This window comes from Sinohyriopsis cumingii, chromosome 15 (genome assembly GCF_028554795.1).
Source record: "Sinohyriopsis cumingii isolate HCF-2022 chromosome 15, ASM2855479v2, whole genome shotgun sequence".
NCBI classification, from domain to species: Eukaryota; Metazoa; Mollusca; class Bivalvia; order Unionida; family Unionidae; genus Sinohyriopsis; species Sinohyriopsis cumingii.
Window position 1 is genome coordinate 11,911,243 of NC_142975.1, and position 64,755 is coordinate 11,975,997.

Here is a 64,755-nt window from a genome sequence, read left to right on the forward strand (position 1 = left end):
TTTTTATCTTAGATTCTTTTCCTGTGATATTTTTTATTCGACGTTGTAATTCCTCATCGATTTCTTCGATTTGATAAGACCCCGTTTGTAACCCAATGACGTTTCAGTCGGGTGTACCATCGGGTCGGTTTTTATGTGCAAACACGAACGAATTATTTGCTGGTAATCCACCGAATGATTTATATCTGATATTGGGCCAATTGTAATATACTCGCAACTGTGCTAGTGCGATTTCATTCACGGGAATTGCAGTTGGAAAATTAATACTAAATTCTGGTTTAGTCGAGCTTACAGTTATCATCGAAGTTTTTTTTGGGCTTGTATTTTCGACTATGTCGAGCAGAGCTCGATGAAGTAATTCTGTTATTATTTATCTTTGTTGTTTTTAAATGGCAGGTGCAGTCATCGTATATCTTAACCATTAGCGAGAATTCGGAATCTGATATTGTTTCGTCGTTGAGGTTTGATGATATCAGCGACGATAATTTTGAGTACGCTGCTGTTGCTGTGTTTAGTTGTATGATATAATCGTGCAATTTTGTGCTCGTGCATGAGGATATTTTTTTTTTCGCGCTTATATTAAAAACACCTGCAATTGCCGCTGATGGAGAGACGCACAGTGTTACTGCGATTGCAGTTGTTACTGGAGTTAGCGCTGATAATACTACTCCGGTGGATGCAACTAACGCGGATACTGAGTATACTATAGCATCCAGGATGACTGCTTTGTCGTTTATATTTCTCTACTCGCGTTGTGTATTTGTCGATGAGGGTTTTTAACTCTGATTGCCATTCGCATACTTGATCGTATCTATATTGTTGCGCATCTATTGTTGTTGTTGATGCTGTCAGGGCCATTTATTATTTTACGCAGTAACCAATTGAGGTGTTTCAGCTACGAATTCCAAACACCACCAGTAAGATGTTTCGTTTAATGTCTTATCGGCTGCTTCCAGTATAAATTCCTCTTCGGTTCCTTTATTTAATATGATATTAACAACCCCGGAAAACCTGTCGGTGGAATGTTGCCAGGGATATGTTGTGAAAATCTCAAATTTTCAGCACTAAACACAGAAAACCTATACACTCCAGTGGCTGTTGCGGTGTATTTGATAGTATTATTTTGTTTAGACCATGTTGCATATCCAGATGATACCGTGTATACTACATTGGTAAAATGCCCGGGAGTAACTCCAGGTGGGATTTTAATCAAACTGGTTTTGTTAACGATCTCAGGAGTCCCACTTACGATATCTTGGTGTGTTTGTTTGGTCGTGTCAATGTTGGTTTTGATATCAGAAAGATTTATGTCAACGTTGTGCGGAGCGCCGAAGAATTCTTCTGCGGCTTCATTAATTTTTCTAAAGTTTCTACGAAGATTTGTAAACGCGTTTACGTGAACGTCATACTCAGCCCGCAGCGTAGATAATTTATTGTCTACGTTGTCGACGTATAATTTGTTTACAGCATCTTCGTCGGATGTCGGATCTCTTAACACTGTTATCTTGTTTCCGTTCATGCTGAGTTCACCTGTCATTGTGTCACCGTTATTTTTTAAGCGATCCGCTTACAACTTTATTCATCTCGTCTCTGAGACTTGCAACTGATACACTTGAGTCTCTGATTTTTCCGCTGTCAGTGAACACAGGAATGTTGTCCGGGACAGCTCCAAGAACACTGCGACCTATGTCATTCCATTTGATATTACTGGTTTTTAATTTTCCGTATCGGTGCTGAAAAATAACCACCTCATCTGGGTATATCCCGGATAGCGTTAAAAGATTGTCGATTTCATCTTTGGTCTCATATTTTGATAAATCTATATCGCGGTTTTTTTTGTCTTTGTTTCGATGAGAGATCTTCCGTAAATATCAACCATTATTCTTTAGGGATTATTTAAATCGACCCGCGGGATACTCATGCACGACCTTGTGAGGCGGTTTGGTTGATTTTGATATCACGTCAAGAACATTTAATACTTCACGGCCACATATTGGTGAATCGATTAGTGTTTGTGTTGATAGCGTTGAGTACCAGACTGGAATAGGAATGCGTCGTGCGTATTTGAGGAATTCAGCTGGCGGTGCTAACCCATACGAATCGAAATAGATAATTCCACGTGGATCGATTGCGTAAGCAACCCAGTGAGTTCCTGGACCATCGCTGTTATCGAGATTAATAATTCCAGTTTCTGGATTATTCGGTTGTTGTGGTAATTGATCTCGCATAAAAACACCTCTGAAATTTTTTATTTTAAGTTGTTTAGCATCATCGAGCAAATCAAAATTTGACATCGGTGCGTGCAATACTTCGTATTGTGTTAAAACCGTTTGGGGTACCATGAAGATGGAGTTCCTGGAAGTCTTAGGCCCCGTCCTTTTTTTGTATCCTTTTCCAGTTGCTTTCTTTAATGCCATTCCAGCAGCTTTTCCAACAGCTCCTAACGCGGCTGCTTTTGCGACAGCTGGGGCAGCAGCAGCAATTAATGCTGGTATTGCTGCGAGAAGTGGAACTATTTCTCCGGTTTTAACCATATCCTTGATGGCTTTTGGAGCAAAATCAAGTTGATTTCCGGTTTTTGCTTGTTTTGCTTTATTGAAATGTTTGAATTGGGTTTTAGTCAGCGATAACTTGTTTGGGCCACCATTAGCAATTTGATCGTTTTTTAGTGTTATCGTTGTCCCACATACATTCGCGATCTTTGATTGTAATTTCTTCATCTGACCAGAAGTCAAAGTGATATTAACGTGACTGTATGATATTTTATAATTAATGAGATTGATCTAATTGTCTACATGTTTTTGAAAACTACATGTTTTCTACTGGTGCATCAACAACTCTCATTCGACCATTAATACCTTCAAGTAACATTACCTTGTCACTGAGTATGACCGCGATTGCTCTGTAAGGACCATGAACAATTGGCGGACCAGCCGCGGTAATTGGTGGTTACCAACACGAGCTCGGAAGTGTATATCAACGACAGTTTGCTTGGATAAATCAAGATGCTCCAACGGAAAGTAATAAATCGGGTACAACTTTGTAAAATCCAATTGTGATATTTGTAAACCAGTATCAATATTTTGATCGCGTCCCATGAAGGTCATCAAGCGATGATATGCGCGCGCTACACGATTATCTGTAAAACTTAATAATATATCCTCAGACGGTTCTTGTTGCCCGTTTATTCTCAGCGAAACCTCAGTAATGTCAAGGTTGTCAAATATCACATGAGATCGTTTTTGGTTATTTACCCGACGAAGATCTTGCAGTGCAATAAAAATATGTCGTGGCGCAGAAACACCCTGCTGTGATGCTATATGCCAAGTAAACACATATTTGACGGAACTTTGAATGGCGTCTGTGGTTACCGTTAACCACGATAGCAATGATTTGCCACCTTGATTCATAAAAGAGAGTAATCGTGGTTCTTCTGTGAGCGATGGAGTTAATACCGGCATCCACAGTGAAAGTTTTGTTATGTTTACCCTGTCAGCAAGAAGAGCATCAGCACCAGCATCATCAGCAACAACACCAGCTCCTCGCCAAATTGCATCATTATCATCATTTTTTCTAAAAAGCACAAGTGTGTCTGGCTCCAAAGATGACCCTTCTAACATCTCTGCAAAATCCTAAGATGTGATTTAGTGGAATCGCGCACGAAAACCTGTTTTTTTCTCCTGACTTTAACATTGCTCGGCGTGTTGCAAATCCTAAGTTGTAAGTCTCACTACCACTCATAACTACCGGCCCCATATCTGCGTCATTAGCAGCGTTAGAGGTTTTTTTGGTGTTCCTATAACATATGGAATATGATCGGCGTTGTCGGTAATATCTTTAGCAAACATCATTGATGGACCAGCCGATCTTGTAAAGTCGTCAGAATATCTTGCTATACCAATTATTGTTGTAGCAACATCGACATTACTTTGAATCGATTCGATATTTTTTCCATGCGATTGAAAAGGACGAGGACGCTTCTGGGATGATAATGTAGACTCGGGATAGTTATTCCTATATAGTCTCTACCTTTGTTTCTCAATACCGAACCGTGTCCAAATAATGATGAATCATATGTTAACAGAGGTCTCGCTAGGATTTTAAAACTAGGAGTCCAGGACTCCCATTTTGGTAAAAATAGAAGTCCCACCATCAAAAGTTGCAGTCCCTTCTTTCCTATGAATCAACACAGACGTGAGTGCATCTGTTTTTAGATGGAGAGGTTTTCGTAATGTAATCACTCACTATTATATAGCTCCATTACAACAGTCCATTGACACGGTCTCAAAATTATGGTTTATTTATTTGTATACGTACTTGTAGTAATCTTGGGCAAATAAATAGTATCTGATTTGCTGTTTTTCCCGTATTTTCGCAAATACGTGTCAAGTCAGAAAACAGCTTAGACCTTAAAGCGCATCTCGCGAATTCCACAACAAAGAATTGTCCCATACATTTCTGATCTACATAATTTTCATTTTAAAGTTAAATCTTTAACAAAATAATACATAGGCTTTTGTTTCAATGATTTGTATATTTTTTCTGAATATATTTGCCGGATGATTTAAGAAAACAGAAAATCTAATAAACTGGTACATCCCAGACTTAGCGAAGTCTCCCATTATTTCCCGTTAGGACTACTGGTTAACTTACAGTTTCAAACTAATTTTATGATGAAATAGTGTATAGGAGACAGTTAATATATATCCATATCTTTGAATTTTGCCGCACACCTGTTACATGCGTACGGAGGACTCCCGCTTCAGTGATTTTCTGTGTCCCAGACCAGAAATTGGCGTCCAAATACGCGTAATTAAGCGTTTCCGAGATGTCTGGTGAATCTAAAATACCTTCAAAGAAGAACACAAGATGATGTTCTTGTAATAGGTTCTCTAGCACTGCATTGACCGGTCCATGTAAATAAAGCAATGTATCACAGGTTTGACTTCCGGGTCAACATCACGCCACAATGATCATGTTCTAAAGAATAAACACTTATCTAATTAATTACATCTAACTTTTGTATCACAAGCAAAATGAGAAAAGAAAAAATGACATGAGCCTAACCATCAACGTGTAAAATATTGAACTAAACTTAGGACCCCTAGAAAGTGCAAAACTGCCGGCCCTGTACAGTCCGCGAGTATGCTGTTAACCGGTCTGAAGAAACGATTGTTTGTTATTGTTGTTGTTGTAGGGTTTTAACGCCATTTTTCAGCACAAGATAGGCTATACATTGCTTGTTATGGATGCAATGTATGACATCACCAGTTACGTCTATCAATGTGCTATGTGCATTTGTGAACTCCAGATATATAACTCCTTTTTACTTGCGTTTATCGATTCTACTATTGACTCAATTCATTCATCCGTATTTAGCCCACTACACACCAGTGGCCCTAACTACCGAAACATTTATACATCCCCAGGCAAAAGCCCAAATGTCATATGCGGATCAGCAAGATCAGTAATCAATACAAGTGATACAAATCCTTCCACAGACCTGCCAAGTAAACAAAACTTGCATACTTTGAACATTAATAGCAGAAGTGTCAGAGGAAAAACAACTCCGAATTTAAATCAGCCGTGTATTAAACGAAACCCGACATCATATGCGGAACCTAATCGTGGATCAGAGACATAAAAAAGCATGTACAGTTCTATCCGGAAATGTCATTTTTTATATATAAAAAAACTCTGAAATGTTTCCTACAAACTACAATGTCTTCAGAAACAACAGGAGCACTCGGTGAGGAAGATGAGTATTCACAGCTGTCAGGAATATAACATCGACATAATGTGTTGATTTTTACCACAGACTGAAAATGAATATATCACAATTTCTCTTAATTTTCGAAACAGATACTATATGTTGGCATTTTCTATATGCCTAATTTTTTTAATACTAAACTCGCTTATTCATCTAGGCTAGTATTACCTTTAAACCAAAGGATTTCATAATCTGCGGAGACTTCAAATGCCTAGACATAAACTGGGATTCGTACCGTCTCCAGTGACCCGAACGTCCAAGATCGTAAAATCCAACAATGCCTCGTAAACACGATGAGTGGTTTCAACCTTGTACAAATTCACGACGAACCTACTCGTAATAATAATCTTCTTGGCCTTGTATTCACTACTAATTCATCGTGGATCAAATCATCTGTTAATACATCTGGGATATCAGATGATTTCATGGTTATTGTGGACTCGGACATCAAACCTGCCTACAACAACCAGAAGCCAAGAAAGATAGTTCAGTTCACTAGATCTATTTGGGAAGCGATACACATATACTGCAATAACGTTTCGCGTGTAATTCATCAAAAGTAAACGCAAGATAACACGACAATTGATATTGAAGACCTTGGTCAACATTCAAAAATGGAATCCTAAAGTCCCTGTGAATAAAATTTACCCTCTAAAATGCTTCGTAATAAAATCAGACTACCAAGGAACTCCGTAAATTACTAACGAAAAAGGCATAACTGTTCAAACAAGCAAAACAGCCAACTTTTGAACCAAGTACAGACAATTCCAGAAAGAATGCAAAAGACAGTTCTTAACAGCAGAATGTGACCATATCAACAATGTTTTTCGTAAGGGTCTAATAAAAAATTCCCCCAAACAATTCTGGAAATATGTCAAAACAATGAAGCAGGACAACTTCCGTATAGCACATCTCTAACGTGTCATGGAAAATGCTTGAACACATAATTTGAAACCACACGCTGAGACACTTAACACACATATAATGTTTACTAAATAAATGATGACTTTTGATCAGGCTATTGTTCTGGATCACAACTACTAGTCACTTTATACGATCTCCTGCAATCCTTAGACCGAAAACAGCAAGCTGATACAGCAATATTAGACTTTTCTAAAGTTTTTTACACGGTCCCTCACGGCAACCTTCTTCATAAAATGCACTGCTACGAAGTGCAGGGACAACTCAACAAGTGGCTATCCTCCTTGCTAAAATACCGGGCAACGGATGTCGTCTGAAAAGGCGAACACTCAAAGAGTGTTACAGTAGACTACCTAAGGGCACGGTAATATACCCTTGTTCTTCCTATGCTACATAAATCATCTGCCAGAGTGTGTCTCCTCGCAAGTTAGACTTTTCGAAGATGATTGTTTACTCTATTGAACTATCAAAACTATTTGAGGTCATGTAATCCTCCAAAATGACCTCGTCGAGTTGGAAAAGTGGGCTTCAACATGGGGCATAATTGCTTTATACTCAGCATTAGAAACAAATCTTCAAAATTATTCAAATAAACAACACTATTCTACAACAGGTACCAACTAGTCCGTACCTATGGCTTTCGTCTCAGAGGATCTTCAATGTGGCAAACATATCAACAACATTGGGGTTCTTAAACGGGATTGAAAGAAATCCCCCCCCCCCCGCCAATTAAGAAGGCGGCATATGTATCATTGTTTCGATCAACATTCGAGTATGGTTCATATGTAGTGGGATCCCTACCAAGCTAAAGATACACAATCCATTGAAATGATTAGCGCCAAACAGCAACATTTATGCAAAAGAATTATACATCTCGTGATAAAGGCTGTGTATCCAGGATGCTACAGGTTCTGGAAATCCCTAGCCTTCAACAACGACATCAGTTAAATATGCTTACCTACCTATTCAAAATAGTGAAGGGTATGATACCAGCAACATACACCGCTGATTACTTAGCCTCAAACCAAAGAGACGCATAAAATCTAAATCTTACGCTGACTTTGAAACAACAAATCGGTAGAAATTCACGTCACTAACAATTCTACACGTTTGGACGTTAAATTCTGTTGCGCTTTGATATAGTTATACAGAATCTGTACATCCACATACTCAAAATCTGTATATTTTGAATAATGACTGGAAAATACTGTGCCTTAGCAGGTGTGAACTTAATTTACAAGTAAAATCAAATTGATGGTTCACGTATGAATGGAAATATTGAATTAGGTATATATACACAGGCTGTATTAATTAATATGCATGTGCTTATGTTTGACTTTATATAATATCTCTCAGTAGCATCCATTGCGAACGCTCCAGTAGCACAAGTGATTAGACCGTCCGTCTTGGGTGCGGAAGGTCGCCGGTTTGAACCCTGCTGAGTCATACCAAAGACACAAACATGGTACTGGCGTTTGCCTTGCTTTGCGCTCAGCATTAAGAGGTCATGTCAGGACATGACGACCCCAGTGTCAGGATAATGTGTCTGAGTGGGACATGATGCTATATGTTTTTCGGCATGATGCCTCAGTGCTAGACATTACAATAAACTGCCAGACTCAGACATCGTAACGATTTTACTAAAGTTGTTAAAGCTACGTTAAAATTTTAAATACATACACACACAAATACATCAGCGTTGATCACTTCTTCAAATAAAAGATAAGTGAAAATCAGAACATATTATATTTATCTCTCAATATGTTATCTTCGATACTACAGTTAGCATCCGTTAGTTTCGAGTGACGGTGGAAGTGCGTCCATGAGAGATGTCCCGGTTGGTGGTTGTGCAGCATCTGCTGTGGCTATGGAGCCCAACACGGGAGTGGCAGTCCTTACTGCGCTTGAAGGTTGAGTCTGATGTGGGTTGGAGTTGCTGATTCTTCCTTTGAGATCGCTTTTCATCAACTAGCAAGCGTAGCTTTCCCTCTCCGGCCTTCAGACCAGTAATCAGCGTGTCGCCAGCTGAGCCTGTCTAGAGCAATCTCTTCCCAGGTGTTGACATTTATGTCAAGGGCTTTCGTGTCGCGCTTGCAGGCATCCTTCAAGCGGAGATGAGGCCGTCCGATCAACCTTTTGCCGGAGACAAGTTTTTAATAAAGAAAGTCTTTGGGGATCCGTCCGTCATCCATCCGACTTACATGGCCCAGCCATCTGATGCGACATTAGCAGAGGAGTGTGACCATTTTGAGAATCTTGGCACGTTCAAACTTCTGTTGTTTGTTACTCGATCACTCCAGCTGATCCCGAGTATGGATCGGAGACATCACACGTAAAAGGGGTTCAGTCTTTTCTCATATGAGGCGTACAGAGTCCATGTTTCACTGGTGTACAGGAGAGTTCCTAGTACTCGGGCACGGTACACAGAGATCTTAGTGTTCATGGTCATCATGCTGTTGTTCCACACTCTCTGTGACAACCTGGAGATTTTTTATGCCTTTCCGATCCGATTGTTGAGCCCAGAATTGAGCGAGAGGTTGTTGGTGATGGTAGAGTCGAGGTACGTGAACTAACTGACTACCACAAGTTCGTAGTTGTTGATGATGTTTGGGGGTGGTTAGTGTCATGAGCCATCACGTTGGTTTTCTTTAGGCTGATGGCCAACCAAAACTCATCGCATGCTTTAGCAAAGTGGTCCATCAGGCGTTGTAGTTCAGCTTCTGTGTGAGTAGCTAATGCAGCACCGTCTGCGAAGAGCATGTCCCTCATCGTTGCTTCTCGCACTTTGATCTTTTCCTTCAGTCATGCCAGGTCAAACAGCCTGCCGTCTGATCGCGTCTGCAGGCGGACGTCCCAAATGCGTGCTTGAGCGGGACAGCGAAGAAGATGTCGAAGAGCGTTGGGCCAAGTACTCAGCCCTGTTTCACTCCGCTGAGGATGTCGAAGAGTTCGGACGTTGATCCATCGTACTGCACTGCGCCTTTCATGTCATCGTGGAAGGACTGGATCGTGCTTAGCAGCTTTGAAGGGTATCCAGTCTTCGTCTATAAATCCCAAGGAGAGGGTTCTATGTTATTCTCTGCATTTCTTCTGCAGTTGTCTGTCTAAGAAGATCATGTCCATTGTGGACCGATCTGAGCGGAACTCTGGATACATTCTGTCAGCAATCATCTGCAGTCTGTTCAGGATGACACGTGCGAAGACTTTACCGACGATGCTAAGAAGGGATATGGCCCTGTAGTTGTTGCAGTCGGTTCTGTCGCCCTTCTTCTTTGACATGGTTACGATTTGGTATTTATCATGTCCTGATGTAGAACACCCTCATCTCGGCACTGGCAGATGAGGTCCTGCAGTTATTGTAGCAGCAATATTCAGCCACTCTTGATGACACATGCTGGGATGTCATCATTTTCTGCGACCTTACAAAAGGACAGTTTCTTTAAGGCGTTCTTTAGTTCTGTCACAGTAGGTTTCTCGTCCAGTTTGGACATGAGAAGGAGGTCTTCAATGACATCGTTGAACACGTGGTTCTCCCTGAAGTACAATTCAGAGTAGTACTCCACCCAGCGCTCCATCTGCTTGCCCTGGTCGTGGATGACTTTCTTCGTGTGACCCATTGCTTTCTTTATGCCATCGTGCTTGCCCCTGATGTTTCAGATATCTGCTGCTGACTGGATGCTCTGACAGAGCTGAATCCAATATTCATTGGCGCACTACTGTGTTAACCTCTGAACTTTGCCTGGCATTAGTGTGGCGGAGTTAGCCTCAAACCAATCGTTGTTCTTTGACTGCTTCTTACCAAAGATACATGTGGCTTTGATGTATATAGTCTCTCTGATGTGATCCCATCTCTCTTTGGCACTGCTGTTGAGATGTTCTGAATCAAACGTCTTTGAGTGAATTCCTTAGCCATGTCTGGATATGACGTATAGCTCACATCAATGCGTGGTTTAGCCTCTTGCATAGAGCGGTGGATCTTCTTCGGCTGAGGCTTCATTTTGCAGCACACCAGCAAGTGGTAGTTGTATCAGTCAGCGCTGGGGAAGGTACGAGTAAGAACCACACCCTTCATGGCAGACCGTCTCGCAGTGATCAAGTCCAGCTGGTACCAGTGTTTCGACCGGGGATGCCTCTAAGACACGTTATGCTTTTGGCTTTGTCTGAAAGAAATAATTGGTGATGGTCAGGTCATGGTACGATCACATCTCTAGAAGTCATTGCCAGTTCTCATTCATTTTCCCATTGCCAAACTTGCCAAGACCAGAAGGCCAAGAGTCCTGGTCGGCACCCACCATAGCTTTGAAGTCGCCCAGTAATACCAAGTTCTCTTCGTTGCGAATTTTGTAATTGAGCGAGTCAACTTGTCGTAGAACTCATCCTTGTTATCTGCGGTTGCGCTTAGTGTGGGATCGTAAACGCTGATCAGGTTGACAGGTCCGGTTGTGGTGTGGAGGCGAAGGATAGCATTCTTCCGTTTCCTTGTTGGCCTCGGCTGTTTCATCCCAAGCAGAGAGTTCCTGACGGTAAATCAAGCACAAAACTATCTGGCTTCGTCGGCGCTCTTTCCTTGCCAGAAGAACATGTAGTTCTTTTCTCTGAGGGACCCGGAATCTGGCAGCCGTGTTTTCTGTAGTGAGGCGATGTCGACTTGGAGTCTTTCAAGTTCGTCGTTGAAAACTGAAGTTTTTGATTATCGCTGATTGCCTGGAGATCATCTGATAGTCCAGACAGCATGGTCCAGATATTTCACGTGCCTAGCTTGAGGATTGGAGGTTTCCTTGTTGGTTTTCCTATGTTTTTCTCGGTGCATTAAATCGTAACTGCAAGTCTCAGCCAAACAGTTAGGAACGCATTGGCTTACTCAGGTGTACGACGATGCTACTCAAACTCCACACGCCTATTTAATCATCGATTTCAAACCCAGTACCCCCGATTATTTGCGATTTCGTGCCCATTTCTTTCACCACTGGTGTCAAGACAGAGGGCCACGACGTATGATGACTGTCCTCAAGTTGATCCGACGTCAAGACAATCAGTGGCGACGCGTTCCAGTATAATAAAGGTCTGAGACAAAGCATAGGTATCTGTTTTTGGTGCTCCTGAAGACTCAAAGATGTCACCCCCCCCAAAAAAAAAAAAAAAAAAAAAAAAACCAACATCCCTCATCTAAACACAAAGGAAAGAAAAGAAAAGGACTGCCTCCTCGTTTAGTTAAACATGGGGACATGTTGTCTGTCCTGTCCAAAGTTTATCCACCCATGCGGAAAACACTCATTGAAACGGCCTCCAAAGATGTCATCGATATCGTGAGCGAATGTTGTTTGAACGTCTTGAAGGGTAGGATCCCTTTGTGGAAACACCAGAAACAGTGCTTAGGCAATCATCGTCACGTTCTTCGCCAAATGGTACAAAAGAAAATCCCCATTCGTCAAAAGAAGAAGATGTTGGTCCAACGTAGAGGAATTTTGCCACTCTTGTTAGGACCTTTGCTGAAAGGAGTCTTGGGAACCATGCTGGGAAGACTCGTGGGAGCAAGATGAAAAGGACCTCTGGAGTCGCAAGATGTCGGACGTGACCCTTGACATCGAATGGAAGGACGAAAACTAGATTTAGTGCCTTACAAACGATGGATGGAATACCATCGTTGGCAAGAACAGCGGACCCCGCATTTGCCTCCCAATCCCAATTTGAGCGAGATGTCCCAGTTACAACACGAATTGCAGTCATTGATGGATCGCCACGATTTGTCTGAAACAGAAAAATCGCAAAAGCACGGTCAACTCTTGCAACGACTGCCAATCTTTCACCAGAAAGCTTTAGACGAAACAGCTCTATCCACTCTGAAAGATTTCGAGACCTTGATGAAAAGTCCATCCCCCACACCACCACCAATACCATCCTCAGTGGTCATGAGAGACGCCACCCCACGAGATCCTGAGGAAAAAGAGATACGATAAGTCTTTCAAACACCGCCAGGAGCTCCCATTTCTAGTAAGATTGAAGCGTCCTTGTTGACCCCTTCCCCCACACCCCCACGAGAAGAAATCAAAGCCTGGGTTAAAAAGATGATGTCCACTCCTCCTTCGACAAAAGTGAAAAAGAAAGAAGCGAAACGAGAAGTGAAAAAAAAAGAAGACCAAAGCCATTCTATTACTACCTCCACTAGCTTTGACTTCTACTCCCGTGGCTCATCGGACACATACATCCGCTTCCAATCCACCCTTTCGCCCCTTCCAAAGTAGCACCAGCGAAGAGTGGGTGACTTATTAACAAACAAACAAAAATGGAGAAGGTGTTAGCCAACATTTACTACCACTCGTCCCATCCTACAGGTTACGGAGGAGATCGTGCTGCCAAAACTTGACTGAAAAGTCTCCGTTTACCTCAAGTGCAACGGTGGTTACAAGAACAAGCTACCTACACTTTACACAAACCCATTCGACGCAAGTTTGCCAGAAGTCGCACCCAAGTGGAAGGCATCGATCATTAATGGCAAGCTGATTTAGCCAATGTCTCTCATTTGGCCAGCTACAATCGTGGCTACAAATATTTGTTTTGTGTCATCGACTTCTTTTCCAAATTTGCCTGGGTCTTGCCATTGACTTCCAAATCGAGCAGTGAGTTAGGGCGAGCCCTGCAACGGGTGTTGACACAAAGTGGTCGTCACCCTCTTCGATGGCAAACGGACAAAGGTACCGAATTTCTGAACCAAGCTTTCCAAAAAGAATTAAAGAAACGTGACATTCATTTTTTCACCACCGAGAATCCCGAAACCAAAGCCAGCATCGTGGAACGTTTTCAACGCACTTTGAAAGAACGCATGTGGAAATATTTTCCGCATCACCACACTCTAAGTACATCGACATCTTACCGCACCTGGTGCAAGCGTACAACCAATCTTACCATCGAATCATTGGACGTGCCACGCAAGAGGTGACTCCCGACAACGAAGTACTGGTTTCTGATCGCCTGTTTGGTACGTACCCGACGGTGGCTGTCCCCAAGAAAAGTGAAGTGTTGGCATTAGGAGAGTGGGTGCGCATTGGCAAAACCAAACGCAATTTCGACAAAGGTTACTTATCTACCTGGACCATCGAATTGTTTCGTGTCACTGGACAAGGGCATGGCCGTCATCCTACCGTCTATAAATTGGAAGACATGAACTGAGAAGTGTTAAAAGGAACGTTTTACTTGCACGAGTTACAACGTGTCACCAAAAAAGAAGACGACGTGTACGACATCGAAAGCAATCTCGAACGCAGAACCCGAAAAGTGGGAAAACGACGTGTCAAAGAAGTCAAAGTACGTTGGAAAGGATATCCACCAAGTTTTGATTGTTAGATCGACGCTTCGCAAGTCATGGACCATCATGCCCTTTCACACAGACTCAGTTACCCCTACCACTTCAGCGACCACTCCTTCACCCATTTCTTCTCTGCAAGATTTACAGAAACAACCCTTGTGGGTGTGGTGTGGAGAACGCGTGCTTAAAAAGCAAATCGTCGTTTTCTGCCAAATGTTTCTGGTGTATTGTGTCATCGGTGCAGCCATTGCCAATTTGAGTTTGCAACAAGGAGACAAACAATTGTGGACCATTCTATTGAGTAGTTGCATCGGTTACCTGCTTCCCAAGCCATCACTGAAATTCTCCTCGAACGGGAACAACGTGAATCTTGTGTCCAGTCACCACTCCAACAACAACAACCCCATTTTGGGCGGAGACAATCCTCTGACTTCCAGTAACCTCTCGGACAGCCACAGAACTCTGTACTTATGAACAATAACAACCAATTTTACTGAAGCTTACCCAGTGACAGTTCCATGGAGGTGTTTCCCAACTTTGTGCTGTTACACGGCCAAATTACCTCAGGTCATCGAATTAGATCACGAAGCCCATTGGGAAGTGGCTTTGGTAGAAATGATTCACCCGACACAAATCAAAAACATCACCGAAAAGCAAAACACTTTCCAGGTGGAAATCCTGAATGCCCAATTAGAAGAAGAAATCAATACAATCGGGGTTTTACGGGACACGAGACCAGCCAGCAATCCATCCTTCAGTATCTACACATTTAAAATTCCTTCAGGGTTTTATTTTAGTGGTGAACATTTGGTGGACACTATTGCGGACAGTTTCAACTTAGCCTTTGGCAAAGCCCTGAACAGAGCCAAAAGAAATGTGAAGATTGAGTATCATAAAGTGTCTCATCGCCTCATGATCAAATTTCAAGATACGGACACATTGTCCCTCAGGTTTAATGGTAGTTTGTTTGAAATTTTGGGTGGACATGCAGAAATGGTCGCATACAATTTGAGACCTAAGATCAACAGTAATATGGATTTTTACAGGGCTTTTGGAAACCCGGTAGAACTGAACAAAGGACTGAATTTGATCTTTGTGTACTCCAATGTAGTGGAGTGCAACGTGGTGGGACACACTCCCGTAGCGTTACTGCGTGTCATTCCTTTCAAAGTGGATAATACCATGGCCAGTGATTAGGAAGGTGCAAACACCTATCACGTACACCTTGAATTTGTACATCCTCAGTATTTGTCCGTCAGTAAGTCGGATTTTGACAATGTCAACATTGCTATAAAATGGGATCTGGGACAAAATATTCCATTCTCCAAAGGGAAAGCCACGGTAAAACTCCATTTTCGAAAACGATTATCTAACGGATTGTAAGTCATGTATCCAGTGTACCGAGGCGTTACTCGACAGCGAAGACACGGTTTAGGAGATATGTCAAAATCAGCCTTTCGTTCGGTGGCTCCGGTGTTGAAACCGATGGTGATACGCGGATTGCATGCCTTGAAAGATGCGGCATTGGCACAAGGCAAAGAATATCTCCAAAATGTCATTATTGACAAACAAAACCCGAAAGAAGCATTCTTGAGGGCAGGCAAAAATGTATTGCTGCAAACGGGTAAAGACATTTTGGGCCGACGAGAAACTCCTATAAATACCCTGAACGCTAGCGAGTCAGACATTCCTGTTTCCCTGAGGAATCAACAAGGACAATGCAGAAAGAGACGACGAAGAAAACACCCTTTCACCAGTCTTCACACGAAAGAAGAATTGTTCGAGACTTAGACTTTTTGATTATTAGAAACAGGGTAAAAAATGATGCACCAAGAGTCTTGCGCATGTTCCAAGTCTGAACTGGATCTGTTTGCCATGCCACCCACCATGATGACGATGCAAGAATCCCAATGGGTCGAATTTCATCCCGTTTCCTCTTTGACGGATTCAGCTCCCATCGAGTTTAAAATCAAAGGACAACCGAAGATTACATCGATTTGAATAGCAGTTACCTGTACCTGGAAGTCAAATTGATCAAAACGGGCGACACTGCTCCAGGAGCCGATGCTAGAGTAGCTCCCGTCAACAATTTCATGCATTCCTTGTTCAGTGAAGTGGATTTGTATTTGAATAACAAACTGGTCAGTAGTAGCATGGATACTTACCCTTACCGAGCGTACCTGGAAAATCTGTTGACGTACGGAAAAAAGAGCAAGAACACTCATCTGGATGCTTTCGTGGTATGGAAAGCTGACACAGCAGGAGAGAACACGTTTAACGACACAGCCCTGACAGCAGATGACGATCCTCACAATGTAGGTTTTAACGACCGTATAAAGAAAATCCTACAAGGACGAAGTTTAGAACTGATGGATCGTTTGCATTTGGACATGTAGTTGCAAGAGAAGTGTTTTCTGAACGGTGTGGATAACCGCCTGAGACTGAATCGTAACAGTACGGCATTCCATTTGATGGCCCATGCTGCCGAGTATAAAACTATCATTCAAGAAGCCAGACTCTATGTGCGACGTGTGGAAGTGTTACCTAAAGTGGGAAACGACATCACTCACACTTTGAGCAGGACGAACGCCAAGTATCCGATACGACGCGTGGAAGTGAAATCTTTCACTATTCCTGCTGCTTTCCGATCCAAGATCGAAGAACATCTGTTCCAAGGACAATTACCCAAACGTTTAATCGTGGCATCGTGAGCAATGCAGCACTCAACGGATTCCACGATCAAAATCCATTCCAGTTTAAGCACTACAGAGTCTCCAAAATTGAAGTCAGTCGCGATGGCAAGGCCTTGTGTACCCGACCTTTCGAGCCTACGTTTGGTGACAGGAATTACCTGAGATCGTACTTGTCCCTGTACGAAGCCACCGGACAGTTAGGGAGCAGAACCAGTCACGGCATTTCGTACGACGATTATGCAGGAGGCTATGCTTTGTGGGGTTTTGATTTCACTCCAGACCATGGGAGCGACGAGGGACATTTCCACCCAATAAAATCTGGTCAACTGCGTGTGGAACTTCAGTTTGCAGAAGCTCTACCCCAGACGGTGAATGTCATCATGTATGCCGAATTCGATAATACCCTAGAAATCAATAGTTTGAGACAAGTCATTTTAGACTATTAGAAACCATGGAAGACTGTTCTCCGTTACCTAGTGGAGAAACTTTGGACATGAAATGTGAGGAGACCATGGAAGGAGAATCCCAAGACAAAGACGAAGAAGTCATAGTGATGAAGTCCAGATGGCCAGAACAAGAACAGCATTTAGTCTCCTGCTTTGCTACATACCTGGTAGAAACAATTACGGAATGGATCAATAAAGATTGCTATCGATGTCAAAACTAACATTCAAGTCAAGAATATCTGGACAAAGCTTGGAGTCTCACCTGGGAAGAAGACGTGTTTCATCGTTGGTATAAAGACTTGCCTAACCATTCCTGTCCTGCATTAACGCCTCAAGAGATTCATCGCATCAAAGCCCTCCTGGATCAGAGTGCAAAGACAAAACGAACAAACGATCACTTGTCAGACATTTTCAAGCAAAAAGTCAGGATCGAATTGAAGACTTATTGTCACCTGTGAAGAAAAAAAACAAACGCAAAAATGGATACCTGGGAACTGTATTATCGTTTGAACCACAGATAGTACACTGCTTCTTGGAATCCTGTCGTATGTGCTAAAGATGAACTCCCTCATTGCAAACCTCAAGACCATCACACTTATGTGATCAACACAGACGAAAGTCATCTCCCAGGAATCCACTGGTTAGCCGTCTACTTTTCTCATGAAGGATGTGTGGAGAATTTTGATTCGTATGGATTGCCCCCTTTGGAAGACGATATCATTGACTTTATGAGAAGAAATGCTCAGACCACACGATTCAATAATGTGAAATTATAAGGCACATATTCATTGGTGTGTGGACAATATTGTGTGCATTTTCTGCATCATCGCATTTTGGGATATTCTTAGAACATTTAGTGACTTATTTTGATCGTCATTCTTCTATAAACGATGAAAAATTAGATCGTTGGTTTTGTCTTTAGCAAGGAAACGTAGTGTACATCAATGGCCCAATGACTTCCAACAGTGGAAATCACAATTTCATTCGCAACGTTGTCAACCGTGTCCAAAATAGAGTGTTAATTGAAAAAAATGTTTGTTAGTTGTTTGAATGGTTAATTTTTAAAAATTTGTGAATTGTTAGTGGTAAGTTATTTGAATAAAAAAATGTTGTGTTTTGAAGAAAAATGCGTTTATCGTTTGTTTTTTGCTATGGGTATCATGAACCATGCTCTTTGACTTTTCTCTGTCCCTCACATCACACTGTTTGAGCGATCCGACTCGAAACCGTGAAGGGATGTTTTCCTTCGCGTCCGCGCTTTTACCATAAACTCTGGGTGAGTCTCCAGTCTGACCATCCGTTGTTGACTCATCCTCCTACGAAGATGTGCTCAAGATTAGCTAAGGTGAACGAAGCCTACGTCAGTTTGCATCGTATCAGGCAAAGCCTGATATCGAAGCCGGAAGAGACAGAATGTCAGAATGTTACAAGTCACTGAAGACCTGATAGTAGAGCTCTTCAGGGAGGAAATTAACAGGGAAAAAGAAGAATGGACGGAGAAGTGCAGACTTCAGAAACAGCAGAGAGAACATTGAGAGCAGCAGCAACAGCAGCAACCGCAGCAGCAACCTGACAGAGGCATTGTCGACTGCCATGTCGATACCAAAGAGTTCTCCTTCTCTTTTCGAAGAAGCAGACCCTATCCAGTGAGAAAGTCTGTCACCAGACGAGGCCACAATCTTAGACCCTAAAAGATTGCCATTACTCCTCGTTCACACAAAACAACAACCTTTTCAGGGCTACCCCATACTCTCGAAAAGAAATAACCATTTCGTTGCCTATGATATGTTAGAAAACAATTAGAAGTGCGTCTATAAGCATATGAATTCTTTATCCTGGCTAGAAAGTGTGACTCTAAGTCCTTGGTTTCCGTCAATAGTCAACATTTTTTAAAATAGCGATTGTTAGTAGAAAAAAGTGAATGAGTGTTTCTTTTAGGTCCGTGCGTTTTGGATGATCATATAGGTCATGTAAGATTTGGATATAGTCTGCAGCGAACATAGAAGGAGCAACACAATGGAGCTAGCGACGGAATAATTAATCCCTGCACAGGCGTTGAGCGTTTATCAAAGGTTTAGGTCTAACGATATCCTCCGGCTGGAGCCTAAGAGCACAGGTAAACAGAACCTCGCTCTTGTTAATATGGGAGGACAAAGAAATTAAAAGAATTAGGCCCAGAACACGGCGTGGAGGGAAGAAATACACGCAACAGCAGCGGAAGCAAGAAATGCAGACCAAGCCAGTTAGCACACCACCCACCTCGAGACTACAAATAACATTTAGCCAACAGCCGACTATACCTAACAAACAACCCAACCCGGAAAGAATGGTGGCAGAACAAAGGGCCAATTATGTTAGACAAGCGGCAAGGCAAACTCAAAATTAATTATTGGAGGTATTACGTTGTTCTCTAACTCCGATACTACAGGCAATTACAGCTGAAATAACAATCAGAACAACAATAACAGCGACTGACACCATAGAAGAGGATTTGGAAATATCTACCTCAACTGAAGAATTATTATCAGAACCAGAAGAAAAAATAGAGGCGGCTGAGGAGGAGGAGGGGGACACTGACCCCCTCGTTGAGAAGTGCACAAAAATGGGGCTAGATCAAACATTGTATGACGTCAACAAAGCAGGGCAGTTTATAAGAACCATACAATACACGTTGCCTACAAATCTATAGACACCTTTAAACCAAGCCCTTCTCAATGGGGAGTCATGAATGTGTGTGTATGTGTGTGTGTGTGTGATTTTTCCCTCCCTTTTGTCTTCATATTCTGGCATTTTTATTTACTAGTGATATAATTTCAACGGCCTGTCCTGCAATAACTGGGGCTTTTTTACAACTAATTATTGCAATTAACTCATGGTTTACTTTTTCTTTTGTTTAATTGTCACAAATACAGTTGTCTGTTCTAGACACTTTAAGAAACAGAACTATAGATGGACACCCAACAGACGTTGCTTAAAACGAGATGCTATTCCATCAAGTTTTACTTGGACAACTGAAGGGAAAGCAAGAAAACCACCTGCAGTGAGACAACCAATTGCAGAGAAGGAATATAACAACATTTTGGAAGAATTTGAGATTCAGAAACAAAATTCATGCCTTAAATAGCTTCATTTCTATATCGTTAACTTGTATTTTGTGTGCTGTAGAGAAAAAGGACACTCAAGATAGGACGTAAATCAACTTACGTTAAAGAGAATGGACATATCCCTCACTGTAATACTTGAATCCTTTTGTCATCTGTTCATTCCCTGAACTGCTGGAGACACCCGTGATGAAATTCTCAACGAATGTAAAAGAAATATCTGGCAAACAGTTCAGATCATTACTCGATGTACAGTAGGACGCCATATTTTTTTCTCAATCTGCCTATCTTAGCCTCGTTTTTGCGATACATTAATATTGATGAGGATCTCATTAAGAATGGTCTATACGCCAGGTGCCTCCTGAATGAGCTGCCACCGGAAGCCATTGTGGAGGAAGCCATGATAGAGAAGGAGGAGGAGGAGAGAAGAGCAAAAGAAGAGGAGGAAAAGAAAAGAGGGATCAGGTCTCACCCAATGATGATACCTAAGTGTAAGGTGACAGCTGAGGCAAGGACTCCTCCACTGGCAATAGCAGCACTATAGTCTGTAGCTGCACCACAGACACAACCACATCCGTTACAACACACACAGGAGGTAAGGAGGCCAATTCATCCTCGAATTAGGAATAGGAGAAGAGAGAGGGAAGTCTTCACTATCCTAGAGACAGAAGATTTGGATAGTGAAGCCACTCAATCCGCCTATGCGCTCCCAGCCACAAGGGTGAATTGGCAAGGAGATTAGAGTAGATGTGTCTGCAGTGCCAGACCTGGCAGATGCCAGCATTATCCAGGTGCATGTGGAGTTTAAAAAAAACAGCCCTTTTCAGGGCTAACAAAAGCTCTAGAAAAGAGATACTGTTCAATTTGTCAATTGGTGTGAGTGTGGATTAGTGTGATTATAAATACTTACTCCTTTCCTGGTGTGTTTGTGTGTGTGTGTGTTAGTGTTTGTAAGCGCACACGTACGTTTGTGTGGGTGGTAAATTATTAGGGTTTTGTATGGGCTCACTTGCGTTTGTGTGGATAGTAGATTATTGGGATTTGTATGAGCTGGTGTACGTTTATGTGGATAGTAGAGTGTGTGGTTATTTAACCTTCCTTCTGTGTGGATGGTATGTTTAGATTTTTTATATTTTTTTGTTGCTGCTTCGCGTGTGTGGATAGTAGATTTGGTTTTGTTATGCTTCTCGGCGTGTGTGGATAGTATATTATGAGTTTGTTTTTCTTCTTCGCGTGTGTGGATAGTAGATTATGGTCATGTTAAGGCTGTTTGGCGTGTGTGAATAGTAGATTATGGGTTTGATTTTGCTGCTTCACGTGTGTGAATGGTAGATTATAGGTTTGATTTTTCTGCTTCCCATGTGTGGATAGTATATTATGAGTTTGTTTTTTCTACTTCGCGTGTGGATAGTAGATTTTGGTTAATTATTTGTCTCCTCACTTCTGTGTGGATAGTAGATAATATGAGAAGAGAAAAGTAGGGGGATATTTTCCTTCATGTCCGTGCTTCACATATAAAAACTCATATCGTTCGTCATTCGCGCCATTCTACGGAATAACCAAACAACAAGATGGCATCAAACCACGTAAATAAGATGATCAAATTGCTAGATGTGCTGGACAATTTGGGAATGGTAGAAAAAATGTTGGTAAAACTATATGAGAATCATTATTCTTACAGCCCCATCGAGTGAAGATGGAGATAAATAATTTAAGAAAGCTAAAGGTAATAATCCGTGATCTGATTAAAGAACAAAAGGAGAAAAATGAGGACGAAGGGGAAAGAAACCATTTGAGGGAATGGAATGAAAAAATAGAAAAAGAAGAAGAAAATGAGAAGAGGAAGAAAGAGGAGGAGGAGAATAAGAAAAAAGAAGGAAGAAAAAAGGGAAGAAGAAGAGAAAAAGTGTAGCTGAGAGAATAAGAAGTTGGCGGGGGAAAAAGAAGGAATTAGAAGAAGCACAAGAAGCCGAAAGGCTCTTTTCAGGGCCCTCATAGATCTCGAAAATGCATGACTTTCTTGCCTCAATTTTTGTATGAGTAATTGTGTATTGTCTGTCTTATCTCTACTATAATGTATTTTTCCCCATTGTCCCTAGACAGGCCCATCCATGTTCAATACCCTTTGTCGCTCTACAGGTCATTCCATGTTCAATTCCCCTTGTCGCTAGAGAAGCCCATCCATGTTCAATTCACCTTGTCGCTAGACAAGCCCATCCGTGTTCATTTTCCCTTGACCCCATACAAGCCCATCCATGTTCAATTCCCCTTGACGCTATACAGTCCCATCCATGTTCAAATTCCCCGTGACGCTATAGTGGATATACCCTGTTTGTAATGGTAAGTCCCCTTGACGCTATAGCGTCCCACTATACTACTTACGGGGGCCGGGGCCGAATATTTTGAATAAGAACTAGCAGAGGCCCCGGTGTTTCTTACCCCAGGGTCTGTGATCGCTCTCTACGGCCTTGCTTATGCCATTACTGTGGACAAAGAAGAGCTATTATCAAGACAAAAATATTGCTATATTTCAAATCAACTAGCTAATTAGAGTTATGTTTTTTCAGGAAATTTGGCTAATGATCAAGTTATGAAGTCTATATCAGGTACATTATATTGTTATGTTTACGCAAACCGTACTTTGTACACAATGACAGATTACACCAGATTCTCGGTCATTCGGTTTCCAAATAAAGCTTGCTATGTCTTATTTGGCTATTCTAAGAAACGTTATTCAATGTGTGTGTGTATATATATATATACAGGTAAGTGTGGAGGACCCGGTGGAATCGAAAGATACCCACCAAGAGAAAAAGAATCGGCACACTGTCTGAGGAAGGAATGCAAAAAAGGAAGGACCCTACCCTGTAAAAAACAAAACAACAAGAATATAAACAAAACCTCTTTTATTACCAGGCATGCAATAACGATACATGAGTATCGAGCTCGAAAAAAACTAAAGATACCAGGGACAGCTAAGGTGACAGATGAACACAGACAGAAGGAAAGAAAGACGGATGGGAAAATGGACGTGGAAAAGAATAGAACGACGGATGCCGGAAAAGACACGGATAAAGAGATGAAAATGCACAGAAAGGATGAGGACCAAGACGAAAACGAAACCATAAACGAAGAGTCAGTGGCCGTAGGAGGCCACATAAAAGATGTCAATTTAATGAACTTTGATAATAAATAACAGATAAATTCTTATTATAGACCTTTCTATTTTTGTTCCATGAGCACGGCCATATTCGCATCACGTGACCGTCCGTCATTAATGTACTGATTCACCTCTGTGGTTTGCCTGAGTGACGTATAGATTCTGAATACCAGTTATTATCTCAATCAGTCGTGTCAACAGAAACGCTTGTGCGTTTATAAGTGATTTTTTAAAGTAGTAAAACGGATAAACGATTAGCATGATCAGAAAGTTAATAAAATATGATCCATAGGCAAAGCCGCTTAAGTCTTCGTAAGTTATTCCCATTTTAGTGGACCAGATCGAGACTGGTCCTTAAATTTCAGACATGATCAACTGCTTTAAAAAAAAACAATCTCTGAACGGTCACAAAAGCTGATTTGGGATATAAAAAAATAATAATAAAACGAAATGATGAAACGTTATATCAGCGAATGCGAAATGCCAAATAGTTTTGATTCATGTTCCACATATTATAATCCACATATAATTATCATCAGTCAGTTACGGTCTTTCAGATAAAGCGCACATAACGCCTTAAACCTGCGAGTGATGCAGTGTTAGCTGACCTAACAGCAGAACACGTTAAAGTATTTTAAAATGCCCCCACCCCCACCCCGTTAAATTACTACCTACTAACATCTTGGTGCAATGAGTGGGAGAGAGGAGATAGTGACTTAGATACCCGATTGTAGGACTAAAGGTCAAAGGGCAAAAAGTCAGAGTCTAAATGGTCGCAATTATTTTTATTGGAGTTACGAAAAGAGATGGTCAATATGTCACACTATTATTTTATGTACTTTTTGAAGTCTTCTTACTACACGAATTAGGACAATAATTTATTGGTCCTATTAAATCGAGTACTCGAACAATAAATACCTTTTCACCTGCTAAAGTCTTGTCCAAAACCACCCTTTCCTGCGTACAATATAATTTGATAACGAGAGACAACATATTTGCTTCTATGCAAATCCTGTAACTTTGTTTACTTAGTAATTTAAGAAACAAACCATATCGCCAATTCACCCCTTCCCTTAAAACACGCCTTCTCTAAGAAGCAAACAAAACTTTCGATTGCATCTTTTTTTGTCAAAACCACTGCATTGTGTCATACTTGTGTCATAGTTGATTATTTAATTGTTTAGTGTGTACAATTTGTATAAATTAGAATACTGAGCGCGTTATCAGTACATCTGTGTAATTATAATCACTGAGGAAAAGGTGAATATAAGAAAGAATGAAGCAGATAAAAGTATTTTAAAAAATTATAGTACAGATATCAAATGTAGATAAATCCAGAAAACACGTGTAATAAAGCAATGTTATAGTTTATTAATTTATCCATCACAGTTTATTCGTTTTGAGATATTTATTAGCAGTATCACACCATACATATTTAAACTAATTTATTCTTTTTAAATGCACACAGCAAAACGTGAAATTGTTTACAGCACTAAGTTATTACAATTACAGGCTCACCAGAGAGGTGGTTTCTCAATAGAGGACAAAGAGTATTACATACAATTGATCAATTTGTTCATTATGGATCTGCTTTTAAATGACACTCGGTTCGTCTTGGTTGTGTTACGTACACGAGATGAATTATTAAGTAATTTGAAATAAGTGTACGGTTAACAGATCTGTTATCATAACTAGTCAAAAGTACAAAGTTTGCATGCTTGGTAACCATGCTTTAATAGCAACGTAAAGAAAACAGATGGGTAACAGATGGAGGAAGTAAACCTCAAAATGATAACCCTGAACAATAATCGAGTGACTAAGGGGGAAAAAGAAGACAATAAATAAAAAATTTACGGAATATACATTTACAGGAAGCTCACAATATCAAGAAAACACAGGAAAATACATAAAAGAAAATCTAAATGCAATAATAATAAACAATAACAATAGAAATGATGTGCATACAAATATATTCAGATTAAAAACATGGCACCTCTTTGGGAAAGCTTTAATGTTGAGGAAACTTTTAAACTGAGGTGCTGTGGAAACTTTTAAATTTAGGATCCTACATATCGAAATTTCTGGATGTCATATCGTTATTGCATATATAAAGTTCAAATAATACATATAAGGTGGATTTGATGACAAAGTTAAATGAATGTATTCTTCATCTGACAACGTTATTATAGCAGGGGATTTTAACTGGGTTGTGAATGATATATTGACCGTAGTAAAGGATTTTCCGATAAACTGCTCAAAGAGACAAACTTATCACTATATATATATATATATATATATATATATATATATATAATCTTATCAGAAGGAAGTTCAGCTACATTTATGGAAGGAAAGGTAGTAGACATGCAGACCGGACTATATATATATGTATCACAAATCGGACTACAAAGTATTAAACGAGGTGGAAGGCTGAATGAAAAAACTTTCTAATCGTTATGCAACTAATACGATTATACAGACTAAAAGTGAAAGGAAATGGAGGAAGTGGCTTTGGAAACTAAACAATTAAATTTTATCAGATGTAGAATATAAAGGAATGATGTGGGGGGTATTAAATAATTGTCTAAATGAAGAACAATTTGATATTGTGAAACAATACGTGTTAAAACAAAAAGTAAGAACTGTAACAAAAACCAGCTGAAGAGTTAGAAGAGAAAAGCAAATTATTTTAAAAAAATGTGTTGACAAATATTATAAATAATAAGAAGACCTCTGAACAAGTCAGACCGAAATGTAAAGGTGACTTAACAACTTAACAAAACTAGACGGGAAAATTCTGGGATAATATAAGAACGGGAATATATATATATATATATATATATATATATATATATATATATATATATATATATATATATATATATATATATATATATTGACTTCCATTCACAATAAAACATAAGGGTTTGAGATATAGAAATAATAATTTGACTAAACTCACTGAATCTCCAAGAAAAAACTATTATTCATACAAAATATAATGTTTCAAATAAAAGGAAAATGGAAATATATGGACGACTGAAAATGAGAATGGGATATATAATCTAATTCGACAAGAATTTGCCAATATAATAAATTTTAAAGTTCAAGATAAAATAGTGATATGGACTAGAAGCTGGCATGGAAAATAATGTCCACATTTAAGTTGACAAGGCAACAAGGTATGTTGCTAAGTATTTACATAACGTATGGCGTACTGATGAAGTGGCCATGCCGACATATAATACGAATACTATCCAAATGTTGATTACGTAAACAAGGAGATTTCACACAAAAAAATCATGTAAACCTAAAAAAAATATATAATAACTTTTAAGACCGCATAAAAATGTCCAGATTCTGGCCTGATAAAGGTATAGCAATAAATGAAAGTGATTCATTATTAAATTTTGAACAGTGAACCAAAACGAGCCATTGAAAATTGACCTAAATGTGTGTCAGTTTTCAACAGATATGACTCATTTTTAACTGCTGTTTGTTCAGTTTTCAACTTTGCATATTAATTTAGTCATGTTTTCAAAGCGGATGTCCAAATTCAATCTTACACCGGTTACCGTTTTTACTATTATACATCTCCTTGTTTGTGGGAAGTGGAATATGAGTAATGGAAAGAAAAGAGGTGTCTTCAGTAATTTTTGAAAGGCATGCCATTTACTGCGCTCTAAATATAGTGACGAGATATCCATTCTGGTCGTTTTCCTCATGAAAATTTGCGTGACTCACCGAGACTTCGATGGGACACTACTAATAGTTTCATTGGACGGTTGGATGATTCATCACGTCCTAAACCGAAACTAATTTTTTGGCAGTCACCTGGAACGAAGCAAAATCAATCAAGTTACATAAAGTAATGATCATTATTCTGGATGAAGATTTGTGAGATATTTTAGTGCTTAGACATGTAATAATGAGATTTGCTGACTGATGTGTAGAAATACGTGAATCCTTAGGCCTGCGTTGTTCTCCGTCTTTTTTTCATGACGTGACTGGTGGCAATTCGTAACAGGCTGTTCCATTTTTTATGATACAAGAAGACACAATATATTCATTGACTCGATAAATGGAAGTGGACATGAACATCTACCAATAAAATATTCGGACACCTCAAGTTTGTATCCCACTACCGATTTTAAAAAACGAAAAACATCAAGGACTGACTCAAAGAATGTAATACAGGAAAATTTAATACTTATTACAGAAATGAATAAATCTGTGATACGAGTACATGTGATAATGATTTGTCTTTGAATTTCTTGAATACAGAAGAACAGGTAAGGACATTTGCGACCCCATGTGTTTCCTAAATGACCCCATTTTTTGAAATAGTAGGGGCCACTTGGCTCCTCTTTCTTCATTCTGGAATGAACAATGTCCATACATCCTCTAGTGGCTGGGCATCAGAATCCGATGCTGTCATTGATGACCATTCTGGTATCCAGAGCACAGCTGCCCATGAAACTGAGTCTGAATTCAAGTATTGGATTGCTGGAACTGGATTGAATGCTAGTCCTACATGTAAGACCTTGACGCTGATATTTATGTTGTGGGCGTCAAGGACTTACAGCCTAACTAACGGCACTGTGTAGCATGTTGTAGTATCGACTAACATCGTTACGAAAGTCAAATTTTGAGGAATATTTCACACAACTGAGAACTAAAATAACGACGCTTTCATCCCGCTAGGATAAAAACAGCACAGTAAGTATATTAATTACACATAAATTAGTGGAATAGTGTCGATATAGGCTGCAAAGCGTGTGAGATGTTCCTGAAACTTTAATTACTCATTCCGATCTCAATGACATCGGAACATGCTATACAAGGCTGTTATTTGGATAGTAAGACAGCACTAAAACAAAAACAACACGTGACATGTCTTACATTGTAGGACTGGATTGAATGCATCCGTATCATCCAATACAACTGAATAACTAAGACCATTAACATGGTGTTAACATGCATCCTATTTTTATATTGTTTTCATTTGCTTCATTTGAGACTAAGAGAATCTATGTTGGGGTTTGCACAGAAACAAGGAAATCCCAGTCATGGGGTTACAGTATTGGCCCCCACCGACCTTAGCAGAGCTTTCAAGGGAGACAAAAAAATGTAACCGAGCAACTGAGGTTTCCTTGTCTTCATGCAAACACCGACATAGATTATTTTTCTCACCAAATTTTTCCCATTTAAATTAAAATAACCATGCACTTCTACAGTTAGCAGATTCAAAACACAGTAATCATTGGGTACTATTATTGCCTCTTTGTATCAAGCTTTGTATACTTTTATGAAAATACAAATAATTATCTAAGTAGAGTCAAACTATATATGCTGCTCTTGGAAAAGAAACAAAACATAGAGAAAAATGTACAATAATAGAGTTATGTTAGTGAGGGCAATGGTTTGCTCAGCTGACTTTAATACAAAAGTTCTACACATGAAAAATAGAAACATAAAATCATTTTAATATTATTACTGTATTATTGGTATGACTAAATTATGCAATGGAAAAATGGAAGGCAGTTGAACTAAAATACGCAATGGAAATTATCGGATTACATATTAACACTCTTTCCTCACTATTTGAACCAGATATTTTTCAGGTGATAAATTTACATCAAAACATAAATAAATTAATACTTATTTTGAACAATAATGCAAATTTACCACATATTTCATTTTAATGGGACTGACGTGCTGTGCATTGGAAATCAGTATATGCAGTGGAAATATCAGAAGTTAGTAAATTTTGTTTAGTGGTCTTTATCTAAAAGAAATGGATACATATTTTACTGGTTATTTTTAGGTTAATCACTTAATTGGAAAATATGTTTTGAATGACAGTGACCGGCCTGATGTGCTTTGGAAATTGGCAAATTCATTGAAATATTGTACATTATGATCCTGCTCCGAAGTATATTAAGAAATACATTTTTAAGTTAAAAAGTGCGGTTTGAGTATATTTATGTTGTGGTTTCTTGTGGACAAAATTCTGCAAATGGAAAAGATCACTCATGAAATAACGTTTATTACCAAATTTTATTGCTAGTATTTAGCTTTAGAGTAATGGAAATAAAGTAAGGAAATGGAAATGATTTATTTTGATTTTAAGTGCGTTTTAATTAAGGCAGGACAGTCGAAGGATTTCATCATGAGATGGGTATTCTAAGCATTATGCATACTATAGAACATAATCATGAAAGAAGGTTTATAACTGGCTTAATCAAATAAAATGCTATTTTCCAACATTCATTTTACCGTATCATATTGTATTCTTTTTTCTTTTCTTTTTTGCTGTTGTTATTGATGATGATTCACCAAGGAATTGTGTTACACTAATTTTAATTTGCAAAATATCTTCTACGTGTTTTTCAATTTCAATTACAAGCATCTGCATGTGTCGGGTTAGCAGCTTTAATTAATGATTTTCATTAAGACTCTGCTTTCGTTAGATCTGGTTTGTCCTGGATCATTGAGTACATTGAGAGACAAACAATAAGGTAAGTATAAATATGAGATATTTCTCAGGAGCCATCCTACTTGTTCAACTAATCATGGGCGAAAAAAAGTGTTCTGACGTTTGATGTAAATTTTGGACAGATTGTGAGGTACGTGTTCTTTTCATTCACTGGTTCATGTTTATTTCTGATATAATTTATATTGCATAATTAATTTCATTTAATACAATTGCCAAGCGTAAATTAGAGACCTCAACATTTTCGGAAATTTCTACCGCGTACCCGTCAATGGTAACGGGTCCGAAAGGGCCAGTATGGAAAAGGCCCGGTCCAGAAAGGACCTGGACGGAAAAGACCCGGGTTACAAAGGACCGTTTAAAAGATTGATTAATAATAATAAGAAGAAGAAGAAGAAGAAAAAGACAGCTCTTCTACAATACCCATATTTATTCACCTCTAAGTCAATGATGTTTGTACGTATATTGCTGCAAAACTGAAGCACTGGTCAGTGAGGATTTAAACCTAGACAAAAATAAAGCATTAATAGCAAACAGCAGACCTTTACCGATTACGCAGATTGTAGTACCGATATTAGGAATGAATCAGCGATCGCATTGTACTTTTCACACTTTCTTTACCTGTTCTTCTGTCTCAGATCTATTTAATATGTTAGGAAACTTTGATAATCACAGTTAAGACGCAAATACAAGTCTCTACAATCACAACTCTTTCCCATGCCTCCAGTCTCAACAGCACTTGATGTGTCATATGATTTTAAGTTTTTGTAACGATTACCGAGACACTCCTAACTACCCCAGGCGATTATCTATAAACTTCCTATTGGACCAGAAAACATCTACTCTCATAAGGTATATGCGCATGAGCAGCAACGAATAATAAGATAATTACAATATGTAATACCTATATAAACTGCAAACCTTTACTAGTGATCACTGATTCAGGCGCTTCGGGATTTATTTTTATGCTAATGTTATTACAACAGAGGCGTAGCGGGGGGGGGGGGGTTGGCAGGGGGGTACATATGTCCCCGGGCGCCAAGGTACAGGGGCGCCAAAATGAGGCTTACAACGTTACATTATAATAAGTAAACAAGGGTAATATTCAAAAATGTGATTAAACGGGGAGGGGGCTGGGGCGCCAATTTTATAGTTCTTCCCCGGGCGCAAAATATCATAGCTACGCCTCTGTATTACAATCTATTTATTTTAATTTTAACATTGTTTTACTAAATTAGCTGCTATGTACAATTTATGCCAACGACACACAATTAAGTTTTTGGTACTTATTGTTTCATCTTGGTTCACCATTATCTGTTTTCCATATCCGTCTATCAATTTATTACGACTTATCAAAAAAAGATACGCAAATAGTATAATGGCGTATGTTCGCTGTATTCATTGTGATCGGGAAGTTAGGCCACGACAGCATACGATTGCTTGTGACGTATGTGGGTTTCGGCAACATCGCACGTGCATCACTGGTAAGTACACTTTTAAACATATTCATAAAGTTTCATATTAATAAGTCTATTCTTAAGCTGTAAAGGTAATATACAGTATTGCCACCAATATCAACCATATTTGATAACATACATGCGTTTTACCCTCAGAACTGGTTACAGTCAGACATAATATGTGAAACAATCGTAATGCTTCAAACACACGCTTATGCACTAACTTTATATATATATATATATATATATATATATATATATATATATATATATATATATATATATATATATATAATTTACATGTGTGAAAATCCGGTCCTGCTATATACTGCTAGGCCTGACAAAGCCACACAAAGCCATGCAAAGTAAAATTTAAAAAGCGTATTTATATTGTTAATTATATTGATGAATAAATTAACAAACCGAAAGACTAGTTTCAACATAATTATGCCAAAATAGTGGTCTAAGGTTGACATTTCCCGGGGTGGGAGTGGGAGACAAGAGCCCCAATCCTCCAAAATGCCCCATACGGCCTGCGTCTCTTACTGCTTCTGTCAACTAAAATCCAGCTCCTGGCCTTCGCGAGTGGCTTAGATTTGAAGCCCGGCAGACCATGTTTTCTACTAACAGGAGAAGGGGTGAAGGCGGCCCACTGGCGCCCTGAAACCAGTTGCTTCGGGTAGATGGGACTCGTAAACCTTGGATGGTAGCTCATCTAGGAGAAGGAAAACTCCGATTCCAAACCTCTGCTGCCTTGTGGCTATACCCACTCATGGGAAAGGCTAAGGGAGTAAACCCCGACAGAAAATCCGGAGATGGAGTCCCTAAGGCGGTATGACATTGACTTCAACGTCATTCCGGCAACTCCTGCGACGCCGTTGGTGCCAAGCTGTATCGGCATTCGTCGTTCCCTTGGGCACACCAGCTGCGTAGAAAGGGGGGATCTGCTGCATGGGCAACAGCTGATTCTCCATACCACCCTGCCCAGACTTCATAGCTCCACTGGAGAGGACACTCCAGAGTCGTCGTACAGCGTCGGCACAACACGAGAAGTAGCAGTTTACCGGTTCTAAGTCAAAGCTCGATTGGCGTAGAGCTTGGTGCCAGGGGTTACTTCTGACGGTGGGAGAGATCATCAGGTCTCACTGGACAGCTACCGCCCGCCTCAAGCTGGGCAGCCCCCAGTCAGTAAGGTGCTTCCCGCCATGGCCTGCCTGCTTCACTGGGTGCGTGGAGCTTAGAGAACCATCTCGACAAGTGGGCCAAAAAACTCTGCACCAGGAAAGACAAAAAGAAGAAATAAAAAGACTCCAACTCTTCGTTTTGCAACCTGGAACATCAGGACCATGTGTCCTGGATTGACCACTGACCTACAGCAGATCGACGATGCACGGAAGACTGCCGTCATTGACAGAGAACTCTCCCGACTGAACATCGACATTGCCTGCCTCCAGGAGACCCGACTGGCTGACAGCGGCACCATCAGGGAAGCCAATTACACATTCTTTTGGCAGGGGAAGCCCTTGGATGAACCTAGTCAGCATGGTGTAGGCTTTGCCGTCAAGAACACGCTAATCGCCTTCATTGAACCTCCATCATCAGGTACTGAGAGAATCCTTGCCCTCCGGCTGTCAACATCCTTAGGCCCGGTCAACATCTTCAGTGTGTACGCCCCAACCCTCTACTCCACCTACGAGGAGAAAGACAAGTTTTATGAGGCTCTGGATCAGGCAATATCCAGTATCCCCAACAATGAAAGCCTTTACTTACTAGGAGACTTCAATGCTAGAGTGGGAGCTGACCATGAGGCCTGGTCCACCTGTCTCGGCTTTTACGGAAGGGGCAAGATCAACGAGAATGGTCAGCGACTGCTGGAGATGTGCTGCTCCCACAGCCTATGTGTGACCAACACTTTCTTCAAATGCAAGGAGATCCACCAGGTGTCGTGGAGACACCCACGTTCACGCCACTGGCACCAGCTAGACCTCGTCATCACCAGGCGTGCAGAACTGGCCAGTGTCCTCCTTACCCGCAGCTACCACAGTGCCGATTGTGACACGGACCATTCCCTCGTGGCCAGCAAGGTGCAAATATTACCCAAGAAGCTGCACCACGCCAAGAAGAAGGGTCACCCACGTATCAACACCTGCTGTGCAAGCAACCCAGAGAAAACACAGCAGTTCATCAGCAAACTGAAGGAAGCCCTCACCAAAGTGACACCTGATGACACCATTGATTCCAAGTGGTCCCATATCCGTGACTCTGTGTACAATTCAGCCATCACAGCTTACGGGAAGAGGGAGCGAAAGAATGTCGACTGGTATGAGGCAAACTGGGAGGAGATGGAGCCCGTGACTGAGGCAAAGAGGAAAGCCCTCCTGGCATACAAGGCTGCACCTAGCCCCAGAACACTACAAGCCCTAAGGATTGCAAGGAATAACGCCCAGAAGACCGCCCGCCGCTGTGCCAACACCTACTGGCTGAACCTTTGCAACAGTATACAGACAGCTGCTGACACCGGGGATACAAGAGGAATGTATGAGGGTATCAAAAAGGCGACAGGCCCCCCCCCCCCCCCAGCTACAAGACCGCCCCCCTCAAGTCCAAGACGGGCGATGTCATCACAGACCAGGGGAAACAACTACAGCGATGGGTTGAGCACTATCTCGAGCTATATGCAACCCAAAACAATGTCATTGGAACTGCCCTGGACGCCATTCCAGACCTGCCTGTCATGGAGGAGCTAGACACACAGCCCACCCTGGAAGAGCTCGGAAAAGCCATCGATTGCCTTGCCTGTGGGAAGGCTCCTGGAAGCGACGGCATTCCGCCTGAAGTCCTCAAGAGCGGAAAACCAACACTGCTCCATCCCCTACACACACTCCTCTGCCTTTGCTGGGAACAGGGATACATCCCACAGGACATGCGTGACGCCAACTTCGTCACTTTGTACAAAAACAAAGGAGACCGTAGCGACTGCAACAACTATCGGGGCATCTCCCTCCTCAGCATCGTCGGAAAGGCCTTCGCCCGTGTTGCCTTGGCGCGCTTGCAGATCCTAGCCTCCCGCGTCTACCCAGAATCCCAGTGTGGATTTCGAGCCGGCAGGTCAACTGTAGACATGATCTTCTCACTACGTCAGCTGCAGGAGAAGTGTCGCGAGCAGCGGATGCCCCTCTACATTGCCTTCATAGACCTGACGAAGGCGTTTGACATGGTTAGTCGGAGTGGACTCTTCAGACTCCTGCAGAAGATCGGCTGCCCCCCACGTCTGCTTGCTGTCATTATGTCATTCCACGAGAACATGCACAGCACAGTGTGCTTCAATGGCGCAACATCTGAAGCATTCCCAGTCATTAGCGGAGTCAAACAAGGCTGTGTCCTTGCACCGACGCTCTTTGCCATCTTCTTCTCCATGCTTCTCCAGTACGCATTCAAGGACTGCAGCGAGGGAGTGTACATCCATACCAGGGCTGACGGCAAGCTGTTCAACATCGCCCGTCTCCGTGCTAAGACTAAAGTCACAGAGGTACTCATACGTGAATTGCTCTTTGCCGACGATGCAGCCTTGACATCACACACGGAAGATGGACTTCAGCAGCTGGTATGCTGCCTCTCCCATGCATATAAGGCATTTGGACTGACCATCAGTTTGAAGAAAACGAATGTCATGGCACAGGACACAGACTCCCCTCCCTCTGTCTCCATCGATGGGTACAATTTGGAAGTTGTCGAGAACTTCACATACCTCGGGTCTAACATCTCCAGCTCACTCTCCATTGATTCTGAGGTGGGCGGCAGGATTGCCAAGGCAGCAGCAGTGATGGCCAGACTTAACCAGAGGGTCTGGAACAACCCCAACCTCACAGAGAAGACCAAACTGCGTGTCTACCAAGCGTGCGTGCTCAACTCACTTCTCTACAGCAGCGAAACATGGACCACCTATGCAGGACACGAGAGGAAACTCAACAGCTTCCACCTGAGATGTCTGCGGCGCATTCTGCACATCCAGTGGCAGGACAAAGTACCTAACACAGAGGTTCTAGAACGCGCCAACATGAACAGCATGTTCTCCATACTCAGCGAGAGGCGCCTTCGCTGGCTCGGCCATGTCAAGAGAATGGACCCAGGTCGCATTCCCAAGGACCTGTTATATGGGGAGTTAGCAGAAGGTGCACGACCAACTGGACGACCACATCTGCACTACAAACATGTTTGCAAGAAGGATATGAAGACAGCAAACATCAATGTCAACGACTGGGAGAGCTGTGCAAACAACCGTTGCAGCTGGCGTCTAGCTGTCAGGCAGGGAGTTCAAAACGCAGAAGAAAAGAGAAGAATAAAGCAAGCTGAAAAGAGAGTTAAAAAGAAGGATAAGCAAAAGCGTACTTTGGAGCTATGCCATCGTCTCTCGTAGACGGACGGATGCCAAGAGATGCCAAAATAATTACCGAAAACTGGGCGAAAGAGTTCAAATTCCTAATTCTCAACATATTTATTCTGAGAACAACGATCAAAAACCTGTCGGTATCGCAGCAGGGTAGAGAAAACCTATTATAAGAAGTACCGAGCATATGTTAGCGATGTTTTTGTTGGTGTGACGTGACTCCCACATTGACATGTGTTCTCTGCGTAGTGAATTTGGTTTTGTTCAAATTGCTGCAATATTTTCAGAGTTTCGGTAGTTGTTTTTACAATAAATATTTTGAGAAGTTTCTGTTGTTTCATTTTTCTATAAAAATTACGTGACTTTCATTTGCATGTTAGATTTGTTTTCCTACAGCAACACTAGAAAGTGTGTATTATTGACTGTATGGCCTCTGATGTCATTGGCATGTTGGTTACGAGAGTTGTGTAGTCACGTGACTAGGAATGACGAGAGCCAGATCCAGGTAAAATTTCAGCCACGGTGTACTTTCGTCTCGTCTGTCAGCGGATTAAAGACATAACGAATGCTATGATCGCAATTTCTGAGAAAATAAATTATATTCCTATCGTTTTCATGCAGGTATATCTCGATAAGCGGCTGCCCCATGCCGACACCAAATGGCGTCGGCGAGTTCCAGCTTTTTGATAGGGAATGGACTCTGACCCTACACCCCAAAATATAGCCCGAGTTTCCTCTGACCCTTGTCATCCCGTTTTTTATATTTGGACATTTATGTTATGGTACACTCCAACATAAATGTCCAAGTATCAAAAATGGGGTGGCAAGGGTCAGATGAAACTCGGACTAGCACGAAGTTTGGACGGTCTAACATTAAATATCGGCGTTGATTCTTAAATAGGTCGCGTGAGCAAGGAGAAGTGTCCTCCTTGTATTATTATATAGTATATGCATGACAAGTAAACTGTAAGCAGCCATACGAGCCCCTGTGATTATGAAAAAATGCACATCGAACTGAAATGTTATTCTGTGTCTCGATCTGAACTTGCCATACGTTTTGTTAAAAATTGGTACCCGGTTGCTGTTTTTATTACCCGGGTTATTATTAACGGGCGGCTACACGTGCACCCGGGTACCCCGTTGGCATCTTTAGCATCAGTTTTGATTAAAAAATTTGAGGTAAATGCTTTAACATTCAAAAGTAAATTTTCGTATTGACATTGTCAAAAAACCCAGGTCTGTCTTTTTAAAAAAGATTATTCTTGAAATCTGTTCATCCACTTTGCTTGTAGACATTACATATTGGCATTAGGACTGGACCCAGGAAAGGAATTGTGCAATTTTACTCCATGTAACTTTTCCAGTCCACTTACGTAATTATCACCAAATATACCATACATCTTGTCTGCAAATGATAATATCTCATTTTCCATACTGGCATTGAGTGTATTACATTAACTTACAATGCCAATCTTGACAAACATAAAGTACAACAAACATCACCTGACTTAAATAGACACCTGTCTTAAAAAGACACTTCTTTTAAGTAGATGCCAATCTTAAATAGACACCTCTCTTAAATAGACATTGACATACAGGGAAGAAGTGAGTTTAAAGAGCATGACAATAAGTAGATAAAATGTAAAAATATTTCACTTTTCAAATTGTTTATTTAAAAAAAATTATGAAGAAATCAGATCTTTTTTCTGTATTTATTGTAATTCACTCACTTGAAATCAAATAGATCATTTCATTTTGCATACTTTGTTTCCATTGCTCTAAAGCTTTATTCTTTAAAAAATTATGTTTTGAACATTATTTCATGAGTGATCATTTAAATCTGCAGAATAAGCCACAACATAAATATGTTCAATAAGGAGTGCGATCACAAGATAAAATAGCATCAGGTCAGCATCATTAAATCTAGCTAAATGTACGTAATTCGTTTCGTATGAAGTATTTGAAACTAATCACATACTTTTAGCTACATTAATTACGTTGACCTGAAAATTGACTAAGTTACAGATAAGATAGAATCCGCCATGCTGTATATAGTTTCTAGCATAATACCAAATAACTTCATGTCTCTGAAAATGTTTTTTATGGTGTGTTATCATAGTTGGAGAGACCTTAAATTGCTTTATGACTGAATATTTTATTTTTTTATTTATCTGTTGTTGTTGTTTGATTGTATGCCAACTCTGTTGGGCACAGCAGAAAACAACAAGGGTTTCTTCTTTTAAAAGTAGTTCATAGTGCTTGGACACTACGACTGAGGCAACCAGAATGAGACAACCAGAATGAGATAAGAAAAGTAAGGTTAGCAAAACAGCTAGATTTCTGTCGCATGGGTCCTGATGGTAAAGACTTGTATAGACCCATGACCATTGTCCTGATGGTAAAGACTTGTATAGACCTATGATCCATGACCATTGTCCTGATGGCAGAGACATGTATAGACCCATGACCATTGTCATAATGGTAAAGACTTGTATAGGCCTATGACCATTGTCATGATGGTAAAGACTTGTATATACCTATGCCCATTGTCCTGGTGGTAAAGACTTGTATAGACCCATGACCATTGTCCTGATGGTAAAGACTTGTATATATCCATGCCCATTGTCCTGGTGGTAAAGACTTGCATAGGCCCATGACCATTGTCATGATGTTAAAGACTTGTATATACCCATGCCCATTGTCCTGGTGGTAAAGACTTGCATAGGCCCATGACCATTGTCATGATGGTAAAGACTTGTATATACCCATGCCCATTGTCCTGGTGGTAAAGACTTGTATAGACCCATGACCATTGTCATGATGGTAAAGACTTGTATAGACCCATGACCATTGTCATGATGGTAAAGACTTGTATATACCCATGACCATTGTCCTGATGGTGAAAACTTGTATAGGCCTATGACCATTGTCCATATGGTAAAGACTTATATAGGCCCATGACCATTGTCCTGATGGTAAAGACTTGTATAGGCCTATGACCATTGTCCTGATGGTAAAGACTTGTATAGACCTATGATCCATGACAATTGTCCTGATGGCAAAGACATGTATAGACCCATGACCATTGTCATGATGGTAAAGACTTGTATAGGCCTATGACCATTGTCATGATGGTAAAGACTTGTATATACCCATGCCCATTGTCCTGGTGGTAAAGACTTGCATAGGCCCATGACCATTGTCATGATGGTAAAGACTTGTATAGGTCTATGACCATTGTCCTGATGGTAAAGACTTGTATATACCCATGACCATTGTCCTGATGGTAAAGACTTGTATAGACCTATGACCATTGTCCATATGGTAAAGACTTGTATTGGCCCATGACCATTGTCCTGATGGTAAAGACTTGTATAGACCTATGACTATTGTCCTGATGGTAAAGACTTGTATAGACCCATGACTATTGTCATGATGGTAAAGAGTTGTATAAACCCATGACCATTGTCCTGATGGTAAAGACTTGTATAGACCTATAATCCATGACCATTGTCCATATGGTAAAGACTTGTATTGGCCCATGACCATTGTCCTGATGGCAAAGACTTGTATAGACCCATGACTATTGTCCTGATGGTAAAGACTTGTATAAACCCATGACCATTGTCCTGATGGTAAAGACTTGTATAGACCTATGATCCATGACCATTGTCCATATGGTAAAGACTTGTATAGACCCATGACCATTGTCATGATGGTAAAGACTTGTATAGACCCATGACCATTGTCATGAGGGTAAAGACTTGTATATACCCATGACCATTGTCCTGATGGTAAAGACTTGTATAGGCCTATGACCATTGTCCATATGGTAAAGACTTATATAGGCCCATGACCATTGTCCTGATGGTAAAGACTTGTATAGGCCCATGACCATTGTCCTGATGGTAAAGACTTGTATAGGCCCATGACCATTGTCCTGATGGTAAAGACTTGTATAGACCTATGATCCATGACCATTGTCCTGATGGCAAAGACATGTATAGACCCATGACCATTGTCATGATGGTAAAGACTTGTATAGGTCTATGACCATTGTCCTGATGGTAAAGACTTGTATAGGCCTATGACCATTGTCCTGATGGTAAAGACTTGTATATACCCATGACCATTGTCCTGGTGGTAAAGACTTGTATAGACCCATGACCATTGTCATGATGGTAAAGACTTGTATATACCCATGACCATTGTCCTGATGGTAAAGACTTCTATAGGCCTATGACCATTGTCCATATGGTAAAGACTTATATAGGCCCATGACCATTGTCATGATGGTAAAGACTTGTATAGGCCCATGACCATTGTCCTGATGGTAAAGACTTATATAGGCCTATGACCATTGTCCATATGGTAAAGACTTGTATTGGCCCATGACCATTGTCCTGATGGTAAAGACTTGTATAGACCCATGACTATTGTCATGATGGTAAAGACTTGTATAGACCTATGACTATTGTCCTGATGGTAAAGACTTGTATAGACCCATGACTATTGTCATGATGGTAAAGAGTTGTTTAAACCCATGACCATTGTCCTGATGGTAAAGACTTGTATAGACCTATAATCCATGACCATTGTCCATATGGTAAAGACTTGTATTGGCCCATGACCATTGTCCTGATGGCAAAGACTTGTATAGACCCATGACTATTGTCATGATGGTAAAGACTTGTATAAACCCATGACTATTGTCCTGATGGTAAAGACTTGTATAAACCCATGACCATTGTCCTGATGGTAAAGACTTGTATAGACCTATGATCCATGACCATTGTCCATATGGTAAAGACTTGTATAGGCCCATGACCATTGTCCTGATGGTAAAGACTTATATAGGCCCATGACCATTGTCCTGATGGTAAAGACTTGTATAGGCCTATGACCATTGTCCATATGGTAAAGACTTATATAGGCCCATGACCATTGTCCTGATGGTAAAGACTTGTATAGGCCCATGACCATTGTCCTGATGGTAAAGACTTGTATAGGCCCATGACCATTGTCCTGATGGTAAAGACTTGTATAGACCTATGATCCATGACCATTGTCCTGATGGCAAAGACATGTATAGACCCATGACCATTGTCATGATGGTAAAGACTTGTATAGGTCTATGACCATTGTCCTGATGGTAAAGACTTGTATAGGCCTATGACCATTGTCCTGATGGTAAAGACTTGTATATACCCATGACCATTGTCCTGGTGGTAAAGACTTGTATAGACCCATGACCATTGTCATGATGGTAAAGACTTGTATATACCCATGACCATTGTCCTGATGGTAAAGACTTCTATAGGCCTATGACCATTGTCCATATGGTAAAGACTTATATAGGCCCATGACCATTGTCATGATGGTAAAGACTTGTATAGGCCCATGACCATTGTCCTGATGGTAAAGACTTATATAGGCCTATGACCATTGTCCATATGGTAAAGACTTGTATTGGCCCATGACCATTGTCCTGATGGTAAAGACTTGTATAGACCCATGACTATTGTCATGATGGTAAAGACTTGTATAGACCTATGACTATTGTCCTGATGGTAAAGACTTGTATAGACCCATGACTATTGTCATGATGGTAAAGAGTTGTTTAAACCCATGACCATTGTCCTGATGGTAAAGACTTGTATAGACCTATAATCCATGACCATTGTCCATATGGTAAAGACTTGTATTGGCCCATGACCATTGTCCTGATGGCAAAGACTTGTATAGACCCATGACTATTGTCATGATGGTAAAGACTTGTATAAAGCCATGACTATTGTCCTGATGGTAAAGACTTGTATAAACCCATGACCATTGTCCTGATGGTAAAGACTTGTATAGACCTATGATCCATGACCATTGTCCATATGGTAAAGACTTGTATAGGCCCATGACCATTGTCCTGATGGTAAAGACTTATATAGGCCCATGACCATTGTCCTGATGGTAAAGACTTGTATAGACCCATGACTATTGTTATGATTGTAAAGACTTGTATAGACCCATTCACTGACCTGATAGCAAAGACTTGTATAGACCCATAACCATTGTTCTGAAGCATGAAAGGCAGTTAGTACAAGTCAAGTCAGGACATGTTAATGTGTGACCACAGAATAATGATGATCGATTCCTGCTGATTATTCGTTTTTTTATATATATGAAATACAGAATCCCAAATTGTCAATTAAGGGCAGTTTTGTTGATATTAGCATTCATATTTGTATTTGTTCTGCTTATCATTTCTAAACATTTGTACATAAAGATTCTACATATGATAAAGGAAGTATGCAAGCACTGGGGGCATTAGCCAATGCGGCAACAAACCTAACTGGGAGTCTTGATGATTACCGGTAAATGAGATTTTGCATATCAGTCAGTCGGTCCAAAATTCTTCCTTGAAATATTGGTAAAAATGTAAAATACTAGCCACTGTCCAAGGACCAGTACCCTTAGTAGATTACAGAACTTAGGCTTTGCTTTTATGTAGTAGTGATAGATACATATCAGCAGTTAAGGCAGTCTGACAATATGTTTAACTTGGCATCAAGCCAAAGATGAATACTTTTGCCAGTGCCTGCCAGTTCTTTTTAAAAATTAAAGTTAGCCGCAGTACATGTGAGTCGACTTGTAGTACTGATAATTATATGTCTAACCTTGAAATTTTCTTGCTTGCTTGAAGCATAATTATGTCACAATATTGACTGAGTCAGATTATTACAGGGTTTGTTAAAATTTCCTAGTCCACCCAAATGACAACATCTTGAACTTTAGACACAGTTATGTTGGTAGAGAAGGAAATTGTAGAAAACAATGTTGAAGTCTGACTCAGCAATGATGTTTAAGCCTAAATGCTGGACAAGTTAATCTTTAATTAATTAATTTATTAGTGAATGAATGAATGAATGAATGAATGAATGAATGAATTAAATAATCCACCAAACAAGTGCCAGTGATAATAGGATTTGTATGAATTTCTTTAATTGATAAAGAAATGGGCAAATTTTTTGTAACCCCAGTTGTTTTGTAAATGACCACACTTTTTGATGTAGTAGCAGCTAATGGGCCGCTGATGTATTTACTGATAGGGACTGTAATAGCGGCTAATGGGCCGCTGATGTATTTACTGATAGGGACTGTAATAGCGGCTAATGGGCCGCTGATGTATTTACTGATAGGGACTGTAATAGCAGCTAATGGGCTGCTGATGTATTTACTGATGGGGACTGTAATAGCGGCTAATGGGCCACTGATGTATTTACTGATGGGGACTGTAATAGTGGCTAATGGGCCATTGCTGTATTTGCTGATAGGGTTTGTAAGTAGCAGATAGAAGCTGCTAGGATTATTATTTTTAAAGCATCATTGCAAGACATGGGTGATAATTTTCAATGCTCCTTTATCACGCATGACTGCCTGTGTGGAGATTTCCTGATTTGTCATGATTGTGAAGAAACAAAAGTGCATTGTTGGCAAAACAATGTAACAAACTAATGTCTGTTAGTGAAAGTGCCAGTTTTATTGATCGATAAGGAACTGTTTTTCAAAGAGAATCCTTGACTCATCCAAATGGTGTGAAAGGTCATTTTGTATTACACTCAACTATCAAGAAAATTGTACTGGCACTTGCAGTGATTGACAAAGCAGGTTAATGCAGAATTTTGAGAAGCAAAGAATTGCAACATGGGCGATAAAGCTGTGGCTTGAGAAGATTCTTTAAGAGAAAGTGCATTGGCTTATCAAGAAATTATCCCCCGTTATGCAAAGCCTAATTCTCCCAACACAATACAATTCCCCCACCCCCACCCCAGCCTCTAGGTCATGCATCAGCAATCAGCAACTGCAAGGTTGGTTGTTCAGTTTCTATGCCACTGAGCGACTTACAAAAACATTATATAAAGTTTTTCGCATATGATAAATCATATGACTTGCTTAGGTATTTTAAGTTGGTCGATGAACTGAAAAGCGACTTCCATGATGTCTTTGTCACTGCCAGTTGAAGGTGACATATCTCTTATATTAGGTAACTATTTTCTGTGTTAATGGCAATACTACATGGGTGTGTTTATAAAGGATCTTTTTTCTTGTATCTTTACACTAATTTTTACACTAATCATTAGTTGATAATATGTATGATTTCTTAAGAATATTAAAGAGAATATATATATATATATATGCACTTTACTGTGTTATTTTCCTTTTACAGCTTGGCACTGAAGGGAAGGTCCTTGTATAGAAATGCCAGATATTCAGAGGACTGTATTTGGCCTTCTGGTAAGTTAATTAATCCTGACTCAGGGCTTGAAATTAACAGTAATATGGTAGCCTGAGGATAGTGAAATTCTTGTTGGACTAATAGTTTTCATAATTTAAATAGTCATAGGGCTAGTTAATCTCAGTATGTGTCTGACATTGTTATGTGGGTAGGATTAGCGTTGTGACTGGTAAATTTTTAATTCCACCTGGTCTTCTGGATACAAAGAAATTTAGGTTAAATTCTAGGCCTGTTAACCTTTCACTGACATTGTTTCTAATTAGCCTAAAACAAAAAAATAACTGTTTTTTATTCATATTTTGGGCATGACTTAAGAACTTTTGGATGGACTTTGACAGGAATATTTTAGAGGGTAACTCGTGCTATAAACATGGGTTGAAAATTGACCTGATCAGCTCAAAATGGTAGTCAAATAGCTTTTCTACTCATGATTAGGTGAGTCAGGGCTTACCAGTGTTCTCTTTCATCAATGGGCTATTTGTTGAGAATATTGCCAACTTTTTTCATCGAAATTCTATACTTTCAACTGGAAATGTGTTTTGATCAGACTTGTACAAGAGCTTTGCTGGGCAAGAGGATTATTATAGTTTTCAGACCCCGAGGAAAGACAAGGAAACCAAAATTTAAATAGACACCAGAAATGTTTAAAAATTGTAGAGAATTTCTTTTGAACCCATTGAAAAATGTATCTTTTAAAATGATGGGCCAGGTTTTATTCCAGATTGTCTGTCCAAACATGTTAAATACAACTGCCTCTGCTGCTGCTGCACTGATCACTTAGGCATTATATATACATATACATACATACATATACATATGTATATATATATATACCAGTTTTGTGCTTTTGAGTAGAAAATGACCAACTATTGTTTATAGATCACTTCATTGTTTGTTTTGCAGGTACTGTACATAGATGTTTAAAAGCCAACCCTCTTAAGCTGATATGTTAAAAATGTTTATTTATAGACAGTTTCATCACTAAGAAGTTAAAAGGAAGAGATGGTATTATCTTGAATTCCTGGCAATTCTTTTTGGTCAGTAGAGCATCATTGTAGTGGTGAATTGTACTATGAAATCAACCATGAAAATGGGGGATGTCTAGTCACATGTCTGTATATGCACCATGTATTTTTAGTCTTACAAGTCTAGTGTATGAGGTGAGGACAGTAAAAACATGCTTCAAAATAAAATCACGTGCTGATTTAGTAAGATGAGGCTTAGAAAATGGCATGAAATTCAATGGGATTTTTGTGTGTCATTCTATGTGAAATGAGGGATAATTACTTTGAAGTTGTCCAGCGATGGTATATTTTACTGGAAATTGATTTACCATGGAATTTACTGTCAACCATACAGATGTCAAACTTGTGAATTCAAAGCATTTTCCATGCCCCAATCCATGTATTGTATTGTTAAAGATGTTTTATCCATCATTTTACGAGAACAAATAGTGGGGATGAAATGATTTTCCTTTGAACAAGTACATTTAGTTGTTTGCTTTGGTGAGACAATTAGATGGGTTTGAGATGTACACAGTACCCTACCCCTACCCATCCTATGCTAATCTGTTTTTAATTCACTGAAATCCTGCTCTCATTGTGTTTAGTCTAATTTCAGTTGATTTATGTGTATTAGGTGTATTATATCAACAGTATACAGTCAGTGAAGAAGAAATAAAACAGTGGAATTTCCATAATTTAAGCCAGATCTGTGGGTTCTATTAACAGATGTCCAGATCTGTGGTTTCTATTAACAGATATCCAGATCTGTGGTTTCTGTTAACAGATGTCCAGATCTGTGGTTTCTATTAACAGATGTCCAGATCTGTGGGTTCTATTAACAGATGTCCAGATCTGTGGTTTCTATTAACAGATATCCAGATCTGTGGGTTCTATTAACAGATGTCCAGATCTGTGGGTTCTATTAACAGATGTCCAGATCTGTGGGTTCTATTAACAGATGTCCAGATCTGTGGTTTCTATTAACAGATGTCCAGATCTGTGGGTTCTATTAACAGATGTCCAGATCTGTGGGTTCTATTAACAGATATCCAGACATATTCTAGTTCAAAATGTCCAGAATTCTAACACTGAACTGACAAAGAGACTGTTATCACTGTAGTGTGTATACTGTTTACATCAGGGTACCATGCAACACTGTGTATACTGAACTGACACATAGACAGTTATCACTGTAGTGTGTATATTTGTTTACATCAGGGTTCCATGCGACACTGTGTGTATTCTGAACTGACACATAGACAGTTATCACTGTAGTGTGTATATTGTTTACATCAGGGTACCATGCAACACTGTGTATCCTGAACTGACACATAGACTGTTATCACTGTAGTGTGTATATTTGTTTACATCAGGGTTCCATGCGACACTGTGTGTATTCTGAACTGACACATAGACAGTTATCACTGTAGTGTGTATATTGTTTACATCAGGGTACCATGCGACACTCTGTATCCTGAACTGACAAAGAGACTGTTATCACTGTAGTGTGTATATTGTTTACATCAGGGTACCATGCAACACTGTGTATACTGAACTGACACATAGACAGTTATCACTGTAGTGTGTATATTGTTTACATCAGGGTACCATGCAACACTGTGTATACTGAACTGACACATAGACTGTTATCACTGTAGTGTATATATTGTTTACATCAGGGTACCATGCAACACTGTGTATACCGAACTGACACATAGACTGTTATCACTGTAGTGTATATATTGTTTACATCAGGGACCAAGCGACACTGTGTGTATCCTGAACTGACAAAGAGACTGTTATCACTGTAGTGTGTATATTGTTTACATCAAAGTACCATGTGACACTGTGTGTATCCTGACTGACACATAGACTGTTATCACTGTAGTGTGTATATTGTTTCCATCAGGGTACCATGCGACACTGTGTGTATCCTGAACTGACACATAGACTGTTATCACTGTAGTGTGTATATTGTTTACATCGGGGTACCATGTGTCACTGTGTGTATCCTGAACTGATAAAGAGACTGTTATCACTGTAGTGTGTATATTGTTTACATCAAAGTACCATGCGACACTGTGTGTAATCCTGACTGACACATAGACTGTTATCACTGTAGTGTGTACATTGTTTACATCAGGGTACAATGCTACACTTAATGTACACTGAATTGACAAAACTGCTTTTGCTTGCCGTGAAATAAAGTTTTCATCCAGTCATGGAATGCATTGCACCAATTATTTGGTTCTAGTTGCAATATGTTAGCAGTCCTTGATTTTGTATTGGCGCATTGTATTTAGAGTATTTATTTGTACAAATGAAGTGAATTTAAACATTCTAGTCAAGGTCAGAATGATGTCATTTCATGTCATGTTCTGGTCAGATTTATATGGCTGGTCTTCCATTGCAGCATTGTATGTTTCAAATTTGTAAATGGTTTCAGTTTTCTTGTATTCTTTTATTTAAAATGAGTGCAGTTTTTATTATAAAGTTGTACTGAAATTTAGTGTAAATGTAGTCATTTATATTTCTGAATTGAATGGCTCTGCAGGCAAGTAAAAAGTAGCCCCCTAAGTCTTCCCCTGGGGACATTCTGAGTACATTCTTTTCTTGTACCTTTGCAGCCAGATTATAAGCCAAATTACAAACCATCTATCCCAGAAGTGAACAATTCAGAAATGCAGCTTGTTTCTACCATCATTTCAACCAGTTAATTGTTCATTGTAATTGATTTACAATGCCTAGTAAAGAAAACAATGTCAACACTCATTTACAATGCCTAGTAAAGAAAACAATGCCAACACTCAGTTTTTTCCTGCCTAAATATCATTACCATGTCCTTCTAGTGTGGAGTTTGATAACGGTGTCATGGAGTCCAAGATTTTATTCATTAGGTTATGCAAATCTATGCAGATGGCTTGTAAAAAGTGTTTATTGTGAGTCAGCTATACTGCCATTAGTTGATTTAAGCATATCTATGTAAATTGCTTGTAAAAAAAAAGTATGTTCATGAGCCATGCCGCCAATTGTACTGGAAGTATGACTGTCAATAGTTTTCGAAGTATCACTGTCAATAGTACTGGAAGCATCACTGTCAATAGTACTGGAAGCATCACTGTTAATAGTATTGGAAGTATCACTGCCAATAGTACTTGAGGTATCACTGCCCATAGTACTGGAAGTATCATTGGATAGAGTCCTGGAAATATCACTGTCAGTATACTGGAAGTATCACTGCTGATAGTACTGGAATAATCACTGTCAATAATACTGGAATACTGACAACTGATGAATTTACAAATGCACATTTTGTCCATTTTACTTAAAAATTATCAATGTAGTCACCTTGAAATTGGCAACATGCATCAAAATATTTGACAATTCAACATTTGAGACTGTGAACACTTAATTTTATCCCCTTAATTGTTTGCCAAGCTGTAAGTATGTATTCATCTCCTGTAATTAACACAGAGAAAACAGATCATAAATACTGCTTGTGGGTGCAACATTTTGTGTACATTGATCGTGTTTAGCATGAATTCCCCCATGTTTTTAATTATTAGAGAAGAGTGCTAATTAATTCCAAATTCACCTGTCAAAGGAATCTCGTAAGTTTATAATATTACTACCAATTAATGCCTACTCACATAAAATTAATGATAATAAGTGTGTAAAAGGATAGCAAGATCCAGTATGTAGAAATCAGTGGTGCAATTAATTTCTTGTTAACCAGATATTCAAAACATAATAATGTTTACATCAGTTACCTGATCACAGACAATAACATTTATTGCAATAATGTAAGTGTCCAAAGAAAATATGATAGTACAGTGCAAAAACAAAATGTTATGTTGACAAAACTGTTAAAGCAAGTAAGATTATCTCATTATCTACTGCATTATGTACTACAATTTTCCCTTGTCCCTTTGAAATATTGTGTGTCCCCAAAATCTGGAGGGTTGGGAGGATACTATGTTTGTTGTATGTCCCTTCCCCTTAGGATCCAAGGTGCAACACTGAATGTATTCGCTGTACAAGGGAAATGCACACTTAAGACACATGCCTGGATGTTCTGGACTTCCATTGTTAGAAATGAGAAGTCCATTATCAGGGTTTGACACTAATGCAGGTCTGCTGGCCCAAGGCATCAGATTTTCAGAAGGACCACCACTTTCCTAAAGCTGTGTCGGGTCCGTCAGGCCTGCAATTTTAAATTGTGGATATTAAACATATATCTGTCTGTTATAGGATTATATAAATCTTTCTTTTAATTGTGAACATGTCAAACACAGCAAAAATTGAAAATGAAACAAAGTTAAAACAATGCAACGATCATGCCTATGCTATTAAACTGAATTATTGTTGTTTGGGAGCTTACTATAAATTGTCATTTGGGCCCTTACATTGCTAATCATATAAGAGCATCAAGCATTTAGGTGACTGATGTTTTGTTATATGGTTACAGTGTTTGAAAAAGATGGAGATTTCTTGATAATGTCTCTCTGCCACCCCCAACCCTCCCAGATCATGGCCTTCTATCAGTAAGAAGGACCACCACTTTCCAAAAGCAGAAGTCCTGTGGGCTTCCTGCTTAAAAAAGTTATTGTCAAACCCTGCCTTTACATGAAGTTGTGAATTTAAACCTGGCAAATGTTGATGATTTATATACATTTTATTAAATTCACTTATTTAAAAAAATATGGTATTAGAATGTCAAGTAATAAAAATATTATTTCTGACAGTTCTGGATTGTCTTTTCATATCTGTCTATATATTTTAAAAATATAAAGCTGCAAACCAAATTTTATTTTTAACAGGACACTCTAACATAGTGTAAAACATTTACATCCTTTTCCTATTAATCAGATACATGTATATTTACTGTCACACTGAATACAAAATGGAGATATGTCCTATTATGATGAAGTGAAAGATTCTACAAGCCATAATCTGATAATTTTAGACCAGAAAATATGATACTGAAAATTTCTAATAAATTGAAGCATTCAGTAATGTTACCATTCACATCATTTATTGTGATCCTGTTTTATGTAGGTTAAAAACAATGTAACATGGTATTTTCATTGTTTTTAATGAAAGTCCCTGCAGCTGTACTGTTACCAACACAGTCTTGTACAACATTTATCTTTTCTTATTAAAACTATAAGTAGTCTTATAATCTAGATATGTATGAAATGTATGTACAGCCAGATTGAGTAGTTGTACCACTCCAAAAAGTCAAAGTGACTAGTGTATCCTTTGAAATCTTGTGTCTTGTAAATGTTACAAAATATATTTTTAGTTGGGGCACTCATTGTCAGCACAAATGCCACATTGAGCTCGGAGGTACAGCAGTACACATCATTTTTAATAGAAATATATTGCCAGTGATACTTCCAGTACTATTGCCAGTGATACTTCCAGGACTATTGTGATACTTCCAGTACTATTGACAGTGATACTTCCAGTACTATTGACAGTAATATTTCCAGTACCATTGATAGTGATACTTCCAGGACTATTGCCAGTGATACTTCCAGGACTATTGACAGTGACACTTCCACTACTCTTGACAGTAGTACTTCCATTACTATTGACAGTGATACTTCCAGTACTGTTGACAGTGAATTCTGGCATAAAGACCTTTCATTAAAGAAAAAACGATGCTGACATGCAATCAGATATATTTATGGAGATACAAACACAGAAACCTTTTGTATTGGAACAATAGAAATTCATTGTTACTGTGTCATCTTTCACCTTTCAGGATGAGTAATGTTTTGAAATGGTTTTTTAAAAACCTGCTGTTACTGATATTCTTGCTTTTTTGCAGCTCCTGATGCCACAATTCTATAGTGTGACATTGCCTGAGAGAAGGGCTTCAGTACCTATCATACCAACGTCACATTTGCAGGATTGGAGTTATCCCTACCCTAAAGGTACCAATTGTACCTTCCCATACATATGGCAGCCCAGCGTTGGTAGATGTTGCTATCCTATTTTCAACTGTGAACCAGGTGATTCAGTTAGACAGTTACACTTAATTTGTTGTTATTATATCCCCTGGTGGAGGGGGATGGTGGTTGGGATAGTATGCAGGATATTTTTATAACCGCATTTAATTTGGGTCTGAAAGATCACATCCATCAATTTCCCATATGGATAGTGTGAGGCTGTGTTAATGAAGAGGGAGGAACCTTTCACATTATGTATGGGATAGTTCATGAATGCAGATGAATGAACTGTCTCATGGTTTAATGAACATGGTCCCTCACTACTTCTCCCATCAAATACAAATTGATGGAGAGAGAGTCTAGTGAAGATGTGAAAAAGAGTGAAGTAAGTCAAACTTCCAGCTACAAAATGTGACTGCATTGATTACAATAAAATGTCATTATATATATATATATATATACAGGGATGGTCCTGGCTTTTAAAAAGCTGTCGCCAAAAAAATCGCCAACCTCAATATTTTGTCGCCAGTTTTCAAAAAGTGTCGCCAGAACAAGTAGTGTACATTTTTGAAGTGTTAATTTAGTCTATTAATGTAACAGGCAATGAAAATTATAAAAGATGGGTTAGTTAATACTCTAATTACAATAAGCATTAACAAAATGTTACAAAGTGTTATATGAAGATCCGTTGCGAATTTAGGGCTGCCAACTTGTTGAATGCAGTTTCAAAGTCTAATTTTTCACATCTGTACATGCTGATTCTCATTAAATTCTCGAGATATGAGATGCAGAGTTTATTTCTGATGTCAGTTCTTATGAGGTTCATCTTACTGAATCCATGTTCACAGTCTACAGTGCTGACAGGTGACACCAGTAGTCTCTCGGCAGCCCCCCCCCCACTCCCCCTCATGGCTAGCTTCACAAAGCTTGAAGTGAATTGCTTCCTAAATCCCAAGAATGATCACTGAATGCTGTATACATTTTCTCGACAAGCAAAATAGGATCTCCATTCCCACGAATGAAACTTACATGAGTCAATACCTGGCAATATTGGACCGTATATATATAAGCATAAATTCACACCCAATTTAGGGATTCTTTCACTCCTGTATTTTGAGAAATAAATAATTATTATTAATTATGCAAAACTGTTTTTTTTTTTTTTGCTATTTCTTGTTGCAGAGTTTAAGTCTCTGCAGCCATAACATGGATTGATGGCAAAAGGAAAAGATCAATGAGTAAAATGCTGCACTGGCGACAGATATAATTGTGATTGAGATTTTTTCCATTTGCTTTGTATTTATACACAATAGTCGGTACTTCAAAGGTTATCAGTTTTCTATGAAGGTTCAGCAAAACTATTGTATTGGTATATGTAAAAAAAAAAAAACAACAATAGAAGGATTAGCCATTCAGTTAATTGTATCTGTTCTATTCGCGTCTTCAGAAGTCGGTCAGTTGTAGGTATGTAGGTATAGTTTGGTAGCATGATTGACTGTATCACAGCATACAGTACTCAGCCCAGATGTCAGCATAAGCAGATTATGATGTAACAATGCACTCTAAAGATGGGGTTGTCAATACGAACAAAGGATCGTTTGTGTAACAGATTGATTCCAATGCATTGTTTAGTCAAGTTTGTGGCTTCCTTTCATTCTCCCTTTTAATTTATCCAGTCAAAATCCATGATTGTATGTACAAATTAAATAACCAAAAAGTCTGTCGCCAAAAAAATCGCCAGATGGGATATTTTTGTTGCCAATAAGGAAAAAAAATCGCAATTTGCGACATTGGCGAAGCCCAGGACGATCCCTGATATATATATATATATATATATATATATATATATATATATATATATATATATATATATATATATATATATATATGAATGCCACAAAGCAGAATGTATTATGTTATGATGTTGTCCATTAGTCTGTTTGTTTGCTACCATATGATTTCCACACAATAATTTTAGTTGTCAACCATCTGTTGTTACCAAACTATGTTGATGGCATGCGTTTGGATTACGGAAGAATCCTATAAATTTCAGACCAGCTTGAGAATTTTGTTATCACTACTCCTCGTGGGCCCCTGAGTAGCTGAGTGGTCTAAATTGCTCTCCATTATGGATCACTGCCATCTCACCACTGTCTGCATGTGTTTGAGTCTCGAAAAATGGCATTAAACCCTACAACAACAAGAAAAACAACTCGTAAATTGATGGCTATATCAGCATGGACTTTTCACAAGAAGATTTCTCATCATGTCTAGAAATGGTGTTGATCTGATTTCAGATATGGCCACCACAGCAGCCATCTGGAAAATCTTGTTTTTGTTACTCCTGCTGACCAAAATGTCATTTTGACATGGGTTTTTCACCAGACTTCTTATGATGTCATCAAATAAAAATGATGCCACGTCCAGCAAGGCTGCCACTGCTACCATCTTGAAATTCTTGTTATCACTACTCCCGAATGAATAATGATATCTACATGGGGATTTTACCCCCAAAAAATCCTTGTATGATCTTTGGTTGGTCTTGAATGAAAATGGAGCTGCTCAGTCATTCAGTAATACCATCACAGTGGCATATGCCTCTTGAAAATACTGTTTTCACTGTTTTGACTGCTGCAGTGGCCATCTGAAAAATCGTATTATCAATTCGTCTCCTAGACTGGTTGGTTATATCAATATTGTGCCTGCATCAGACGTCTTCTAATGATGTCTTGTCTGTCCTAAATGGAAATGGTGCTGATCTTACATTCAATATGGTCACCAGGCCCACTTTAACTGTAACCCTCTTATGTGGAAAGTGATTTTGAAGTTGGGTGTGATCATTAAAAAAAATGATGCAAATTGACTCTCAACGTGGCCAACATTTTGAAATCTTGAAAACAATCATTGCTACTTAATCTCCCAAATTGATGAATATGTCAATATGAGGTTTTGACTAATGCAGTTCTTATGATATACAGAAAATGACATCAGTCATTCATTCAGTATAGCTGCCTTGAGAGTTGGCTTTACATTGGGGTTGAAAGTATGTAAATTCAATAAAACTTGTGTTCTTCTCCCCCTAATTATGGCCTGCAAGATGCCATAACCATCACTATTTTATGGGACTGTTCCATTAGTGGCATTCACCATTCATATCATTAAGTGTATGAAATATCAGAAATATATCAGCTAGTGTGTTCTGTGCTGAATTATGAATAATACTGATTAAAATAGGAATGCATAGTTGGATACCTAATGTAAAGCAAGACAAATACATTATAGTCATCATTATTTATCCATATTTTTGTCAATTAAGCCCAAAAATGCTATGTTTTTCTGAAGCAGTCCAATAACAGGCTGGCACAGGACACATTACGCCACTTACTATACTGAACTCACAATGTTAGATAACAAATTTTAAGTTAATTTGTCTGCTTCCACTTTTTATAAAGTGGAGTTTACAAAAATCATGCTACAGGTTGTGTCATCTTCAGTATGAGATTTTGCCTCCCTGGCAATTTTCTGATGGGATGGGGGGAGGGGGAACTTGGCCAATATTTCTGAGAGTTGATGACCTGAATTGCTCAGGTCATTAACAGAGCATCCCACCATTCAGTGGTAAATGTGTTGGTTGCCTCTGCCAACCTTAACTTGATACATTGTAATGCATGTTTTCAATCCACTATATTTAAAACAAAAACCTGAAACACATTCTGGCTTCATGGATGACACCATGTGGTTCGTCCTTGCTGTATGGGAGCAGTTTTGCAACTCTACAACTTGCTGCTCCACCTATATCCACATCTTAGAAACCAGCCGTCCCAGCTACATTGGACAGAAGATTGACAAACCATTCAGACCTCAACCATATGACATTAGATGACAGCTAAACCAGTCCTGAAGACACCTTTACAGGGGAGGTAAGAAACCAAGTTTCTCCACCCCCAAGCCTCCTGTCTAGTGGCCTAATATCACCACACCTGCAGATTGTCTAGTGCGGGGGGGGGGGGCAGCAGGTTCCTGTGATTCCAGTCATCTATTGCTGCAAATTGAATAGGTGATGCAAGTCATTTAGGAGCAGCTTTGAATTTCGTTTATGCCACACCCTCCTCTTTCTTGCTCTCCCCTTCTAACATATGTGCCATCAGATCAAGAGAAGGATGATAACTGTGCTCATTGACAAATGGATGGTGCAGATTGTTTGAAAACTATAAGCTCCAGGTTCTATTCATGGTTGTTCCATGCTGAAAAGGTCAGCGGCAAGTTGAGGTCAATCCTAGGCTTCATTTGCCAAGTTGCTGAGGTTCCAAATATGCCCTCAATCTTGAGCTCATAATTCTACATAATTCTCTATGTAACACTCAAGCCCATTTGCATGTAAATGAAACACTACAAAGTTAATTATACATACTAAATTATGCTAGTAGTTAAGTATAAATACTACAAATAATTACAATTACGATGCTGTAATATTCTGCGAAAATCAAACAAATAACTCTCTGACCGTTTCGAAGCTTTGTCTTTCCTTAGAATTTGTCTTAAGTTTTACTGCCAAATTATGAGTTGCAGTCTCAGAGTACATGTAATTCTGTTTGCTCAGCAATCTACCCAGGAGAACTACTGACCTTTTGCTTTGAGTTATGAAGTTATAGTTCTGATCTAAATTGTCATCACATCCTCTATCTCAATTCCATGAATAGGAGTCCCAAAAAACCGACAGAACGAAGGTATGGCTATAATTCTCAGTATGGCCTCTGTATTTTATTCGGGGTATTTATAGACACTACTTTCAAGTCCTTATTCACCTAATTTGCAGCCGTTGGTTTGCTCACCGTGACAAATTTGCCAATTTCATGTTCTCTATTCAATATAAATATCAGCTCCTACATCTGTACCAAATTATGGATTGCCTAATGACTCTGTTCTAGTTGACTTCCTCTACAGGAGTGGTGACGTATCTGGAATATTTCCTTCAAAAACATATGGTAGGCTCTGTTCTTCTCAGGGGCAAGTGTTGTCTCTTGTCCCTTTTAATTCATCTTGGTTTTCTCATGAATTTGGGAAAATCTGACTTTCACCTATCCCAGTGTTATGTCCTCTTGGTTAATGAGATTATAATCAGTCATGTAAATCTCCCTCATGTCTGCATCATGTGAATTGTCACACTGGCACAGTCATTTCCATCTAGACGGAATTTCCACAAGAGTGTTTGTAACTTCTTAGGCTATTTATTATAGCAATAGAATCGATTCCGCAAAGCTGCCTGTTTTTTGCGACTGTTACAAATGACTTTTGGCACCCTTTTGCAGTCCACTCAAGCAAAACGTCATTATCATTAATTCCTGTGTCAGTGGTGCAGTTGGCTCACAACAGGAATTCCTGCTGATAAACCTCAGCTGGAAGTGATAGTATGTACACATGCGAATGACTTGGTTGGGGAACCCAGTTGTGGCTTAGGACTTTAATAGTCAGCAGCAAATGGGTCTGGGGGGACTACCTTTTCATATCAACCTCCATATGGAAGTTATCATAAATGCCTTTTAGTTCTGGAAGGGAAGACTCAGCAAGAATCTAGTCCTGATTATGTCAGACAACTCTATAGTGGTGACTTGCCACCTTAAACAGGGGGTCACCAAATTTCCTGACCAATTTGCCTGGTTTATCAGTTTTTTCATATGTGCTGCCAACTTAAGATCAACATTCTAATCAGACACATTCCCAGCAAACTCTGTCTTGACTGGTGTTATCTGCAAGAAAGGGTCAGGTTATCCATATATATATGTATTTGATTGAATGTGTCTGATGATGGACCTTTCACAACAAGGTGGAACCACAAACGGGCCACCTTGATTTCATGGATTCCAGGCCCTAAAACTTGGGTTGTGAATATACCGTCAATCAGTTGGGGGAGTTTATGGGCATTTTCCTAACACCTAATTAAAGATAATAATTCAGTAAATATGCAGTTAGAATTGCAAGATAATTTTGATAGTCCCTCTCAGGTAAGTCTAGATAAAAAACTTGCATGATCTAGCAATAAACCTACTCAGGAATATTACGTATCTCTCCAAGCAACCATGGTGGCAATTGTTACGCCTCTGTCTGGACCATCATCTCTTTCATTGCTCTTGTCAGGACAGGCTTGTAGGAGCAAAAGATTTAGACCTTTGATTTTGGACAGAATCTCAAGCAAAAAGGTCCTTGACTCTAAATGCTTATGAGGGAAAGGGGCCTGTTTTCAGGGAATGTACGTCAATAATATAGTCTCTTTGACTGCCTCAGTTCGTCAAGAAGCCAACCTTTTTTTCTCTGTCTCTACAAAGAGAAAAAGTGGGCACCATTTACGATCAGTTTTCAAAACTGCCATTGTAAAGCCTCTGCTGAAGAAACTAACACAAGACCATAACGATTTAAAGAACTACCACCCAGTTTCTAATCTCCCATTCATATAAAAAATCTTTGAAAAGGTTCTTCTATCCCAGCTTGTATCTCATCTGAATTCAGTCTTTTTAGCAATGTACAATATGCATTTCACCCTTGCCACAGTACTCAAACTACTCTTCTAAAAGTAGTTAATGACATTCTCTTGGATAGCGGAAAGATTACAGTCCTCACCCTCCTTGATTTGTCTGCAGCATTTGACACAATAGACCATGATATGTTACTTCACTGTCCGCAGCATGTATTTGGCATTCATGATATAGCCTTAATGTAGTTCAAGTCCTACTTGGTCAACAGGACACAAATTGTAACTGCAAATGGAATACACTCCAGCCCACTTGATCTATGTTGTGGTGTTCCACAGGGATCTGTTCTTGGACCTGTTCTCTTCATTCTATACACTCATTCGCTCTAAAGTGTCATAGATCATCATCCAGTGTCTCACCAATTGTACGCTGATGACACCCAAATATACAAATTTAGCTACCCAACTGAAGTTGATGCTACCTATGATCCAAGGTGTAAAGAGGTGCATTTCTGATGTGAAATTATGGATGACATGTAACAAGCTGCAGATGAATGATGAATGATGATAAAACTGAGGCCATTCTGATCACAACACAAAGACTTTCTCATTCACATCCTTTACATCAAACAATAAATATCGGCAACACCAACATTAAATTCACACAATCAGTTCGAAACCTAGGGGTTACTCTGGACAGTACTCTCACATTGCACCAACATGTCATGAACATATGCAAGGCTGCATATTTTGAGCTGAGATGCATCAAATATCTTTCAGTTGATGCCACTAAAACACTTGTGTGTTCATTAGTACTTTCAATACTTGACTATTGTAACTCAATTCTGTCTGGTTCATCTCAATATCTGCTCCAGAAACTTCAGAAAGTTCAAAATACAGCTGCTCGAATCATACTTACAGTACCACGATCAGAGCACACCTCCCCACTGCTCTGTACCCTACACTGGCTATCCATTTGATCCAGAATCAAACACTAAATTTGTTCTCTGTGCTACATTTCACTGTCAGACTCTAGTCCAACATACCTACCCAACCTCACCCATGTGTAAACGCTCCTCTTCTGACAATCGTATACTCATTATTCCCAATAGGAAAACAAAGTCATATGGACAGCATTCTTTTGGATACCAGGGCCCAGCAATGTGGAATGAATTGCCCACTGAACTTAGACACAAAGACACAGTGATCCCATTCAAGAGTGCTCTCAAAACTCACTTATTTCAACTGCAAGAACAAACTTAAAGACCTAATAATGTTTCCTACCTTAAATATTCTCAGCATGATTTTGTGCTTTCTAATTTCATGTTGTTTGTTGTTGGTTTTTATATTCATATCATGTTTTTTATCTTATAGGTGTTGTCTAATGTTGTAAAGCGCTTAAAGCTTCTAAAGATTAGGTGGTATACAAAGTCCTCATTATTATTATTATATATTATACAAAGTCCTTATTATTATTGTTATTATAATTGTTATTATTATGTATCAAATTATAAACATTTTTTTGAAAATGTCAGTTATGACAGATATCATTTGAATCATTGAAAATAGGAATTTTTCATTTGGACAGATCACTGACAATGGACATGTTGATGCCTATTTGTGTCTGTTTATTTGTAATTGTCCTTATTTTTATTAGATCACTTGAAATCCCAATCACAAACTCTTAAATCTGAGTTTTTCCTTCCATTATTTTTAATTTTGGAATTTTTTTATTAATTTGATTTTAATCATTTGACAGGTTCTGGCATAGAATTCTGCAATGAGGATAGGGGGAAAGACTTGTGTGAGAAGTGCAAGAACTCGTATAAACAGTACCATTTTGTGCATTCATTTGATGGAGTAAATGCGACATGTTTCGATGTTAGTGAAAGTGATGAAATGGAGTGTATTTTGGGTCAGTATAGTAGCTATATTTTGTGTATTCTGTATGGCTTTTGGTGTTTTCCTGACTTCACCCTTTGAGTAAGATGATTTTGGAACTTGTGTTTCCTGTTATATGCAGTGAAAAGTAATGTATTTCTTGCACAGGTTGCATAATTTTCTTTACTTTATATACCATCATTAATGTAAATATCTACCCCAAATTTATCCAGAAATCTTATTTTCATATTTGTAATAATTTTAACTAGTAAATAAATTTTCTGCACAGCAGGTAAATTTTTGAGGACCGACAAAAAAATAAAAAGGGTCAAATTGGCATATAAGCTAAGGAATGTTTCACCCATGTTCAGAAACATTTGATTTAATCAGACCATGAAACCACTCTGATTACTTTATTTATTGCATCAATTACCTCATTAATTCTTGATGCCATGTTTGTGCATCGAGAGGTAGTACCCTACTTCTGAGCTCTGAAATGTCAAGGTCATTTAAAATAGACTGAAATGGGCATTATTACAGAAAGTAGATAAACATAGCTCTACAACGATACCAAATAATCTGGACTTTATATTTGCATTACAAAATACACAGGGAAAACATTTTTTCGAGACCTGAATTTTTTACACCAAAAATTTGTCTGGTGTCGGAATGGGAGTTTGTGTCTGGATTTTAGACTTTTTGGCATCAATTCTAAGGCAGACTGGTCTAAACTGCAACAGACATATGATTGGTGTGCCATGTTGGATTATCTAGGTGCATGGTAATGGTATACTGGTAATAATTATTGTGATATACTTGTTTTTGTACAAGTCTTAAACTCTCAGATTGCTTTTGTGTTTTTCAATTTAGTATATTTGTGGATAGAATATCTTTTACTATAAATAATAAAACAAATATTTATGCACAAGAATACTAGATTCTTTTATAAGCAGTGAGTTGATTCTCCACAATAATTTATACCAGACCCATCTACTTTTCTCTATCCAGATCTTGTCAAAATTAGTCTCTAATCAAAACTGAGAAACTGTTTAGAAATAGATGTTTATTTATACATGAAAACTATACATATACTTTTTAAAACTCTTTCTTTTGCTATTTTTGTGAGTTAGTTTGAGTAAACCTGCATTATAAGATACTGAATTGTATTTCACAAAGTCAGTCAGCAGCTTGATCAAGAATAGAATGTGTAATTTAGCATGGTTAATTTGCCTCTAATCTCATTCTTCGTGGATCAAGGGTTCTATGGTTGGCTGTCTCATTGTGTGGAAAAAGACACATTACTGCCATTTCTCAGCATATTTTAGCTATTACTATGTTAAAAGTGCCATTAATACCAGCCAAGTAGCTTGTCAGGCATCCTTTACTGTATTTGGCAGATATTGATTGATTGTAGGCACTATGAATTAAATGAAGTTTGAAATAACTGTTTCTTACTCTTTGAATCATGTTTGTTAGTTTTATAAAACAATTGTATCTGATGATGTGACTGAAAAATACAGCGAGTTTCATGTCCATGCTGAATCTTTCTCTGTCTCTCTATTTGTGCACTGATACACAAAATCAGCAGTCACATATGTCTGAATCAATATGTCTGATACCACTTACATTGGAATGACTGGAAGTGACACAGAAATGCAACTAGAATTCTATTTTTGTGAAAGGAAACACTCAAACGGTATCATGATTTTATTTGAATCAAGGAGGTAATGCAACCTAGTTTTCCTATCCCACTTCGACAAATATTGAACTTGCCTGGAACATCAATACATAATCCTGACAATAAAGATACCAAATTTCTGGACACATTTTTTATGAATGATTTTGTATTCACACAAAATTATCATCTTTTATATTAATAATGTTATTTATACTTAATGAATAATTGTAAAAATATTACACAAAATTTAATGTCCTTTTCTCTGTTTAAAATTCTTAAATAGTAAGAATTTTGTTTACTTGCTCAGGAAAATTTTCAGCTTGTTCTAAACTGCTGAACAAAGCACAGTACAGGTATATTCCGTTTAATTAAATGTTTCTCATGTATTGGCTATAAGACCTAGAAGCTCTGCATGTAAGACCTAGAAGCTCTGCATGTAAGACCTAGAAGCTCTGCATGTAAGACCTAGAAGCTCTGCATGTAAGACAGAAACAAGTTATTGCTTACAAAGAGACATTCTGAACATACCTCACAATGAGATAGTGTATACTGAGTGGTTCTGGGTAAAAGACAAGATAAGACATGGTGTAACAGTGAGATAGTATATACTGAGTGGTTCTGGGTAAAAGACAGGATGTGGCATTGTGTAATGATGAGATAGTATATACTCAGTGGTTCTGGGCAGAAGACAGGATGAGACACTGTAATGATGAGATTATATATATGGAGTGGTTCTGGGCAGAAGACACGATGAGACATTGTGTAACACTGCAATAGTATATATTGAGTGGTTCTGGGCAGAAGACAGGATGAGACACTGTAACACTGCAATATCATATATTGAGTGGTTCTAGGCAGAAGACAGGATGAGACATTATGTAACACTGCAACAGTATATATTGAGTGGTTCTGGGCAGAAGACAGGATGAGACATTGTGTAACAATGAGATAGTATATACTGAGTGGTTCTGGGTAAAAGACAGGATGAGACACTGTGTAACACTGCAATAGTATATACCGAGTGGTTCTGGGCAGAAGACAGGATGAGACACTGTAACACTGCAATAGTATATACTGAGTGGTTCTGGGCAGAAGACAGGATGAGACATTGTGTAACAATGAGATAGTATATACTGAGTGGTTCTGGGTAAAAGACAAGATGAGACATGTAACACTGGAATAGTATATACTGAGTGGTTCTGGATAGAAGACAAGATGAAACATTGTGTAAAAATGAGATAATATATACTGAGTGGTTCTGGGCAGAAGATAGGATGAGACATTGGTATGGATCTATTATGGATATAATTTAGATAGAAGCTATTTTAAATAGCAGAGTTTGAAGATATTAGCAGAATAGGGATGTACCTGCCCAACTGCAATAATAATATTTGCCTGCCCAACTTCAATAATATGATTTGCCTGCCTATCTGCAATAATATGATTTGCCTGCCCAACTGCAATAATATGATTTGCCTGCCCAACTGCAATAGTATCATTTGCCTGCCCAACTTCAGTAATATAATTTGCCTGCCCAACTGCAATAATATGATTTGCCTGCCCAACTGCAGTAGTATAATTTGCATGCCCAACTGCAATAATATAATTTGCCTGCCCAACTGCATTAATATTAATTTGCCTGCCCAACTGCAGTAATATAATTTGCCTGCCCAACTGCAATAATATGATTTGCCTGCCCAACTGCAGTAGTATAATTTGCATGCCCAACTGCAATAATATAATTTGCCTGCCCAACTGCAATACTATAATTTGCCTGCGCAACTACAATAATATAATTTGCCTGCCCAGCTGCAATAATATAATTTGCCTGCCCAACTGCAATAATATGATGTGCCTTCCCTTGAACTGCAGTAGTATAATTTGCCTGCCCAACTGCAATAATATAATTTGCCTGCCCAACTGCAATAATATGATTTGCCTGCCCATCTGCAATAATATGATTTGCCTGCCCAACTTCAATAATATAATTTGCCTGCCCAACTGCAATAATATGATTTGCCTGCCCAGCTGCAGTAGTATAATTTGCCTGCCCAACTGCAATAATATAATTTGCCTGCCCAACTGCAATACTATAATTTGCCTGCCCAACTACAGTAATATAATTTGCCTGCCCAGCTGCAATAATATAATTTGCCTACCCAACTACAATAATATAATTTGCCTGCCCAGCTGCAATAATATAATTTGCCTGCCCAACTGCAATAATATGATGTGCCTTCCCATGAACTGCAGTAGTATAATTTGCCTGCCCAACTGCAATAATATAATTTGCCTGCCCAACTGCAATAATATAATTTGCCTGCCCAACTGCAATAATATGATTTGCCTGCCCAACTGCAGTAGTATAATTTGCCTGCCCATGGAACTGCAATAATATAATTGGCCTGCCCAGCTGCTGCCCTTTGACCAACCATATACAACACAATCTCAGACAGTTAAACCCCACTTCCATTGTTTGCAGCAGTTATCTTCAAGTGTGATCAATTGCTGCACATGTACTGGTATTGTTTGCCATGAATATGCCCAAATTAACAAGCAAAATAGTGACAGTTCAAATACAAAAATTGAGCCAGTTTGAAAATGAGGCTGCTAAGGTCAGTCTATAGATGTTACCCAAAACATGTTACAGGCATATTTATCATTAGCAAACCAGTCTCCAGATAAATAACAAGGGAAATAACTGCTATTACCAAATAATAATAATAGTAACAGTTGCAACAACATTTACAGTAACAAAAACAGGGCAGGTAGAACAGGTCTGATAATAAGAAAATTTTATTTCAAGATTAAGAATAATGGATGTATAAATAATTATTGATTTTTAAAACCCAGTTTTTGTGTTAAAAATATGTTTTCTCTCACAGACACACTGATACACTTTGTTGCAAAAGGAAGAGGCCAGTACATGTGCTTACTATGAGAGAAATACTGTATCTGGGTATCACAAAACTTGTGATATGGTATTTAAGTTGGTTTACTGGTAGACAGTATACAGTAATACCTCGAACATTCGCGAGGTTAGGTTCCAGAACCAGTCGCGGATCAGGAGGAATCACGAATGTTTGGTACGAGTCACATAAAAATGCTAATAAATGCTTATTTCTAGGGTTTAAACCCTAAATATGACCCAAATCATGCTCCCAAAGCACTTTAATTTCATTTAAAAGTTAGCTTAATACATTACCCTTAAAAAGAGAAATAAATGGTTGAGATAAAAATAGAGTACAGTATCGCCTAATGGGTATTTGCCACACTAGCGCATTTACAGTATGGTACATGTATACTAATATTACCCCTATACTAATTCATTGGCTGCCGTTTTTTTTGCACTCACAGTAAGGTAAAACCAAGTAATGAATGGGACTGTAAACTTAATGACTGACCTTTTCTTTGTCATTGTCAGGAAGGTAAACTAGGTAAACTTCATATGTCACAGAAGTCATATAATGAAGGTACAATTCAATAAAATAAAGAAAATATGTACGTAGAGGGTACCAATGAAAATTTCGCGAATCCGTGAATTCGCGAATCCAGAAACGCGAATGCACGAGGTATTACTGTATAATACAAAATTTCTTTAGAACAATAAAGAGCAAGTTTCTTTGCTCAGCTATCATGTACAAGTCCCTGATTAAACATATACAGACATGTACAAGTATCTGATTAAACACATATACAGACATGTACAAGTATCTGATTATACATATATATAGACATGTACAAG

General features: G+C 39.1%; 1 protein-coding gene across 2 annotated transcripts; it reads left to right on the forward strand.

Annotated features, from left to right (window-relative positions):
- The first annotated feature begins 26,936 nt into the window (after nucleotides 1-26,936).
- LOC149781265 (uncharacterized) lies at nucleotides 26,937-60,699 on the forward strand. Of its 2 annotated transcripts, none has more exons than XM_089934727.1 (4): nucleotides 26,937-27,686; nucleotides 43,956-44,023; nucleotides 50,865-51,048; nucleotides 59,211-60,699. In XM_089934727.1, exons 2-4 carry the CDS (start codon nucleotides 43,988-43,990, stop codon nucleotides 59,432-59,434), a joined length of 444 nt encoding a protein of 147 aa, XP_089790853.1. In that variant the 5' UTR covers nucleotides 26,937-27,686; nucleotides 43,956-43,987; the 3' UTR covers nucleotides 59,435-60,699. The 2 variants fall into 2 exon arrangements, with proteins under 2 accessions (XP_089790853.1, XP_089790854.1); XM_089934728.1 differs by lacking the exon at nucleotides 26,937-27,686 and adding an exon at nucleotides 36,222-36,239.
- Nucleotides 60,700-64,755: the final 4,056 nt, after the last annotated feature.

Coding starts and splice junctions, on each gene's coding strand:
- LOC149781265 (XM_089934727.1), top strand. CDS start 43,988: ATGCCAGATATTCAGAGGACTGTATTTGGCCTTCTG. Junction 44,024..50,864: donor GGACTGTATTTGGCCTTCTG/GTAAGTTAATTA, acceptor GCTTTTTTGCAG/CTCCTGATGCCACAATTCTA. Junction 51,049..59,210: donor TATTTTCAACTGTGAACCAG/GTGATTCAGTTA, acceptor ATCATTTGACAG/GTTCTGGCATAGAATTCTGC.